This window comes from Heteronotia binoei, chromosome 21 (genome assembly GCF_032191835.1).
Source record: "Heteronotia binoei isolate CCM8104 ecotype False Entrance Well chromosome 21, APGP_CSIRO_Hbin_v1, whole genome shotgun sequence".
NCBI classification, from domain to species: Eukaryota; Metazoa; Chordata; class Lepidosauria; order Squamata; family Gekkonidae; genus Heteronotia; species Heteronotia binoei.
In genome coordinates, this window is record NC_083243.1 from 8,839,690 (window position 1) to 8,910,682 (window position 70,993).

Genomic DNA, 70,993 nt, shown 5'->3' on the forward strand with positions numbered 1-70,993 from the left:
GAGAGAGAAGGTTGCCAATACCCAGGTTTGGAGGCCCGCCCCCCGCTTTAAGGTCATCAGAAAGCTGAGGGCGGGGGGGCGGGAGGGAAGTGTCTACTGGGCACTCTATTATTCCCTATGGAGGATGATTCCCATAGGGAATGCTGGGAAATTGATCCGTGGGTATCGGGGGCTCTGGGGGAACTGTTTTTTGAGGTAGAGGCACCACATTTTCAGGATAGGATCCAGTGCCTCTCCCCAAAATAACCCCCGAGTTTCAAAACGATTGGACCTGGGGGTCCAATTCTATGAGCCCCAAAAGAAGGTACCTCTATCCATTATTTCCTATGGAAGAAAGGCATTTAAAAAGGTGTGCTTAAAAAGGTCTCTGCTTATATTAGCAGCAAAAATATTAATAGGCCATCAATGGAAGTCAATGGTTTCACCATCTAATAGACAATGGTTCTTGAAAATCTGGGACATAATAGCTATGGACAAGATAGCAAGCACTATACAACAATCAGAAATATGGAATGGTGGCTCAGTGGGTAGAGCATCTGCTTTGTAAGCAGAAGGTCCCAGGTTCGATCCCCGGCATTTCCAACTAAAAGGGTCCAGGCAAATAGGTGTGAAAAAACCTCCGCTTGAGACCCTGGAGAGCAGGAGAGGGACGGTGGCTCAGTGGTAGAGCATCTGTTTGGTAAGCAGAAGGTCCCAGGTTCAATCCCCGGCATCTCCAACTAAAAGGGTCCAGGCAAATAGGCATGAAAAACCTCAGCTTGAGACCCTGGAGAGACACGGAGGGGCTGTGGTTCAGTGGTAGAGCATCTGCTTGGGAAGCAGAAGGTCCCAGGTTCAATCCCCAGCATCTCCAACTAAAAGGGTCCAGGCAAATAGGCGTGAAAAACCTCAGCTTGAGGCCCTGGAGAGACACGGAGGGGCTGTGGTTCAGTGGTAGAGCATCTGCTTGGGAAACAGAAGGTCCCAGGTTCAATCCCCGGCATCTCCAACTAAAAGGGTCCAGGCAAATAGACGTGAAAAACCTCAGCTTGAGGCCCTGGAGAGACACGGAGGGGCTGTGGTTCAGTGGTAGAGCATCTGCTTGGGAAACAGAAGGTCCCAGGTTCTATCCCCGGCATCTCCAACTAAAAGGGTCCAGGCAAAGAGGTGTGAAAAGCCTCAGCATGAGACCCTGGAGAGCCGCTGCCAGTCTGAGTAGACAATACTGACTTTGATGGACCGAGGGTCTGATTCAGTAGAAGGCAGCTTCATATATGTTCATATATGTTCAAATATTAGAAAGAGGAAACGAAAACAATATGTTTGTAGAAAAATGGTTTTATTTCTTTGAATTTGTACAAAAACAGCAGAATGCTTTATGTAAACTACTGGAAAAATATCTAAACTTTGTATTTTATTAAGATTCCTACCTCAATATTGTAATCAAAGCAAGATAGCTAAAGTTATGGATAATGTTATAGTTGTAAGTTCTTGGTTTTGTTTGTTTGTTATATGTTTTATATAATATTAATAAAATTGTTTAAAATGAAAAAAAAGAAAAGAAAAGAATAGCATACTGAAACTAGCCACATTAAAAAAAATGTTATTCTTAAAAAAAAAAAAAAAGTGTGCTGTTTCTTTAAATGCGATGGCCGGAACTCCCTTGGAGTTCATTTATGCTTGTCACACCGTTGCTCCTGGCTCCGCCCCCAATGTCTCCTGGCTCCGCCCCCAAAGTCCCCAGATATTTCTTGAATTGGACTTGGCAACCCTATCAAACCCGGATCTCCCAGATAAGAGTCCGCACACTTCACCACTACACCGAACTGTGGTGTTATAGGAGAGTTTTATGGACATTGTGGACCACCAAAAGGCAGATCAGTGGCTTTTGGATTAAGTCCGAACTCCCCCTAGAAAATGAAATGACTCAACTGAAGCTGTTAGTTGGTCATGTTATCAACAAAGAATATGAACAACGAAACACGAATTGCGCTCAGTGCATGCGCGGCAAAATTGTCCTGCGTTTCATTTTTTGAAAATTATGTATCCAATGTGTCCCTTATGTTTTCCATCATTTCATTAGATTCCCTGAGAGGAAGCTGCGTGCGAAACATGTAGGGGTGATATAATGATGACAGATGCTGTTTCCTTTTGTGCAATATCGTTTCTTCGCATTGACATTATGAGAGGACAAAAGTCACTGGAGGAGGCTATCATGCCAGGAAAAAAAGAGGACCCAAAAGGAGATAGATGGACTCAATAAAAGAAGCCCCTCTGGTAAGCAAAAAAAGGTTCTGATATTAATCCATTAATTTTTAATCTGGCTTTGCGGACCATCATAAATTGCCCATATAGCTCTTAAAAAATTATTGGGGTTGAGCTTAAACTTCCTTGGCTTAGAAAAGACTTAATAGCAGGCCTTAGCAGGAGAGACAGTTTGGTGTGGAGAGACAGTTTGGTGTAGTGGTGAAGTGCGCGGACTCTTATCTGGGAGAACCAGGTTTGATTCCCCACTCCTCTACTTGCCCCCGCTAGCATGGCCTTGGGTCAGCCATAGCTCTGTCAGAAGTTGTCCTTGAAAGGGCAGCTGCTGTGAGAGCCCTCTCAACCCCACCCACCTCACAGGGTGTCTGTTGTGGGGGAGGAAGATAAAGGAGATTGTAGGGCGCTCTGAGACTCTGTCCTTGAAAGGGCAGCTGCTGGGAGAGCCCTCTCAACCCCACCCACCTCACAGGGTGTCTGTTGTGGGGGAGGAAGATAAAGGAGATTGTAGGGCGCTCTGAGACTCTGTCCTTGAAAGGGCAGTTTCTGTGAGAGCTCTCTCAGCTCCACCTACCTCACAGGGTGGAGAATGGGATATAAATCGGAAGCAGTCTAAATGGGTCTACTGGAAAGTAATCAGATCCAGAGCTGGATTAACAGTTAGGCCAAGTAGCTCCAGAACTCTAAATTTTATTGTGCTCTTCCTTTCTTAACGACCCCCCCCCCCCAAAGTCCTTGTTTCTGGGCTCCACTGTTCAAGGCCCCTGTGAGAATTTTGCTGAACTTTAAGATTGGACAAACTGTCTAATATTTCCCCTCATAAAAAAAAGATATGGGAAAATAACCAAAACATATCAAGCAGACAGATAGAAATTTTCATCCTGCCACTGTGGCCACGTAGGAGAAAGTAATGTAATGTCTGTATGCGTGATGGGAGCATGGTTTGATTATGGCAGTTACAATTCAAGTAGCCTCTTAAAGTAGATGTTGAGCGGATATAATTAAGTCCAACTCCCGGTGATGTCAGGGATGTGTGGCCTATGCAAATGAGTTGTGCTAACGAGTATGGGCACGCGAAAGCTGATGTTCTGAATAAAACTTTTGTTGGTCTTAAAGGTGCAACTTGACTCCCGCTTTGTTCCTTGCTTGTCTTGTTACTTCTTGTGAGGATTCCCCTCTGTGTGTCCTTTGGTGTCCGCTCCTTCCCCTGATTATGCTTGGAGTTTGCCATTCCTTGGAAGTGTGCGTCTGTCACGCCACAGAATGTTGATGCGCCGATGAGTCCCCCCCCCCCGAATGTTGATGCGCAGATGAGTCCCCCCCCCTCGAGGTTTGTGAGACGGGATTCCATTAAAAGACCAGACCGTCCAGTTCAAACTGGGACATCCGGCAACTTAACAGGATTCTAGTAAAACCCCTCCCAGTCCAAGGGCGCGTCTAACATGACAAAAAACGGAAGCAGTCTAAATGGGTCTACTGGAAAGTAATCAGATCCAGAGCTGGATTAACAATTAGGCCAAGTAGCCACTGGCTTATGGGCCCCCACATCTGTAGGGGCCCCAGACCAACTCCCCCTGCCCTGGTTTTCCCCCTGTTTGTAGCCCTCCCAGCCTGCATAGAATCAAAGAATCACAGAGTTGGAAGAGACCTCTAGGGTCATCTAGTCCAACCCCCTGCACAATGCAGGAAACTCACAAACACCTCCCCGCTAAAGTCACAGGATCTTCATTGCTGTCAGATGGCCATCCAGCCTCTGTTGAAAAACCTCCAAGGAAGGAGAGCCCCCCACCTCCCAAAGAGGAAGCCTGTTCCACTGAGGAACCACTCTAAACTCACAGGTACCTCCCCCTAAATTCACAGGATCTTCATTGCTGTCAGGTGGCCATCCAGCCCCTGTTTCAAAACCTCCAAGGAAGGAGAGCCCACCACCTCCTGAGGAGGAAGCCTGTTCCACTGAGGAACCACTCTAAACTCACAGGTACCTCCCCCTAAATTCACAGGATATTCATTGCTGTCAGGTGGCCATCCAGCCTCTGTTTCAAAACCTCCAAGGAAGGAGAGCCCACCTCCTGAGGAGGAAGCCTGTTCCACTGAGGAAGCACTCTAAACTCACAGGTACCTCCCCCTAAATTCACAGGATATTCATTGCTGTCAGGTGGCCATCCAGCCTCTGTTTCAAAACCACCAAGGAAGGAGAGCCCACCACCTCCTGAGGAGGAAGCCTGTTCCACTGAGGAACCCCTCTAAACTCACAAACACCTCCCCCTAAATTCACAGGATCTTCATTGCTGTCAGATGGCCCTCCAGCCTCTGTTTCAAAACCTCCAAGGAAGGAGAGCCCACCAGTTCGCAAGGAGGAAGCCTGTTCCACTGAGGAACTGCTCTAAACTCACGGATACCTCCCCCTAAATTCACAGTATCTTCATTGCTGTCAGATGGCCATCTAGCCTCTGTGGCTGACCCAAGGCCATTCCAGCAGCTGCAAGTGGAGGTGTGGGGAATCAAACCCGGTTCTCCCAGATAAGAGTCCGCACACTTAGCCACTACACCAAACTGGAATAGCGCTACTGGCATTAAAGCTGTGAGCTATCGCATCAGTTCGTTTGCTGTGGGCCCATCTTTCCTGAGCCAGCACAGAAATGTGTGAGCCAGAGGCTTAGAAACTGTGAGCTAGCTCATGCTAACTCAGCTTAGAGGGCACACTGGTTGGGTGAACCAGCTTTGTGCCAAGGGCTGCCTCCAGTTCTCTCTCCTGTACATCTGGAGCTTGGGGGTTCCCTCACTGGTTGCTCCAGTAGGGGGCAGCATCCATCTCCTACAAAGCCAGGGGTTTGCAGAACAGCTGTGAATGCAAAGAACAAAAAGCAAGCAGAGTACAGCCAAGTCTGTGGTAGAAAAAGAAGACGATATGGGATTTATATCCCACCCTATACTCTGGATCTCAGTCTCAGAGCGGCTCACAATTTCTTTTACCTTCCCCCCCCCCTCCACAGCAGACACCCTGTGAGGTGGGTGGGGCTGAGAGAGCTCTCCCCTTTCAAGGACAACTCCTGCAAGAGCTATAGCTGACCCAAGGCTATTCCAGCAGCTGCAAGTGGAGGAGGGGGGAATCAAACCCTGTGAGGTGGGTGGGGCTGAGAGGGCTCTCACAGCAGCTGCCCTTTCAAGGACAACCTCTGCCAGAGCTATGGCTGACCCAAGGCCATTCCAGCAGCGCAAGTGGAGGAGTGGGGAATCAAACCCGGTTCTCCCAGATAAGAGTCCGCACACTTAACCACTGCACCAAACTGTCCCCAATAATGTATTTCATTTATTTATAGGATTTCTAGTCCACCCTTCTCTACCTTTTCTCCCAGTAGAAAAGCTCTCTTGATTTCAAGATGATGATGAAGAAGTTATTGGATTTATATCTCACAATACAAGAACTCGTGGGCATTCGATGAAATTGCTGAGCAGACAGGTTAAAATGGATAAAAGGAAGTACTTCTTCACCCAAAGGGTGATTAACATGTGGAATTCACTGCCACAGGAGGTGGTGGCGGCCACAAGCATAACCACCTTCAAGAGGGGTTTAGATAAAAATATGGAGCAGAGGTCCATCAGTGGCTATTAGCCACAGTGTGTGTGTGTGTGTGTGTGTGTGTATGTATATATATATATAAAATTTGCCACTGTGTGACACAGAGTGTTGGACTGGATGGGCCATTGGCCTGATCTAACATGGCTTCTCTTATGTTCTTATGCTCACCCTCCACTCCGAATCTCAGAGTGGCTCACAATCTCCTTTATCTTCCTCCCCCACAACAGACACCCTGTGAGGTGGGTGAGGCTGAGAGAGCTCTCCCAGAAGCTGCCCTTTCAAGGACAACTCCTATGAGAGCTACTGCTGACCCAATGCCATTCCACAGCTGCAAATGGAGGAGTTTATCTGGTTCTCCCAGATAAGAGTCTGTGCACTTAACCACTACACCATACTGGCTCTCAAGAGCTGCATTCGAGTCCAGAGACACCTTAAGAGACCAACAAGATTCTCAAGGTCTAATCTTTCAGGAGTGAAAGCTCTCTTTGTCAGATACAACAGGAAGCAGCGTTCGTTTCCTGGAGAAAACAGGCAAAACTGGGTCTTCTTTATATGTCACCTGCCAGCCTGTTATCTGAGAATGGTCCAATTGTTGGCCGAGTTGCTGGGAGATCACGAGATGTGTATGAACATCCCAACTGCACTGCTGACAACATAGCTCTCCCAGGAGTTGTCCTTGAAAGGGCAGCTGTTGTAAGAACTCTCTCAGCCCAAGAGAGAGAGACAAACCCGCTTGCTTCCTCCGAGACAGCCACTTGGCAAACCTTTAGAAGTTTCTCAGGTGTGTTACACAAAGAAGCTAAAAACAGGACCGGTGCCATTTTTGTCTGCCCTTTCCGCAAGAGGGTTCCAGCCACTGCAGTCATGTTGGGCACTGTTTATGGGTATTCCAACAGTTCAGCAGCAAAGTGTCAGCGATGGAATATTGACCAAAAGCAGAGGAAAACGTGAGAAGAGAATAATAGAATTGCTTTGGGAGCAAGGACAAAACCCAGTGCATTGGGAAAAGTGCAGAAAAGGGCAACTGGAATGACGCAAGGGTTGGAACACTTTCCCTACGAAGAAAGGTTAAAACGCTCGGGGCTCTTTAGCTTGGAGAAACGTCGACTGCGGGGTGACATGATAGAGGTTGACCAAGGTTATGCGTGGGATGGAGAAAGCAGGGAGAGAAGTCCTTTTCTCCCCTTCTCACACAAGAACTCGTGGGCACTCCATGAAATTGCTGAGCAGTCGGGTTAGAACGTTTAAAAGGAAGTCCTTCTTCACCCGAATGCTGATTAGCACGTGGAATTCACTGCCACAGGAGGTGGGGGCAGCTACAGGCAAAGCCAGCTTCAAGAGGAGATTGGATAAGCATGTGGAGCAGAGGTCCATCAGTGGCTGTTAGCCACAGCGTATTGTTGGAACTCTCTGTCTGGGGCAGTGCTCTGTTGATGGCTGCTAGAACAGAACCTCCACGTTCAAAAGCAGTAGTACTTTGAGGCCAGGCCTGGGAGGGGCAACAACAACAGGGGGTATTGTTGGGCTACTCCTATGTTCTTCGCTCTGTAACTAGAAGATGACGACGATATTGGATTTATTTGCCACCCTATACTCTGAATCTCAGAGCAGCTCACAATCTCCTTGACCTCCCCCGCACACACGACAGACACCCTGTGAGGTAGGCGGGGCTGAGAGAGCTCTGACAGAAGCTGCCCTTTCAAGGACAACTCCTACGAGAGCTACGGCTGACCCAAGGCCATTCCAGCAGCTGCAAGTGGAGGAGTGGGGAATCAAACCCAGGTTCTCCCAGATAAGAGTCCGCACACTTCACCACTACGCCAAACTGACACCAATGGAAACAGCAGACGTCACCCTGAGACACTTCGGTGAGAAGGGCGGGATATAAGTCCACTAAATAAATAAATAAATAAAGAGGAATTCACGTGTGTAACTCACTGCTGCAGGAAGTGGTGATGGCTGCAGGCATAGACAGCTTCAAGAGGGGATATGATCAACATCTGGAGCAGAGGTCCACCAGTGGCTTTTAGCCACAAGGTGTAGAGGGAAAACTCTGTCTGCGGCTGCGATGCTTTGTATTCTTGGTGCTTGGGAGGCCACAGTGGGAGGGCTTCTGAAGTTCTCCCCCCCCCCACCCCATGAACTCAACACATGCCCGTCAGTGGCCACCTAGTAGCCAAAAGGCAGATACCTTTTCTTGAGCGGTTGGACTAGGCCTGACTGCAGCCGAGGCCTTGCATTGTGCAAGACAAACAAAGCAGATTTATACCCTTGAACGGCAGGTGTGGGAACCAAGGAAAGGACAGGCCCCCTGTGCAAGCACCAGTTGTTTCCGACTCTGGGGTGACGTTTTCACGGCAGACTTTTTGCCTTCCCCAGTCCTCTACGCTTTCCCCCCCAGCAAGCTGGGGACTCATTTGACTGACCTCGGAAGGATGGAAGGCTGAGTCAACCTTTGGGCCAGCTACATGAACCAGCTTCCACCAGGGATCGAACTCAGGTCATGAGCAGAGGGCTCCGACTGCAGTACTGCAGCTTTACCACTCTGCGCCACGGGGTTCTTTTATGAGTGATTAAAAAGTTAAAGGTAGTCTCCTGTGCAAACACCAGTCCTTTTCAACTCTGGGGTGACGCTGCCTTCACGTTTTCACGGCAGACTTTTTACGGGGTGGTTTGCCCTTGCCTTCCCCAGTCCTCTACGCTTCCCCCCCAGCAAGCTGGGGACTCATTTGACTGATCTTGGAAGGATGGAAGGCTGAGTCGACCTCGAGCCGGCTATCTGAAAACCCAGCTTCCGCCGGGGATCGAACTCAGGTCGGGAGCAGAGCTTAGGACTGCAGCTTCGACACTCTGCGCCACGGGGCTCTTGCGGGATCCAAACTTGACAGTTCATTCCAGTTTCGTATAAAAACCAGGGCCTGAAAGGAGACCCGGTGGGAAGGCTCTGCGCATAACCTTCCCAGTGCGGCTCTGACGGATACTCTTTTGTGACAAAGGACTTCCTTCTGCAAGCAAAGCCCACCAAACCAGCTGCACAAACCTGCCTTTCCGGATCATTAAATTATTGCGCTGCGCATCTTTGCAGGTACGTTTGGATCCAATATTTGTTCAGCACTTTAAAAACAGAAAGCACACTCTGCTCCTGTGAACTTGAAAAACTGCTCCAGGGATGGAGGGGAGTTGGCGTCTTGATTGTCGCAAGGAGCAGCCAATCAGCGCTGTGCACGGCCCCCTTAACAGCCAATAAGAACAGCGGGCCCACACTGAGCTCAGCACGCAAGAGGCTGGACATCCAACCAAAACAGAGTGAATGAGTTGCCACAGCAGGGCCTCCTCCGGGTAGGCCCCCAACTTAATACAATGGCTTCTCTTATGTTGTTATGTAGCCTGTGGCCTATATTCGCCGAGAGCTCGGAGTTAGACCTTGGCTTTTTTCGTTTCCAGAGCCAACAATGTGTTGGCATTGGAAATGTGAAGGTCTCTCTCCCCCACTCCACTGCTCTCAGCGGTTCTCGGCTCTCGAGCTATTTAAAGTTTTTTTTAAAAGAATGTCAGCTCACCAGCAAGTCTTACAAATGTGTGTGTGCGTGTGTTGGGGTAATGTCTGTTTTCTCCCTTGCTGATTGTGCACATCTATGACATTATGCCTATAAAGGTTGTTGTGTGTGAGTTGCATTTTGTGTGTGTAGGTGTGACTGGAAGTCATGGTGACCTCTGGTGACTGACCCCTACTGGAGGCCTGGAGGATATCCAGGGAGGTGGCCGAATAAAGCCTGCCCCTGCCTCCTGGCTCTGGTATTCCAAGGAGGTCTCCCAGCCAAGTACTTCCCAAGGCCGACACTGCTTAGCTTCCAAGATCTGACGAGATCAGGCTTGCCTGGGCTAACCAGGCCAGGGCCTTCTTACAAATTGTTAAGCAGTTCACAGGTTGAACAAAAAGCTCATGTGGACCGGACGCGGTCCTCCCACGCTGCATTTCCGCAGTAATCTCAGCAGGGGTGGAATTCTAGCAGGAGCTCCTTTGTATCTTAGGCCACACCCCCTGATGTAGCCAATCCTCCGAGAGCTCACAAAAAAGAGCCTTGTAAGCTCCAGGAGGATTGGCTACCTCAGGGGGTGTGGCCTAATACGCAAAGGAGCTCCTGCTAGAATTCCACCCCTGAATCCCGAGCAACTGAGACATTGGAGGGGTGGGGGAATCGACACCATTGTGGCGTGTGCTTGAGCCCCTCGTCTGTCACTGGGGATCCCAGATACCCTTCAGATGAAGTCGGGGTTGCCGGGTTGGGAAATTCCTGGAGATTTGGGGGCGGAGCCTAGGGAGGGCGGGGTTTCAAGGAAGGATGGGAACTCAGCAGGGAGACGAAGCCGCTCTGTCCTCCACAGGAATTGATTTTTGACGTCTGGAGATCATTTTTATTTATTAGATTTTTTTCCCGTCGCTGCTCACCCAAAGGGTGCCGTGGCAACGTACAACGTTAAAACCAATAGGGTAAAAACACATAATAAATATTAAATATCAACGCTAGCATATTAAAATACGTGGCTGACACCATACCACTATTGAAAAAGCCCAAACACGTGGCTACCCTCCAAAGGCCAACCTAAACCATTCAGCTTGGCATACCCTGCAGAAACTGAACAAGTCTGCGTTCCACAGAGCAGGGGCCACCACGGAGAAGACCCTTCCCTTGGTGATGAGCCATTCCGGGGCCTGGCTGTGGTAAAGAGCTGCTAGATGAAGACCAAACGGAGCTGGGGGAAGGGTTGTAATGGCAGAGGTCGTCCTGCAGGTGTGGGAGGAGGGAGGTGGAAAGAAAGCAACTTTAAATCCATTCTCTAAGTCACTGGCTAGCTTGGTTTAGAGAAGGGATTGAGAACCCTTCTCGAACGCCTTGAATTAGACCTGGAGACTAACTGGAAGCCAGTGCAGCTGTCACTGAAAGGGAGGGGGTGTGGCTTGGTGGCAGAGCCTCTGCTTGGCATGCAGAAGGTCCCAGGTTCAATCTTGAGCATCACCAGTTCAAAGGACCAGATAGCATGTGATGTGAAAGACCTCAGCCTGAGACCTTGGAGAGCCTTTGCCGGTCTGCAGCTCAGGAGCCACATGTGGCTTTTCCACACACACTGTGCAGCTCCTGAAGCCCCCACCACCCCGCCTGCAGCTTGGAAGTGACCCTCCAGCTGGCATCTCTGTCCTTCTCAGCCACATGACCTTCATCTTGGACAGAAGAAGAATTGCAGATTTATCAGAGACTCAGAGCGGCTTACAATCTCCTATATCTTCTTCCCCCACAACAGACACCCTGGGAGGTGGGTGGGGCTGAGAGGGCTCTCCCAGCAGCTGCCCTTTCAAGGACAGAGTCTCAGAGCGGCCTACAATCTCCTATACTTTCTTCCCCCACAACAGGCCCCCTGTGAGGTGGGTGGGGCTGAGAGGGCTCTCCCAGCAGCTGCCCTTTCAAGGACAGAGTCTCAGAGCGGCCTACCATCTCCTTTACCTTTCTCCCCCAGAACAGACACCCTGTGAGGCGTGTGGGGCTGGAGAGGGCTCTCACAGCAGCTGCCCTTTCAAGGACAACCTCTGCCAGAGCTATGGCTGACCCATTCCAGCAGCTGCAAGGGGAGGAGTGGGGAATCAAACCCGGTTCTCCCAGATAAGAGAGCTCTGGCTGACGCAAGGCCATTCCAGCAGCTGCAAGTGGAGGAGTGGGGAATCAAACCCGGTTCTCCCAGATAAGAGAGCTCTGGCTGTCCCAAGGCCATTCCAGCAGCTGCAAGTGGAGGAGTGGGGGATCAAACCCGGTTCTCCCAGATAAGAGAGCTCTGGCTGTCCCAAGGCCATTCCAGCAGCTGCAAGTGGAGGAGTGGGGAATCAAACCTGGTTCTCCCAGATAAGAGAGCTCTGGCTGTCCCAAGGCCATTCCAGCAGGTGCAAGTGGAGGAGGGGGGAATCAAACCCGGTTCTCCCAGATAAGAGACCTCTGGCTGTCCCAAGGCCATTGCAGCAGCTGCAAGTGGAGGAGTGGGGAATCAAACCCCGTTCTCCCACACAAGAGAACTCTGGCTGACCCAAGGCCATTGCAGCAGCTGCAAGGGGAGGAGTGGGGAATCAAACCTGGTTCTCCCAGATAAGAGTCCGCGCACTTAACCGCTACACCAAACTGACAGATTCAGCTTCCGTCAGCTCCCCCTTCACCACTGGATGACTGTATTGGGATAGTGGGATAGTGTTATTTGCAATGCTGAGAGATCACCAGGCCCCACCTGGATGTTGGCAAGCTTAGAAGATGTCTTTAAGATTCCAGCTGAGAGGGATGCCAGTCTCCAGGTGGGTAACACAACAAAAAATGCAAACGAGCGACCAATTTACTAAGAAGTATATAGAAACCAGTGGAAATGTCCAAAACATGTATATTCAAGTCCCAAAGTGAGCGCTGTGCACAATTTGCCTATGTGATAACATAATTTTGTATAAATTATTGGATTTGACATTCTTTGTATGCGATACTTTGTATGTTGTATCTGCTGTGACACAGTTTGTGGTGTTTGTGTCTCTTAGCATGTTGCATTAGAGATATGTTACTTTACCTTTAAGAGGTTTGTGTAATGGCAGCTGTAAATGAGATGTTTGCCTTTTTGAACATGTTAGTTGCACCATTAGGGTGCACAAGAAGCCACATAATGAGCGGTAGCCGAGGTGAAATTGATGCTGGAGACGCTCCGCGTCCCTCTTTTTTGAAAATTGTGTAAAGAATCCATATATAATTGAATCAATATGTAAGTGTGATATACTTTTTCACTGGAAGAGGGTTGGCGGTGTCTGAATGTCCTTCTGATATTTTTGTATAATATTTTCTTTTGTTAGTGGTCCCAGGTCTGATGAAGACTGGAAAGAAACAAGTACTTAATCGATTGGCTTGTCACCGCACTATTTTGGAACTTGAATATACATGTTTTGGACATTTGGACTGATTTAAGAACATAAGAGAAGCCATGTTGGATCAGGCCAATGGCCCATCCAGTCCAACACTCTGTGTCACACAGTGGCCAAAAAATTTATATAATATACACACACACACACTGTGGCTAATAGCCACTGATGGACCTCTGCTCCATATTTTTATCTAACCCCCTCTTGAAGCTGGCTATGCTTGTAGCTGCTACCACCTTCTGTGGCAGTGAATGGTAATCGCCATTTGGGTGAAGAAGGACTTCCTTTTTATCCGTTCTAACCCGACCACTCAGCAATTTCATGGAGTGCCCACGAGTTCTTGTATTGTGAGAAAGGGAGAAAAGTAATTCTTTCTCTACCTTCTCCATCCCATGCATAATCTTGTAAACCTCTCTCATGTACCCCGCAGTCAACGTTTCTCCAAGCTAAAGAGCCCCAGGCGTTTCAACCTTTCTTCATAGGGAAAGTGCTCCAGCCCTTTAATCATTCTAGTTGCCCTTTTCTGCACTTTTTCCAATGCTATAATATCCTTTTTTGAGGTTCAGTGACCAGAATTGCACACAGTATTCCAAATGAGACCGCACCATCGATTTATACAGGGGCATTATATTATATTATATTATATTATATTATATTATATTATATTATATTATATTATATTATATTATATTATATTATACTATATTATATTATATATTTCTTAGTAAATTGGTCACTAGCTTGCATTTTTTGTTGTGTACTCCCAGCCTCCAGGTGGGGCCTGGGGAATCCCCTGGAATTCCAGCTCATCTACAGACTACAAAGATCAGTTCCTTTGGAGAAAATGGCCGCTTTGGAGGGCGGGATCTCTGGCACTGCACCCACTGTGGTCCCTCTCCTCCTCAGGCTCCATTCACAAATCCCCCCCAAATTTCCCCAGCTGGATCTGGCGTGAGCTGCTGACATTCAAGTTGTGAGCAACTGCATAAATTAGCTCGCTCCGGGGCCGTTTTTCCGGAGCGAAGACGAAAACGTGTGAGCTGGAGACTAAGGAACTGTGAGCTGGCTCACACTAGCTCAGCGTAGAGGGAAGAAGAAGACTGCAGATTTATACCCCGCCCTTCTCTCTGAATCAGAGACTCAGAGCAGCTCACAATCTCCTATATCTTCTCCCCCCACAACAGACACCCTGTGAGGTGGGTGGGGCTGAGAGGGCTCTCCCAGCAGCTGCCCTTTCAAGGACAACTCCTGCAAGAGCGATGGCTGACCCAAGGTCATCTCAGCAGGTGCAATTGGAGGAAGAAGAAGATATTGGATTTATATCCTGCCCTTCACTCCGAAGAGTCTCAGAGTGGCTCACAATCTCCTTACCCTTCCTCCCCCACAACAGACACCCTGTGAGGTGGGTGGGGCTGGAGACGGCTCTCCCAGCAGCTGCCCTTTCAAGGACAACTCCTGCAAGAGCGATGGCTGACCCAAGGTCATCTCAGCAGGTGCAATTGGAGGAAGAAGAAGATATTGGATTTATATCCTGCCCTTCACTCCGAAGAGTCTCAGAGTGGCTCACAATCTCCTTACCCTTCCTCCCCCACAACAGACACCCTGTGAGGTGGGTGGGGCTGGAGACGGCTCTCCCAGCAGCTGCCCTTTCAAGGACAACTCCTGCAAGAGCGATGGCTGACCCAAGGTCATCTCAGCAGGTGCAATTGGAGGAAGAAGAAGATATTGGATTTATATCCTGCCCTTCACTCCGAAGAGTCTCAGAGTGGCTCACAATCTCCTTACCCTTCCTCCCCCACAACAGACACCCTGTGAGGTGGGTGGGGCTGGAGACGGCTCTCCCAGCAGCTGCCCTTTCAAGGACAACTCCTGCAAGAGCGATGGCTGACCCAAGGTCATCTCAGCAGGTGCAAGTGGAGGAAGAAGAAGATATTGGATTTATATCTCGCCCTCCACTCTGAAGAGTCTCAGAGTGGCTCACAATCTCCTTACCCTTCCTCCCCCACAACAGACACCCTGTGAGGTGGGTGGGGCTGGAGAAGGCTCTCCCAGCAGCTGCCCTTTCAAGGACAGAGGCTTAGAGCCGCCTACAATCTCCTTTCCCTTCCTCCCCCACAACAGACACCCTGTGAGGTGGGTGGGGCTGAGAGGGCTCTCACAGCAGCTGCCTTTTCAAGGACAACTTCTGCCAGAGCTCTGGCTGACCCAAGGCCATTCCAGCAGCTGCAAGTGGAGGAGTGGGGAATCAAATCCGGTTCTCCCAGATAAGAGTCCGCACACTTCACCACTACACCAAACTGGTTCTCACTGCTGACAACACTGCTGGCAACCCTATCGCCCCCATCCCCCACTGGTGGGCACGCAGGACCCAGCAACGCTACCACTGGGCAAGGCAAGCCAACAGCAACACAGTCAGACAAGGTCACCGCCCCAAGAAAAGCCGAAACACAATCCGTCTTTGGACGTGAGCGAAAGGCCAAAGGAGACCAGATGGTGGAAGAGTGACGCAGGTGTATTTGCTTAGTAGATTTACAAACCCACTTTCCTGGCAGCCGCGATTGAATCGTCCCCATCATTTGTAAAAGTAAACGGACAGATCAAGTCTTTGGCATGTGGACAGAAGGGGGTTCGTTCTTCCTTTTGTTGAACCCCCCCCTCCAAAGCTGCCCCCCCAAAACTGTTATTGACGGGGCTTTTTTTTTGCAGCAGGAAGTCCTTTGCATATTAGCCCCCTCCCATTTATTTATCTTATGAGATTTATATCCCGCCCTCCCCTGGCAAGTTCAGGGCGGCTAACAACAATTTAAAACACATAAAACGGGGGTGGCCATGGGTAGCTCTCCGCATGTTATTTGCCTACAACTCCCATCAGCCCCAGCCAGCATGGGATGTGTAGGCCGATGGGATGTGTAGGAGAGCTACCCTTGGCCACCCCTGACATAAAACATTCCAAACAGGTCACGCAATAAAAACAGTCATACAATTGACAATCGAGAAGTCCAAGAGGCGCGTTCCTGATTTCTTTGGCGTTCTCAATTCAGTTATAATGATTCAGTGGGGATTATCGGGACCGTGGTGGAAGAAGAGTGACCTCCCTTCAGCTGTTCAAAGCGAGTTGGAATAATTCGGGTTTACAGGCCCTGCGGAACTGGGGCAAGTCCCGAAAAAACCTCAGCTTCAGACCCTGGAGAGCCGCTGCCGGTCTGAGAAGACAATACTGACTTTGATGGACCAAAGGTCTGATTCACTATAAGGCAGCTTCATATGTTCATATGCCCTGATGTTTTCAGGGACAGCATTCCACAGAGCAGGGGCAATTACTGAAAACGCTCCGGCTCTGGACAGTCGAGCCTCTTTCGGTCTGGGGATCTTAAGGAGGTTTTGAGACCCCGAACGGAGTGCTCTCGGGCACATATGGGGAGAGGCGGTCCCGAAGGCAGGCAGGTCCCAGGCCTGATGTAGCCTAATATGCAAAGGAGGTCCTGCTAGAATTCCTTACAGGGCTCTTAGTACAGGGCCTACCGTAAGCTCCAGGAGGATTGGCTACATCAGGGGTGTGTGGCCTAATATGCAAAGGAGATCCTGCTAGAATTCCTTACAGGGCTCTCAGTACAGGGCCTACTGGAAGCTCCAGGAGGATTGGCTACATCAGGGGTGTGTGGCCTAATATGCAAAGGAGATCCTGCTAGAATTCCTTACAGGGCTCTCAGTACAGGGCCTACTGGAAGCTCCAGGAGGATTGGCTACATCAGGGTGTGGCCTAATATGCAAAGGAGGTCCTGCTAGAATTCCTTACAGGGCTCTTCTTCCAGGGCCTGCTGTAAGCTCCAGGAGGATTGGCTACATCAGTGGGGTGTGGCCTAATATGCAAAGGAGGTCCTGCTAGAATTCCTTACAGGGCTCTCAGTACGGGGCCTACTGGAAGCTCCAGGAGGATTGGCTACATCAGAGGTGTGTGGCCTAATATGCAAAGGAGCTCCTACTACAAAAAAAAAAAGCCGGGTTATTAACCCTGGAGGGAGGAGAGAGAAAGTTTCCATCTTGTTTTCTACCCAGCAAGAGCTAGGGAGGCGATGGTTCCAATTAGTGAATAGCAGGCAGGAGGGGGAGAAAGGTCCATGCGTTCAGCCCTTGATCCCAATCAAGACCCCCCGCTATCATATGAACATCTGAAGCTGCCTTACACTGAATCAGACCCTGGGTCCATCAAAGTCAGTCTTGTCTACTCAGACTGGCAGCGGCTCTCCAGGGTCTCAAGCTGAGGTTTTTCGTGCCTACTTACCTGAACCCTTTTCTGTTAGAGATGCTGGGGATTGAACCTGGGACCTTCTGCTTCCCAAGCAGATGCTCTACCACTGAGCCACCATCCCTCCCCTGCTCTCCAGGGTCTCAAGCGGAGGTTTTTCACGCCTATTTGCCTGGACCCTTTTTAGTTGGAGATGCCGGGGATTGAACCTGGGACCTTCCGCTTACCAAGCAGATACTCTGCCACTGAGCCACCGTCCCTCCCCTTATCGTAGTTGACATTTAAAAATGCCAGAAAGGCCAGCGATCTTCCAGCACTTTGTCTGATCTGGCCTGAACAGACTGAGGTGTTCTGGTTTATTTCATCTCAGTCTATTTCTGTTTTTCCTCGTGGCTAATTCCTGCTTGGCTCATAAATCCACAAAGGTTCAAGAATCACTGAGGCATTTACTAGCTGGCCCGTGAAGTCGTCACGTGACCGTCGGAGTCACTCTCGGTTTCGTGGAGGGCTTCTAGAAGTGGGCATATTTGTAGGGCGTCAAGGCGTACAGGGGGAATTCAAGATGGGGCAGTTGAGAGAGGGATGGAACTGGCGCTACTGTCCTACCCCGGGTCTATAAACAACCGCTTGCTTATTCGCCTATGGCGATTGAGGAATTAACACCAGGCGACCCGGCAGAAAAATCTTTGCACGGTGGAGAAGTTTTGGCACCATTTTTGTATGGCGCAAGATTTTTGTATCGGTCAGCTGAAAGGATGATTAAACGTGACTTGTAAAAATAAGGCAAGCGCAAACAACTTTGGTATCTGAAGTTCTGGGTTTTGTCAGTTCAAACAAACTTGGGCTGTATCAATCACGTATGGCCCTCGGCAAGCTTGTGGTACCCTTCAGTTACTAATTCCTGGAATTATCAACAAGCACCAGATTCCATCAAAGAGGAGCATATTCCATGGACATTGGTGTGACCATAACCCATGAGATATTTTGGCTTCTTCCCCTGGCTACAGCGAACCGTCGATCATGTCGCTTTGGGCCGTTCCACAGACCAGCTGGACGTCCAACGATGTCAGCTCCCCCTCCAGGAAATGGAAGAAAGCCGCGCTCTCATTGCAGCTGCCCTGAATCCTTCCGTGATGTCGTTTCCAGGAGCTGAGAATGCGGGCCTCTCTTTGAACTCAGCTTTCTCGAGACCCGGTGGAGGCAGGTGCGAAACACAGAAGTCCGGAAGATGATGAAGACCCAGGGGTCGACGATGGAGTTCACAGAGAAAAAACGGAGGGCCATGAGGTCAGCATCCTCATTCTGATCTGGGGCAAATGCTCCAACGTAAGCACGGATCTGGAGGGGGGGGAGAGAGGACAAAGAAATCCAGTTTAGCTTACAGGGTGAAGGAAAACACATGGGGTGCTTACAGATGGGTGAATATAAGAACATAAGAGAAGCCATGTTGGATCCGGCCAATGGCCCATCCAGTCCAACACTCTGTGTCACACATAAGAGAAGCCATGTTGGATCAGGCCAGTGGCCCATCCAGTCCAACACTCTGTGTCACTTAAGAACATAAGAGAAGCCATGTTGGATCAGGCCAGTGGCCCATCCAGTCCAACACTCTGTGTCGCATAAGAACATAAGAGAAGCCATGTTGGATCAGGCCAATGGCCCATCCAGTCCAACACTCTGTGTCACACATAAGAACATAAAAGAAGCCATGTTGGATCAGGCCATCACTTGAAGACTCTGGCCCTGTTCACACAGCATGCTGAGTTCATGTTAAACTGACCGGTTCTGTTCCGAATATCTTTGTTCCGGATATTATCGATCAGACTGCCATACTGCAATTCGAATCACTCCGCGGTGAAACCGTCTTCTGTCGCCCACACGACGGCACCACGCAGTTCTTTTTTCCCTTTCACTATTATGCGCATAGGTTAAAACATTATGCGGTTATGTGGTTATGCGCATACCGCTAAGCAGTAAAAAAAAAAAAATGGCAACCGTAAACCGGATGTCTGAGGCTCTTTTTGCTCTGGGACAGCCTTCAGACCTCCGGAGGTTGGTTGATATCGTAGCAGAACTATCCAGACCGAGAAAACTACGAGGTGAAACCGGAGAACTCATAAAATACCGCAAAAAAGCAGGTAACATAATAATCCGGTTCTGAGAAGAATTGGGGGAGGGGGGGCTACCACCAGTTAATACCGGGAGGCAGATGTTGCTGTGTGATCAACCACTTTAAATCTGGAAGGAAACAGCAGCAACATCTGATTATATTGTGCGTCTGACCAGGGCCTCTGTGGTAAGGAAGTGGGCTCCCTCTTGATAAAAATACTTCGCAGAAATTTGTCAACATGGGCCATGGTGTTCGCATAGGGTTGCCAAGTCTGACTCAAGAAATACCTGGGGACTTTGGGGGTGGAGTCAGGAGACTTTGGGGGTGGGGCCAGGAGACATTGGGGGTGGAGCCAGGAGCAAGGGTGTGACAAGCGCAATTGAACTCCGAAGGGAGTTCTGGCCCTCACGTTGAAAGGGACCGCACGCCTTTTCAGTGCCTCCCCTCCATCTGGAAATAACGAAAAAGAGGGGCGCCTTCTTTGGGGGCTCATAGAACTGGACCCCCTCGTCCGATCTTTGTGAAACTGTGGGGATTTTTCTGAGGAGAGGCACCAGATGCTAGGGTGAAGATTTGGTGCCTCTACCTCAAAATACAGCCCCCCCCCCAACAGAGCCCCAGAAACCCACAGATCAATTTTCCATTATGCCCTATGGGGATCGGTCTCCATAGGGAATAATGGAGTGCCCAGCAGACATCTCCCCCCCCCAGCTTTCTGATGACCCTGAAATGGGGGAAGGGCCTCCAAACCGGGGCTCTGCCCCCCCTCACTCACACACACACATACACACACACAGAAGAAGAAGAAGAAGAAGATATTGGATTTATATCCCGCCCTCCACTCCAAAGAGTCTCAGAGCGGCTCACAATCTCCTGTATCTTCTCCCCCACAACAGACACCCTGTGAGGTGGGTGGGGCTGAGAGAGCTCTCCCAGAAGCTGCCCTTTTAAGGACATCTCTGCCAGAGCTATGGCTGACCCAAGGCCATTCCAGCAGCTGCGAGTGGAGGAGTGGGGAATCCAACCCGGTTCTCCCAGATAAGAGTCTGCACACTTCACAACTACAGGAGGAGAAGGAGAAGGAGAAGATGATGATATTGGATTTATAGCCTGCCTTTCACTCTGAATCTCAGAGCGGCTCACAATCTCCTTTCCCTTTTTTCCCCACAACAGACACCCTGTGAGATGGGTGGGGCTGGAGAGGGCTCTCACAGCAGCTGCCCTTTCAAGGACAACCTCTGCCAGAGCTATGGCTGACCCAAGGCCATTCCACCAGGTGCAAGCGGAGGAGTGGGGAATCAAACCCGGTTCTCCCAGATAAGAGTCCGCACACTTAACCACTACACCAAACTGGCTCTCCAGAGGGGAGGAGATTGCCTCCTCTCTCTGTTCCGATGCATGCGTCCTCCAAAAACAAAGTACCAAGTATTTTTTCCGTTATTTTATTGATGCCAATTTATATATACAGTGAGGTGACTAAGATCTTTACGGAAAGGCAGGCCTCATGATAAATATCATTACTTGCATCGACTCAGCACCGACTTTAAAGACACCGCACACACGCTCAGAAAATTTTTTTGTCTTTATCATTCGTTTCCCCCCTCCCCTCGCTTTCCAGTAAATTGTGACCATATTATTATTCCCGAAGGAATTTGATGTTTTCATTCCTGGGGGCTCTTTATACTTTTCGCAAACTCCGTCACTCGAGAGCCGCTTTTAAGCTGCCTTCTATCTCCACTGCTTTTAAAACATGCCATCGTTGTTTGAATAGTTTCGGCCTGCTGGCTTCTGTTTTTGATTCCGACAAGCTTTTATACTTCACGGGCCTGGGTGGATTCCAGGGAAGGCGAAACGCTTTAGAAATCCTACCCCAGCCCCAAAGTCTCCCTGACTTGAGTCTCCTAAAAAAGCTGTCAGGGGGTCCTGAAGAGGTTGAACCCATTCCCACCTCCCCCCCCCCCCACCCCCGCTGCCTATGAAGAAAGGTTGAAACGCTTGGGACTCTTTAGCTTGGAGAAACGTCGACTGCGGGGTGACATGATAGAGGTTTACAAGATAATGCATGGGATGGAGAAAGTAGAGAAAGAAGTCCTTTTCTCCCTTTCTCACAATACAAGAACTCGTGGGCATTCGATGAAATTGCTGAGCAGCCAGGTTAAAATGGATAAAAGGAAGTACTTCTTCACCCAAAGGGTGATTGGCATGTGGAATTCACTGCCACAGGAGGTGGTGGCGGCCACAAGCATAGCCACCTTCAAGAGGGGGTTAGATAAAAATATGGAGCAGAGGTCCATCAGTGGCTATTAAGCTACAGTGTGTGTGTATATATAAAATTTTTTGCCACTGTGTGACACAGAGTGTTGGACTGGATGGGCCATTGGCCTGATCCAACATGGCTTCTCTTATGTTCTTATGCCTTTTCTTTTTAATCTAGGGGTCCCCAATCTGTTTGAGCCTGTGGGCGCCTTTGGAACTCTTGACACTGGATGGTGGGTGCTAGGGCTTTTTTTTGGAGCAGGAATTCCTTTGCTTATTAGGCCACACACCCCCCTGATGTAGCCAATCCTCCGAGAGCTTACAGGGTTCTTTGTATAGGGCCTACTCTCAGCTCTTGGAGGATTGGCTACATCGTGGGGTGTGTGTGTGTGTGTGTGTGTGGCCTAATAGGCAAAGGAGTTCCTGCTACAAAAAAAGAGCACAAAATGGCTACTCCAAGAGGCAGAGCACAAGATCCTGCGCCGTGCTGGCAGTAGCTGCCGAGGCGACTTTTTTTTTTAAAAAATGCAAATATTCAAAAATATCTTTTTTGAAACTTGGAGGGGGCTGTTTTGAGGAGAGGGACCGGATGCTATGCTGAAAATTTGGTGCCTCCGCCTCAAAAAACAGCCCCCCGCAAGAGCCCCAGATACCCGCAGATCAATTCTCCATTATACGCTATAGGAATGGGTCTCCATAGGGAATAATGGAGTGCCCAGCAGATATTTCTCTCTCTCCTGCCCCCCCCCAACTTTCTGATGACCCTGAAGAGGGGGAGGGCCTCCAAACCAGGGAATCTCCTGCCCCCAACTGGGGATTGGCAACGCCAGTCTGGAAATATCACCCTACTCCTGATTTATCACACACATTACAATCCCAGCAAGCAAAGGTTTCGGATGCCGTAACCAGCAATAATGTGGGAAGTCTGTGAGTGACAGGAACGCCCCCTGGTGGACAGAAGCTGGATTTCCAGTTTTCTGCACTGAAGGTTTAGAGAAGGGCAGGCACCTCGATGCCAACCTCCAGGTGGCGCCTGGAGTCCTCCCGGAACGGCAAGTTAATGTGGTTGCCAAAAAAAAAAAAAGGCTTGCTTCTAACTCGGCATAGCCTGAAAACACGGCCTCTTATCTTAATGCAGCCGATCTGGTGACTTGGATCCGGGCCACGCGAACATTTGCCGCAAGGTGCATTGGTCTCCTCTGGAAATCAATTCCAGAACTCCAGTTGGTGCAGAATGCCACAAGCTTGGCTATTATTGGGAGCTAAATAAAGCATGCATACCACTCCCATCTAGTCCATTAGCAGGGGTGTGAAACATGCGTCCTGGGGGCTGGATCAGGCCCCTGGAGGGCTCCTTTCATGCCCCTGAACAACTGGCTGTCATCTGCTTCCTTCTCCCCCTCTCTCCTGCGACCTTCAGCATCACAGCTTGCTTTGCAAGGCTTACTCAATCGCACAAGAGCTACAGAGCAAAACCTCTATTATCTCCATTGGATGAGGCTCCTCCCTTGGGAAAGAAGGGGGAGGGAGAGCTTGCTTTGCCAGGCTCTCTCAATCGCACAGCAGAGCTACTGAGCCAAGCCTCTCTTCCTTCTATTGGCTGAGGCTCCTCCCCCTCCGGGTCCCCTGGGGGAAGGAAGGAAAGAGCCAGAGCTTCCTTTGCCCAGTTCCCTCGATCCCATGGGAGAGATGCAATGAAAGCACCTTTAAGACCAACGAGAACTAGTGTTTTAAGCATGTTTTATTTTAAGGGTTTTGAAAAAATTGTGTTTGTCTGTGTCCTTTATAAAGTTTATCTTTCTGCTACCTGGCATTACATTTTATGACATACAAGGCCCGGCCGAACAAGATCTCATAACGAATGAGTTTGACATTCCTGTATTACTGAGCACAATTTAAAGTAGTGCCTATCACATACAATGCCCTTCATGGCCTTGGACCCTACCTGTGAGATTGCCTTTCCCCTACACTCCTGACCGTTAGAGCGATCCCTCAGTGGAACAGGCTTCCTCGGGAGGTGGTGGGCTCTCCTTCCTTGGAGGTTTTGAAACAGAGGCAAGCTGGCCCTCTGACAGCAATGTGGATCCTGTGAATTTAGGGGGAGGAGGTTGTGAGTTTAGAGCAGTTCCTCAGTGGAACAGGCTTCCTCCTCGGGAGGTGGTGGGTTCTCCTTCCTTGGAGGTTTTGAAACGGAGGCCAGATGGCCATCTGACAGTGATGAGGATCCTGTGAATTTAGGGGGAGGTGTTTGCGAGTTTAGAGCAGTTCCTCAGTGGAACAGGCTTCCTCCTCGGGAGGTGGTGGGTTCTCCTTCCTTGGAGGTTTTGAAACGGAGGCCAGATGGCCATCTGACAGCAATGAAGATCCTGTGAATTTAGGGGGAGGAGGTTGTGAGTTTAGAGCAGTTCCTCAGTGGAACAGGCTTCCTCGGGAGGTGGTGGGTTCTCCTTCCTTGGAGGTTTTGAAACGGAGGCTAGATGGCCATCTGACAGTGATGAGGATCCTGTGAATTTAGGGGGAAGTGTTTGTGAGTTTAGAGCGGTTCCTCAGTGGAACAGGCTTCCTCCTTGGGAGGTGGTGGGCTCTCCTTCCTTGGAGGTTTTTCAACAGAGGCTAGATGGCCATCTGACAGCGATGAAGATCCTGTGAATTTAGGGGGCGGTGTTTGTGCGTTTCCTGCATTGTGCAGGGGGTTGGACTAGATGACCTGATCCAACATGGCTTCTCTTATGTTCTTATGACCCTGGAGGTCCCTTCCAACTCTGTGATTCTGCCATGACGGCTTTGTTCATTGGAGCGGGGCCTTCTGCAGGGGCCAACCTGCAAAGCCAACAGCTGCCCGTCGACGTGCCTTCTCTGCTGTGGCCCCCATCTTGTGGAATGGCCTGCCTAAGGGATTATCTTGAGGACATCCCATGAAGCTGAAGGGCAGTAGGCTCACGACGGGACAAAAGGGAATACAACTTTACGCAGCGAGTGAATGAAATGTGGAATTTGCTGCCAGAGGATGTTGTGACGGCCACAGGAGTAGACAGTTTTCAAAGGGGGTTCGATAGATTCATGGTGGAGAGGTCTATCAGTGGCAACTAGCCATGGTGACTGAGGGGAACCTCCACTCTCAGAGGCACTAATCCTCTGAATGCCAGAGCCAGAAGAGAAAATCAGGGGAAGGCCTCAGCCTCTATGTCCTGTTATTGGGCTGTCCAAAGAGACAGGATGCTGGCCTAGATGGACACTCACTGGTCTGATCCAGCAGGGCTCTTCTGGTGTTCTTATAAAGGCCTCAGCCTCTCTGCCCTGTTGCTGGCCCTCCAGAGGAACTGGCTGGCCACTGTGTGAGGCAGGAGGCTGGACTAGATGGACCCTCCCTGGTCTGATCCAACAGGGCTCTTCTGGTGTTCTTATAAAGGCCTCGGCCTCTCTGCCCTGTTGCTGGCCCTCCAGAGGAACTGGCTGGCCACTGTGTGAGGCAGGAGGCTGGACTAGAGGGACCCTCACTGGTCTGATCCAGCAGGGCTCTTCTGGTGTTCTTATAAAGGCCTCGGCCTCTCTGCCCTGTTGCTGGCCCTCCAGAGGAACTGGCTGGCCACTGTGTGAGGCAGGAGGCTGGGTTAGATGGACCCTCACTGGTCTGATCCAGCAGGGCTCTTCTGGTGTTCTTATAAAGGCCTCAGCCTCTCTGCCCTGTTGCTGGCCCTCCAGAGGAACTGGCTGGCCACTGTGTGAGGCAGGAGGCTGGGTTAGATGGACCCTCACTGGTCTGATCCAGCAGGGCTCTTCTGGTGTTCTTATAAAGGCCTCAGCCTCTCTGCCCTGTTGCTGGCCCTCCAGAGGAACTGGCTGGCCACTGTGTGAGGCAGGAGGCTGGACTAGATGGACCCTCACTGGTCTGATCCAGCAGGGCTCTTCTGGTGTTCTTATAAAGGCCTCGGCCTCTCTGCCCTGTTGCTGGCCTTCCAGAGGAACTGGCTGGCCACTGTGTGAGGCAGGAGGCTGGGTTAGATGGACCCTCACTGGTCTGATCCAGCAGGGCTCTTCTGGTGTTCTTATAAAGGCCTCAGCCTCTCTGCCCTGTTGTTGGCCTCTCAGAGGAACTGGTTGGCCCTTGTGTGAGACAGGATGCTGGACTAGATGGATCCTCCCTGGTCAGATCCAGCAGGGCTCTTCTGATGTTCTTATCAGGGAAGGCCTTGTCCTCTATGCCCTGTTGTCGACAATCTGAGGCATTCATTACAATATCAGAACAGCCCTGCTGGATTAGACTAGTGGTCCATCTAGTCCAGCATCCCATCTCACACAATGGCCAACTAATTCCTTTGGAGGGCCAACAACAGGGCGCAGAGGCCGAGGCCTTCATAAGAACATCAGAAGGACTCTGCTGGATCAGGCCAATGTTCCACCTAGTCCAGAATCCAGTTTCACACAGTGGCCAAGCAGTTCCTCTGGAGGGCCCAAAACAGGGCACAGAGGCTGAGGCCTTCCCCTGAGGTGGCCTCCTGGCTCTGGGATTCAAAGGTCTAGCGCCTCTGGACTTTCCTGACGCCAAGGGAGACCACTGGTCTGTCTGGCCAAGTCTCGCCTCCTCTGAGTAGGAGCAGCAATCCACGACCTCTTATAAAGGTCTTTTTCAAGACCAAGTCCCATAAGAACGTAAGAGAAGCCATGTTGGATCAGGCCAATGGTCCATCCAGTCCAACCCTCTGTGTCACACAATGGCCAAAAACCCCAGCTGCCATCAGGAGGTCCTTCAGTGGGGCCAAGACACTAGAAGCCCTCCCACTGTTGCCCCCCCCCCCAAGCACCAAGAATACAGAGCATCACTGCCCCAGTTCTAAGAACAAAAGAGAAGCCATGTTGGATCAGGCCAATGGCCCATTCAGTCCAACACTCTGTGTCACATAAGAACATAAGAGAAGCCATGTTGGATCAGGCCAAAGGCCCATTAAGTCCAACACTCTGTGTCACATAAGAACATAAGAGAAGCCATGTTGGATCAGGCCAAAGGCCCATCCAGTCCAACACTCTGTGTCACATAAGAACATAAGAGAAGCCATGTTGGATCAGGCCAATCCCGTCCAACACTCTGTGTCACATAAGAACATAAGAGAAGCCATGTTGGATCAGGCCAAAGGCCCATTAAGTCCAACACTCTGTGTCACATAAGAACATAAGAGAAGCCTCCTTGTATAAGATTTGGTGTGATATCAAGCTACAATATTCCTATACTCCTAAGTGGGTATCACCGATTGAAGCTTTGACTCATCCCAATTTGTATAACTGGGACAGCCCACAGGACTATGCATATTTATTGAACGACAAAAATGAACTGATTGAAGAAGAGATTAGTAAGCTAAGTTGGTGGCTTCAATGCCAACTGAGATCAAGATTCCGGGCTGATAAAGAAAAAGGCTTTGGGAACACACAAATCGAGCTAGATTTGATTATAGAATCCAAGCAGAAGATGATCTCCAAGGTGTATGATTGGTTGTTACAAATTAAGATGAGTGATGAAGTGGTGAAGGAAACATGGATTCGTTGGCTCAAAGATTTTGGCTATAACATAGACTTAGAGGAATGGGAGAAACTATGGAAACAGAATTTAAAGCTGATAAGACCAGCAGATCTTAAAGAAAATATATATAAAATGGCATACAGGTGGTATCTTACACCTGATAGATTGGCAAAAATTTACCCTACATATTCCAACAAGTGTTGGAAATGTCGAGAAGTTAAAGGTTCTTTATTTCATACATGGTGGCAATGTAAGTCAGCAAGAAAGTACTGGACGCAAATTAATATCTGGACTCAAAAAATTTTGGAAACACAAATTACTCATGTGCCGGAACTATATCTTCTAAACATCTGTAGACAGAAAGTGCCTGTAACAAAGCTGAAGCTGTTAATGTATATCATCACAATTGCCAGAATATTATACGCTAAGTATTGGAAAGGTGAGAAAACCCCGAACAGAGAAGAGTTTATAAATAAATTATTAGAAACCGCTGAGGCCGATCTAATGTCTACAAGACTAAGAAATGGTAACGTACAGAAGTGTCAGGAGGAATGGGACCCTGTGTACAAATGGGCAAAAAGTAAAGGATTTGACATGGAGTAATTATATTGAAATATGACACAATTATTGTCTAATGAAAAGGTTAATGTTTAGCTTTTTAAAATTGCCTTATGTAATGTATAGCTGAAATAATTATGAAATTATAACTAGAAAATTATTTACATTACCGAAACCTCTCCTCCCCCCCACAGTGTGCTTGGTTGGGTAAGGGGGATGGATGTATGTATGTTGTTTGTGGCCTAGTTTTTCACTAGGCTATATGTGTTGCTTTTTGTTGTATATTCTTTTTCTTTTCTTCTGTTAATGTATCGCTTTTTTCTTTTCTTCTGTTTATGTATCGCTTTTTTCTTATTTCAAATAAAACTAAAATTTTTTCAAGAACATAAGAGAAGCCATGTTGGATCAGGCCAAAGGCCCATCCAGTCCAACACTCTGTGTCACATAAGAACATAAGAGAAGCCATGTTGGATCAGGCCAGTGGCCCATCCAGTCCAACACTCTGTGTCACATAAGAACATAAGAGAAGCCATGTTGGATCAGGCCAAAGGCCCATTAAGTCCAACACTCTGTGTCACATAAGAACATAAGTGATGCCATGTTGGATCAGGCCAATGGCCCATCCCGTCCAACACTCTGTGTCACATAAGAACACAAGAGAAGCCATGCTGGATCAGGCCAATGGCCCATTCCATCCAACACTCTGTGTCACATAAGAACACAAGAGAAGCCATGCTGGATCAGGCCAATGGCCCATTCAGTCCAACACTCTGTGTCACACAGTGCAAGGATAAGACCAGTGGTCCAGTGAACCTTTTCACTGGAGATACTGGGAATTCAACCTGGGACTTCCTACACGTGTGAGCCACATGCTCCACCAGGGATCCAAGGCCATGGCTCCAAACTGACCTTCCATCCCTTCTTCCGGAAAGTGACTCAGCTGGACAGCAACCGGCATTTGTGGGCCCCCTTAGACAACCTCTAAACTTGACGTTTTTAATCCTTGTCTTAAAAAGGCGAGGAATGTCTGTGTGCTAGCCCAGGCCTCAGCAGGTTTGAACAGCTTCTTCAAAACAATCTAACTTTATCCTCTTATTAAAACTTCCCCTGGAGAGCTTTCCGGTTACAGATCTGATACCAGACCACAACAGCAAAGATATTTACAGCTGAGGTTCTGCTAATGAAGCGGCGCGCCCAGAAGACAGAGAGCACCACAGAGGAGACCTTCTGGAAACATCTGGTTGGCTGCTGCAGGAAACTGGACGCTGGACTAGATGGGCCTCCGGTGCGGTCCAGCATCTTATGCCCGTTAATTAATTAAACATCAAAATGTTTCTTGTCTGCCTTTCTTCCTTCTGGAGCTCCAGGGGGCTTACAATAGAAACAAAATACATATAAACAAAAAATTTAAAAATCACAATTTAGGACTGAAGTGGCTCTAAATAAAACTGTCTTCACTGCCTCCTGAAGACTGACAGCAAGGGGGGCCAGATGCACCGCTCTGGAGAGGTTGTTCCATAACCATGGGGCCCACCACTGAAAAGGCCCTCTCTTGAGTACCCAACACAAGAGCTTCTAGGTCCTAGGACAGTTAGCAGGGCCTCTCTGGGATCTTAATTACCAGGCTGGAACGTCAGGGAGAAGACGAACCTTCAGATACCTGGTTCTAAGCCATGGAAGGCTTTAATGGACAAAAGGTTCCAGGGCTTCTTTTTGTAGCAGGAACTCCTTTGCATATTAGGCCACCCCCCCGCCCCGATGTAGCCAATCCTCCAAGAGCTTCCAGGGCTCTTAGTGCAGGGCCTAGTGTAAGCTCCAGGAGGATTGGCTAGATCAACGGGGCGTGGCCTAATATGCAAAGGAGTTCCTGCTAAAAAAAAACACCTCTGGAAAACACCCTGAATGGGACCTGGGAGTGGATCCATCAGCCAGTGTAATTGCTGTAATATCGGGGTCAAATAGTCCTGAACAGCAATCTATCTACTTACATTCCCAATATTATTATTAAGAAGTAAAGTATCCTGAAGAGCCCCATCGCGCAGAGTGGTTAAGCTGCAGTAGTGCAGTCGGAGCCCTCTGCTCACGACCTGAGTTCGATCCCAGCGGAAGCTGGGTTCAGGTAGCCAGCTCAAGGTTGACTCAGCCTTCCATCCTTCCGAGGTTGGTCAAAGGAGTCCCCAGCTTGCTGGGGGTGGGGGTGGGGTGGGAAGTGTAGATGACCGGGGAAGGCAAGGGCAAACCAATCCGTAAAAAGTCTGCTGTGAAAACATCGTGAAAGCAACCTCACCCCAGAGTCGGAAACGACCGGTGCTTACACAGGGGACTACCTTGACCTATTTAATGTACCCCGGCAAAGGCAGACTGGTGTGGAGGAAGTTGTTCTCTGTGTTTAGAAAGGCAAAGTTCTCCTCGGTTTCTACCATTACAGGTTGCAGCTGGCTGTTGACTGCCTGGGCTTTCTTTGGCAGCAGCTCCTTTGCATATTAGGCCACACCCCCTGATGTAGCCAATCCTCCTGGAGCTGAGAGGAGGCCCTGTACTGAGAGCCCTGTAAGGAATTCTAGCAGGACCTCCTTTGCATATTAGGCCACACACCCCTGATGTAGCCAATCCTCCTGGAGCTTCCAGTAGGCCCTGTACTGAGAGCCCTGTAAGGAATTCTAGCAGGACCTCCTTTGCATATTAGGCCACACCCCCCTGATGTAGCCAATCCTCCTGGAGCTTCCAGTAGGCCCTGTACTGAGAGCCCTGGAAGGAATTCTAGCAGGACCTCCTTTGCATATTAGGCCACACCCCCTGATGCAGCCAATCCTCCTGGAGCTTCCAGTAGGCCCTGTACTGAGAGCCCTGTAAGGAATTCTAGCAGGACCTCCTTTGCATATTAGGCCACACCCCACTGATGTAGCCAATCCTCCTGGAGCTTCCAGTAGGCCCTGTACTGAGAGCCCTGTAAGGAATTCTAGCAGGACCTCCTTTGCATATTAGGCCACACCCCACTGATGTAGCCAATCCTCCTGGAGCTTCCAGTAGGCCCTGTACTGAGAGCCCTGGAAGGAATTCTAGCAGGACCTCCTTTGCATATTAGGCCACACCCCCTGATGCAGCCAATCCTCCTGGAGCTTCCAGTAGGCCCTGTACTGAGAGCCCTGTAAGGAATTCTAGCAGGACCTCCTTTGCATATTAGGCCACACCCCACTGATGTAGCCAATCCTCCTGGAGCTTCCAGTAGGCCCTGTAAGAAGAGCCCTGTAAGGAATTCTAGCCATATTATTTTGTAGAAAAATAGGTGGTGGAGCTCATCTAGGGATTGTTATGCAGCTGCACCTACTATTCAAGGGACAAGGAGGTGGAACTCTCAGAAGGAGGAGGTGGAACTCTCAGAAAGGTTCAGGAGCTCCCATTGAATCCAAGGCCTGTATCTATCCATCCATCCAGGGCCACACACCCCTGATGTAGCCAATCCTCCTGGAGCTTCCAGTAGGCCCTGTAAGCTCTTAGAGGATTGGCTCCATCAGGGGTGAGTGGCCTCAGATGCAAAGGAGCTCCTGCTATGGAAGATGCCGACTGAGGTGATGTCACTGTACAGCCAGCAACGTGGTACACCGTTTTGACAAAAACTCCATGGCGTAAGCGGCCTCTTCCACAAAGTTGTTGTCCGAACAACCAGAGTGCCCCATGCTCTTGGTAACGTGAGGAAATAACTTCTGGAGCGTACCGATAGTCACAACATTGCACCAGGACCGGATCTACATGTTTTTTGAGGGGGGGGGGTATATTATAAAAATGGCGCCCCCTTATGAGCCATTCTACCTTATGGTCCCATAGAATATAATGGATCCATACCCAATTTGGCATGCTCCCCCTCCGTCAGCGCCGGGGGAAAGCACCCCCCCCCGCCCCTCCCCTAGATCCGGGCCTGCACTGCACCACAAGCAATGCCACCACAACGCCAGTCTAGGGTTGCCAGGGGGGATTTCCTGGCCTCCCACCGTTGCCAGGAAGTCCCCCCCTGGCAACCCTATCCTGTAACCAGAAGTGACATCACTGCAAAACTCCTGAAATTCACAGGTGTTTTTTTTTTTAGCTCCCGCCCTGAAAACGAGGTGGTAATCCTTTCTATGTTTCTTCCAGGGTTAACAGCCTCTAGTACCAACCAAATGTTAACGCTGCACAAGCCTTCTGGAGTTTGATGGCCTATAGCCCTCTACAATATATTTAAGCAAGTCGTTCTTTAGATGGCCAGTTGCTCTTCTATTCTTTATAATTAATCGTACAAACTCCAAAAGGCTTGTGCATCCGGTTAAATGAAGACGCTTGAACTGGCTCAACTATATGAAAAATATACACTTAAGTGTCATTGCGTGGCAAGTTTCTTTTTTTTTTTTACAACAATATAAAAACTTAAGAATTTTCTTATCTCCATTCAGCCGTGCGGTACTATCTCTTGCTGTTGTTATCTTGGTTTGTTCCAGAATGAGAGAGAAGATGTTGCAGAAGAACATTAACATTTGGCTGGTACTAGAGGCTGTTAACCCTGGAAGAAACAGAAAGGATTACTCCCGAGCAGGCCTGATTCAGTGGGAGCTCACAGGAGCACAGCTCCTGAACCTTTCTGAGAGTTCCACCTCCTCCTTCGGAGAGTTCCACTTCCTTGTCCATTGAATAGTATTGCAGCTGCTTAACAATCCCTGGATGAGCTCCATCACCTATTTTTCTACAAAATGACCCCTGGATGGATGGATAGATACAGGCCTCGGATTCAGTGGGAGCTCACAGGAGCACAGCTCCTGAACCTTTCTGACAGTTCCGCCTCTTCCTTCTGAGAGTTCCATCTCCTTGTCCATTGAATAGTATTGCAGCTGCATAACAATCCCTAGATGAGCTCCGCCACCTATTTTTCTACAAAATGACCCCTGGATGGATGGATAGATAGAGGCCTTGGATTCAATGGGAGCTCCTGAACCTTTCTGAGAGTTCCACCTCCTCCTTCTGAGAGTTCCACCTCCTTGTCCATTGAATAGTAGGGGCAGCTGCATAACAATCCCTAGATGAGCTGCACCACCTATTTTTCTACAAAATGACCGCTGCTCCTGAGGAAGTCTATTGGCGAAATGAGCCTACATCCAGGGGCTCATAGACTTTTTTTTTTTGTAATACGGGAATGTTAAAATTGGACCTCTGTTACAATATGAAGTATTAAAATATATGAAGGTTTTCCAATGGTTTTATTAAACTTTGTTAGCCAGCGTATCGAGGTAGTTGTTTAAGAGCCGGTTTGGTGTAGTGGTTAAGTGTGCAGACTCTTATCTGGGAGAACCGGGTTTGATTCCCCACTCCTCCACTTGCACCTGCTGGAATGGCCTTGGGTCAGCCATAGCTCTGGCAGAGGTTGTCCTTGAAAGGGCAGCTGCTGTGAGAGCCCTCTCAGCCCCACCCACCTCACAGGGTGTCTGTTGTGAGGGAGGAAGGGAAAGGAGATTGTAGGCTGCTCTGAGACTCTGTCCTTGAAAGGGCAGCTGCTGTGAGAGCCCTCTCAGCCCCACCCACCTCACAGGGTGACTGTTGTGGGGGAGGAAGGGAAAGGAGATTGTGAGCCGCTCTGTGACTCTTCGGAGTGGAGGGCGGGATATAAATCCAATATCTTCATCTACCTCACAGGGTGTCTGCTGTGGGGGAGGAAGGGAAAGGAGATTGTGAGCCGCTCGGAGACTCTTCAGAGTGGAGGGCGGGATATAAATCCAATATCTTCATCTACCTCACAGGGTGTCTGTTGTGGGGGAGGAAGGTAAAGGAGATTGTGAGCCACTCTGAGACTCTTCGGTGTGGGGGGCGGGATATAAATCCAATATCTTCATCTACCTCACAGGGTGTCTGTTGTGGGGGAGGAAGGGAAAGGAGATTGTGAGCCGCTCTGAGACTCTTCGGAGTGGAGGGCGGGATATCAATCCAATATCTTCATCTACCTCACAGGGTGTCTGTTGTGGGGGAGGAAGGGAAAGGAGATTGTGAGCCGCTCTGAGACTCTTCGGAGTGGAGGGCGGGATATAAATCCAATATCTTCTTCTTCATTGCTTGTCTCATTAACTGTGATCCCTCGTTTGGTTATAAAACCCCCCCAGGTGGTGTCTGAAAATCTCCCACTATTACAACAGATCTCCAGGCAACAGAGATTAGCTCCGCTGGAGGAAATGCCTCCTTAGAAAGGTGGAGTCTATGGCGTTGGAAGTCCTTTCCCCAAGCCCCGCCCTCCCCAGCTCTACCCCCCAAATGTCTAGGCATTTCCCAACACGGAGCTCACAGCCCTACTGAAAAAAGTGGGGTTAAAGGCCCACTTCTTTTGCTTTGCGAAAGTTCTTTCGGTTTAACTGGTTCTCATCGACGGTTAAGTTATCTGCTTCCTGAATCACACCTTTACCCAACTGCTCCTATGACTAAATTTCTCCCTTGACAATTCGTGTGAAATTTCTCATGCCTCTTGAACTTCTCTTTTAAGGTCATTTTTTTTTTTTTAGAGCAACAGGATAATTGACAACAGACCTGCCGTTTGTGCAGGTGGACTCCGCTCCCATTTTGTGGAAACAGCTGAACGATTCTCTTTTCGGCAAAACGTTAGGAAGAACTTCCCGGCAGTTAGACCGGTTCCTCAGTGGAACAGGGTCAGTTTGGTGCAGTGGTTAAGTGCGTGGACTCTTATCTAGGAGAATTGGGTTTGATTTCCCACTCTTCCACATGCACCTGCTGATGTGACCTTGAAAAAGAAGAAGACTGCAGATTTATACCCCGCCCTTTTCTCTGAATTAGAAACTTACAGCGGCTTACAATCTCCTTTATACCCCCCCCCCCCCACAACAGACACCCTGTGAGGTGGATGGGGCTGAGAGGGCTCTCACAGTAGCTGCCCTTTCAAGGACAGAGACTGATAGCACCCCAGGTGCTATCAGGAGGTCCACCAGTGGGGCCAGGACACTAGAAGAAGAATTGCAGATTTATATCTCACTTTTCTCTTTGAATCAGAGACTCAGAGCGGCTCACAATCTCCTATATCTTCTCCCCCCACAACAGACACCCTGTGAGGTGGGTGGGGCTAAGAGGGCTCTCCCAGCAGCTGCCCTTTCAAGGACAACTCCTGCGAGAGCTATGGCTGACCCAAGGCCATTCCAGCAGCTGCAAGTGGAGGAGTGGGGAATCGAACCCAGATCTCCCAGATAAGAGTCCGCACACTTAACCACTGCACCAAACTGGCTCTCTCACTCACAAGTTCTCTCAGAGCTGCTCCTCTCCAGAGCAGTTTCTGTCAGAGCTCTCTCAGCCCCACCTGCCTCACAGGGTGTCTGTTGCAGGGAGGGGAAGGGAAAGGAGACTGTAAGCCGCTCTGAGATTCCTTGGGGTAGTAAAGACAGGGAATAAATCCAATAAGTTCTTCTTCTTCCTCCTCAGGAGGTGGTGAGCTCTCCTTCTTTTAGAGGTTTTCAAACAGAGGCTAGATGGCCATCTGACAGCAATGAGGATCCTGTGAATTTAAGCAGATTGTGGGGGGGGGGGGGGAGAGGCAGGGCTGGATTAACAATTAGGCAAGGTAGGCACTAGCCTATGGGCCCCCACCCCTTTAGGGCTCCTAGGCTGGCTCCCCTCCGCAGTTTCCCCCTTGCTTGCAGCCCTCCCAGCCTGCACGCCCAGCCAGCAACTGAGCCGCTCTTTGCTCGACTTGCCCGGTGTGGCTGTCGGCATTGTCTCCAAGTTCACCTCTCTCTACTTCTCCCCCACAGCTTTGTTAAAGGGGGCTTTTGAGAAGGTGCCTGCAGGCTGCAGCGGGGTGGATGCTCCAACTCTGAGATAATTTGTGAGGGCCCCCTTCCGATATTTTGAGTGCCTCGGGGCCTGCGCAGAGTTTCATCCGGCACTGCGGAGAGGTGCGACAACACTCTTTCTAATACGCCTGGGGTAATGCCTATTGTCCCTTTGAGGTCAGGAAGGAATTTTCCTCCAGGCCAGTACGGCCCAGGGATCGTGGAGGTTTTTGCCTTCCTCTGAGCAGGGGTCACAAGGGAGTAGAGAATGTCCTGAGTTGTGCAAGGCAGGAGTTCCCAACCCCCGGTCCGTGGCCTGTTAGCAACCGGCCCATGAGTTGTATAATTATTTCATTATATATTACAATGTAGTAGTAGCAGCAGCAGCAGTAATAATAATAATACGACATTGGATTTATATCCTGCCCTCGACTCTGAATTTCAGAGTCTCAGAACAGCTCACAATCTCCTTTATCTTCCTTTTCCACAACAGACACCCTGTGAGGTGGGTGGGGCTGAGGGAGCTCTGACAGAAGCTGCCCTTTCAAGGACAGCTCCTAGGGCAAAAAAGTATTGGCAGGTGATTCAACAAGAAATTTCTAAGATCTTGGGATATGAATTTAAGAAAGTTGCAGAGAGTTTTCTGTTGGGATGACAAATGGAAAAATTTCCAAAAGAAGATACAACTATAAATTGGTACTTGCTTTCAGCTGCTAGGACATTATATGCGCAGTTGTGGAAGCAAGAAAAAATACCAGAGAAATGGGATTGGATTGTAAAAGTTATGATGTGGAGTGAAATGGACAAATTAACAAGAATTTTAAGAGACCATGATTTAGAAGTTTTTTAAGATGGAGTGGAAAAAGTTCAGAAGATATGTAGAAAAAGAGTGGAAAATAAAAGGACATTGGACAATTTTTGATAATGATTAAGAAAGGAGTCTTAGAAGAAAGGAGAATATTAATTTTTGTTTTTATTAGTTAAGGGTACCTTTAAATATTAGTATTTTAAGTAAATAACACCGGCGGGGGTCAAGTAACGGGGGGGGAGGGGTGGGTAGAAAGTAATATATGGGATAGATAAAAGAAGTTATTAATGATGCAAGAAATATAATTTGTTACCATATGTTACCAAATAAAATTGTTTTAAGAAAGGACAGCTCCTAGGAGAGCTATGGCTGACCCAAGGCCATCCCAGCAGGTGCAAGTGGAGGAGTGAGGAATCAAACCCCGTTCTCCCATAAGAGTCCGTGCACTTAACCACTACACCAAACTAATAGAAACAAAGTGCACAATGGTAACATCCCCCCCTCCCCGTGGAAAATTTGTCTTCCACAAAATTGGTCCCCGGTGCCCCAAAAGGTTGGGGATGGCTGGTGCAGGGGGTTGGACTAGATGACTCTGGAGGTCCCTTCCAACTCTGTGTTTCAATGTTTCTTCTTTTTCATGGGGGAATGCTGTCCTAAATAAAGCACAAGGGAGCTCACTGAATTTGCAGCGAGATGAAGTTCATAAACACTCCAAGCAACACTACAGAAAACATATTTACGGTTTATTGTTACTTCTGTCTGAACAATACTCCATTCTCACCAAACTAGAGAGCCATTCTCACCAAACTAGAGAGCCAGTTTGGTGTAGTGGTTAAGTGTGTGGACTCTTATCTGGGAGAACCAGGTTTGATTCCCCACTCCTCCACTTGCACCTGCGGGCATGGCCTTGGGTCAGCCACAGCTCTGGCAGAAGTTGTCCTTGAAAGGGCAGCTGCTGGGAGAGCCCTCTCCAGCCCCACCTACCTCACAGGGGTGTCTGTTGTGGGGGAGGAAGGGAAAGGAGATTGTGAGCCGCTCTGAGACTCTTCGGAGTGGAGGGCGGGATATACCGGTAAATCCAATATCTTCTTCATCTTCTTCTTCACTCCACCACAAGTTTAAAACACAATCGCTGGTTTCTCCTCTCTGGCCACAGGGTTTCTGCAGAGGCTGCTTTTTCTGGGAAACCATCTCCTTCCTCTGTTAACTCATTTCTGAAGAACTGTGATTAAAAATACCATTTCAGGAAGATTGGCCTTATGAAGAAGTCACACTTGTTAACTCTAAGTCACACAACAGGCAGCACGCTCTGTTGTGTTGTGCTTCTTGTGATTCCCACAGGGATGTTGTGTTAAGCAATAACTTGGTCACCCCGGATTGTTTGGCGGAGCATCTGCTTTCCAGGCAGTCAAAAGGGTGGCCAAACTTGCTTAACGTAAGAGCCAGACAGAATAAATGTCAGATGTTTGAGAGCCGCAAGACAGGCAGGCAGGCAAACAGATTGGGGGGGGGGAGGGAGAGATGGAAAGAAAACAACTTTAACTTGAAATGCATTCTCCAAGCTGCTGGCTGGCTTAGAGGAGTCTAGCGCAGGCCAAAACTGTGGCTTAGGAGCCACATGTGGCTCTTTCACGCATATTGTGCGGCTCTTGAAGCCCCCCTACCACACCATCAGCCAACCTGGAGAAAGCATTTTTCTCTTTAAATCACTTCTACGAGCCAAGCCAGCTGGCGGCTAGGAGGATGCATTTAAAATTAAAGCTGCTTTCCTTCCATCTCTCTCCCTACTCCCTCCCTTCCTTCCTGAGGCGCTTGTGGGAGGAGCAAGTAGGGTTGCCAAGTCCCCCACAGTCTCTGGTGGGGGACTTGTTTACCAAGTGACATCATCATGTTGGTGACATCGCGCGCCGGCCGCTCTAGGCATTTCCGGAAAAACTCTATGGTTTCCCTGGGCGCTCTAGCATTTTGGGTGGGGAAAACTCTATGGTACCTATTGTACCACAGAGTTTTCTCTCCCAAATCTATCTGACTTGTAGCTGATATCATCATGCCAGCAATGCTGGTGAAGGTTCCCCCCCACCGGCCCACTGTGGTCCGGCAGGTTGGGAACCTACCAGGCGGGAGAACCCCCACTCGGACCCGGGGATTGGCAGCCCTAAGAGCACGATACGAATCAAATGAAATAACTTCCTTCCTTCCCTCTTTCCTTCCTTCCCTCCCTCCTTTCTTCCCTCCCTCCCTCCTTCCCCTTCCTTCCTTCCCTCCCTCCCCTTCCTTCCTTCTTTCCTTCTCTCCTTCCTTCTTTCCCTCCCTCCCTCCTTCTTTCCTTCCCTCCTTCCTTCCTTCCCTCCCTCTTTCCCTCCCTTTCTTCCCTCCCTCCTTCCCCTTCCTTCCTTCCCTCCCCTTCCTTCTTTCCCTCCCTCCCTCTTTCCTTCTCTCCTTCCTTCTTTCCCTCCCTCCCTCCTTCTTTCCCTCCCTCCCTTTCTTCCCTCCCTTCCTCCTTCCCCTTCCTTCCTTCTTTTCTTCCCTCTCTCCTCCTTTCCCTTCCTCCCTCCTTCTTTCCTTCCCTCCCTCCTTCTTTCCCTCCCTCCCTCCTTTCTTCCCTCCCTCCCTCCCTCCCTTCCTTCTTTCCTTCCTTCCCTCCCTCCTTCCTTCCTGTCTTGCAGACCTCAAACATCTGACATTTATTCTATGTGGCTTTTCCATTTAAGCAAGTTTGGCCACCCCTGGGCTAGTGTCTTCCAGCATTCAAAGCACTTTGCAAATATTCTCTTGTTACAGTCCTTTACAGGAGCCCCATGAGTGAGAAAAGTATCATTACCCGTTGCAGACAGAAGCAGGAAAGACTAAGGGAGAGAGGCTTCCCTACGACCACACAGAGAATCAGTGGCTGAGATATGAAACCAGCCATGTACAGTGGCCCAGAAGGGGCACGAGAACCCCCTTGCCTGGGACTTCAAAAACCAAGACGCTCGCCAGGGTTGCTGCTTCCTGAATACCCCAGAAGATGCTTCCTAGCCACTTCTGGAAACAGAGTACAGGACTACATGAGCATTGGTCTGATCAAACAGGGGTCTTTTAATGAAAATTTTCTGGGTGCCTGTCTAAAAGGCACTGAGCCCGCCTAGGCGGGGAAGGCGGGATACAAATGGAAATTTAATAATAATAATTAATTAATAAGATGTCAAGGTGGCTCAGTGGTGGAGCATCTGCTTGTTAAGCAGGAGGTCCCAGGTTCAATCCCCAGCATCTCCAACGAAAAAGGGTCCAGGCAAAGAGGCGTGAAAAACCTCAGCTGGAGACCCTGGAGAGCCGCTGCCAGTCTGAGTAGACAAGACTTTGATGGACCCAGGGGGGGTCTGATTCAGTAGAGGGCAACGTCATATGTTCATATGTATGGGGAGGGACGGTGGCTCAGTGGTAGAGCATCTGTTTGGTAAGCAGAAGGTCCCAGGTTCAATCCCCGGCATCTCCAACTAAAAAGGATCTAGGCAAATAGGCGTGAAGAACCTCAGCTGGAGACCCTGGAGAGTCATGAATGGGGCTGTGGCTCAGTGATAGAGCATCTGCTTGGTAAGCAGAAGGTCCCAGGTTCAATCACGGCATCTCCAACTAAAAAAGGGTCCAGGCAAGTAGGTGTGAAAAACCTCAGCTTGAGACCCTGGAGAGCCATGAATGGGGCTGTGGCTCAGTGGTAGAGCATCTGCTTGGCAAGCAGAAGGTTCCAGGTTCAATCCCCGGATCTCCAACTAAAAAGGGTCCAGGCAAATAGGCGTGAAGAACCTCAGCTGGAGACCCTGGAGAGTCATGAATGGGGCTGTGGCTCAGTGATAGAGCATCTGCTTGGTAAGCAGAAGATCCCAGGTTCAATCCCCGGCATCTTCAACTAAAAAGGGTCCAGGCAAGTAGCCGTGAAAAACCTCAGCTGGAGACCCTGGAGAGCTGCTGCCAGTCTGAGTGGACAAGACTGACTTTGATGGACCAAGGGTCTGATTCAGTAGAAGGCAGCTTCATATGTTCATATATGTTCAAGGTCTCAGCTCACGCGCACATCAATTCAGCGCAATGATCGATTGAAATAATAATTCAATCCAATCCAACGCAAGGTTATCGCGTATATGCGAATGGTCAGCTTGTTAAGTTCTGTGAAGTTTTTTGGTATTGCATTTTTATGTACATGTGACTGTGTGTGTGTGTATGTGTGAACCTGGAAGTCATGGCTACCTCTGGTGACCGACCCCTACTGGGGGAATGGAAGAGTTCAGAGAGGTGGCTGAATAGAGCCTGCCCCTGCCCTCCTGACTGCTGGTATTCCAAGGACTTGTCAGTGTTGGCCCTGCTTAGCTTCTGAGATCCGATGAGATTGGACTTGTGAAGAAAGGTTAAAACGCTTGGGGCTCTTCAGCTTGGAGAACTGTCAACTGAGGGGTGACACGATCAAGGTTTACAAGATTAGGCACGGGATAGAGAAGGTAGAGAAAGAAGTCCTTTTCTCCCTTCCTCCTGGTACAAGAACTCGTGGGCACTCAATGAACTTGCTGAGCAGTCAGGTTAGAACGGATAAAAGGAAGTCCTTCTTCACCCAAAGGGTGATTAACACGTGGAATTCACTGCCACAGGAGGCGGCAGCTACAAGCATAGCCGGCTTCAAGAGGGGATTGGATAAAAATATGGAGCAGAAATCCACCAGTGGCTCTTAGCCACAGCTTATTGTTAGAACACTTTGTCTGGGGCAGGGTTGCTCTATATTCTTGGTGCTTGGGAGGGGCAACAGTGGGAGGGCTTCTAGTGTCCTGGCCCCACTGGTGGACCTCCTGATAGCACCTGGGTTGTTTTGGCCACTGTGTGACACAGAGTGTTAGACTGGATGGGCCATTGGTCTGATCCAACATGGCTTCTCTTATGCTCTTATGTGACACAGAGTGTTGGACTGGATGGGCCATTGGCCTGATCCAACATGTCTTCTCTTATGTTCTTATGTGACACAGAGTGTTGGACTGGATGAGCCATTGGCCTGATCCGACATGGTTTCTCTTATGTTCTTATGTGACACAGAGTGTTGGACTGGATGGGCCATTGGCCTGATCCAACATGGCTTCTCTTATGTTCTTATGTGACACCGAGTGTTGGACTGGATGGGCCATTGGCCTGATCCAACATGGCTTCTCTTATGTTCTTACGTGACACAGAGTGTTGGACTGGATGGGCCATTGGCCTGATCCAACATGGCTTCTCTTATGCTCTTATGTGGACACAGAGTGTTGGACTGGATGGGCCATTGGCCTGATCCAACATGTCTTCTCTTATGTTCTTATGTGACACAGAGTGTTGGACTGGATGGGCCATTGGCCTGATCCAACATGGCTTCTCTTATGTTCTTATGTGACACAGAGTGTTGGACTGGATGGGCCATTGGCCTGATCCAACATGGCTTCTCTTATGTTCTTATGTGACACAGAGTGTTGGACTGGATGGGCCATTGGTCTGATCCAACATGGCTTCTCTTTTGTTCTTATGTCTGGGCTATCCAGCTCAGAGCAAGTTCTGCTTTTTCGAAAGGGTCAGAACACAAAGCAAAAGGAGCCCTTTCTTCCCAGGAAGAGACAGCGTGATTGAGAAAGAGGAACTTTATGGGGGTGAAAGAACAGTTACAGTTTTAGGCCCAAACTGAAGGTGCAGATTTCTGGATGACAAATTGTACAGCTTGATGGGCTTGGCTACCTCTGGATCATGGACAATGGATCTCAAAACCTGGCGGGGGGAGGGGGGAACCAGGAAGTGGACAGTTTAGTTTACGGTTTCTTCCTGTGACTATAAGAACTGACAGTAGAAGATAAGAAGAAGATATTGGATTTATATCCCGCCCTCCACTCCGAAGAGTCTCAGAGAGGCTCACAATCTCCTTTCCCTTCCTCCCCCACAACAGACACCCTGTGAGGTGGGTGGGGCTGGAGAGGGCTCTCACAGCAGCTGCCCTTTCAAGGACAACCTCTGCCAGAGCTATGGCTGACCCAAGGCCATTCCAGCAGCTGCAAGTGGAGGAGTGGGGAATCAAACCCAGTTCTCCCAGATAAGAGAGCTATGGCTGACCCAAGGCCATTCCAGCAGCTGCAAGTGGAGGAGTGGGGAATCAAACCCGGTTCTCCCAGATAAGAGTCCCCACACTTAACCACTACACCAAACTGGCTCTCAGTAAGAGGTGGGGTCTGGTCTTTGTTTTAGCCGAATCTCAGGATTTGTAAGAGAATTTGATGGACTCAGGGATTTCCGGAGAAGGGCTAAAAACCAACTCTCATAAAAGAAACACATGTTTCAGGCAACCAGGCGGATGGCTAAACACGCAAGAAGCACCGGATGGCTGATATAGAAATCAGATAGATTGCATAATTGGAAACAGAAGATGGATAAGTGCAATTCTCTCTACTAAAACAAGACCAGGTGCTGACTGCAGTACAGACCATGAATTGCGAATATCGAAAACCAGAAGAAAGCTGAAGCCAACATAACAAAACATTCCTAGCGCCGAAACACAATCTAAACAACATTCCCCGAAGAGTTTAAAGACCGTGTAAAAAAGCAGCTTTGCATGATTAAGTTCAAATGAATACGAACGAGAAGAATTACGGGTTGAAACCAGAGATGCTATCAAGAAAGAATGTGCAAAAATTATTCCTGCAGCCAAAAAAACTGAAACGCCTTGATGGATAGCTGATGAAACGCTTAAAACGGCTAAAGACAAGAGGGGAAGCAAAGGGGAAAAAAAAAGGTGACAGAAATAGAATCAAAAGCTTAAATCAGCGTTTCAGTCGCTCACATGCTGAGGCAAGGAGAACTATTATAATAACCCCCATAAGGAAACGGAAGAGAACAACAAAAAAAAAGGAAGAACGAGAGATCTGTTTCACAAGATCCAAGAACTCAAAGGGAAATTTAAAGAATGCAGAAAAACATGGAAATGTAGCTGTTGCTCAGTTGTAGTCAAGTCGCAGAGACAAGTCTTTGTGACCCCATGGACCAAACGCCAGGCCCACCATCTTTGAAATCTGCTCAGATTCATGTTAGCTATGTTGTTTGGTGTTGTTCAGTCGCACAGTCGAGTCCGACTCCTTGCGACCCCATGGACCGAGTCACGCCAGGCCCTCCTGTCTTCCACCATCCTCTGAAGTCTGCTCAAATTCGTGTTAGTTACACCAGTAACGCTGTCCAGCCATCTCATCTTTTGCCATCCCCTTCTTCTTTTGCCCTCTGTCTTTCCCAGCATCAGGGTCTTCTCCAGGGAGTGCTCCCTTCTCATTTGGTGGCCCAAGTATTGGAGCTTCAGCTTCAGTATCTGACCTTCCAGTGAACAGTCTGGGTTGATTTCCCTTAGGACTGACTGATTGGCTCTTCTTGCAGTCCAAGGGACTCTCAAGAGTCTTCTCCAGCACCACAGCTCGAAAGCATCTCTTCTTCTGCGCTCGGCCTTCCTTATGGTCCAGCTCTCACAGCCATACATTACTACTGGGAATACCGTCGCTTTGACTATACGGACTTTTGTTGGCAGGGTGATGTCTCTACTTTTTATTATGCTGCCCAGGTTCGCCATAGCTGTCCTCCCAAGGAGCAAACGCCTTTTAATTTCATGGCTTCAGTCACCATCGGCAGTGATCTTGGATCCCAGAAATGTGAAGTCTGTCACGACTTCCACGTCTTCCCCTTCTATTTGCCAAGGTGTGATGGGGCCGGATGCCATGATCTTAGTTTTTTTGATGTTGAGTTTTAAGCCTGCTTTTGTGCTCTCCTCTTTCGCCCTCAACAAGAGGTTCTTTAGGTCCTCCTCATTTTCTGCCATTAGAGTGGTGTCATCTGCATATCTCAGGTTGTTGATGTTTTTCCCAGTAATCTTAATTCCAGCTGGTGCTACATCCAGGCCAGCATTCCGCATGATGTACTCTGCATAGAAATTAAATAAGCAGGATGACAATATACATCCTTCTCGAACCTCCTTTCCTATTCTAAAGCAAACAATTGCTCCATATCCCGTTCTGACAGTTGCTTTTTGACCCTTATACGGGTTTTTCATGAGACAGATGAGGTGGTCTGGCACTCCCACATCTTTAAGGACTTGTCACAGTTTGTTGTGATCCACACAATCAAAGGCTTTAGCATAGTCAATGAAGCAAAAATAGACGTTTTTCTGGTACTCCCGTGCTTTCTCCATAATCCAGCGAATGTTGGCAATTTGATCTCTAGTTCCTCTATCTCTCCAAAACCCAGCTTGAACTTCTGGTAAGAACATAAGAGAAGCCATGTTGGATCAGGCCAATGGCCCATCCAGTCCAACACTCTGTGTCACACAGTGGCAAAAAATTTTATATATACACACACACTGTGGCTAATAGCCACTGATGGACCTCTGCTCCATATTTTTATCTAAACCCCTCTTGAAGGGGGCTATGCTTGTGGCCGCCGCCACCTCCTGTGGCAGTGAATTCCACATGTTAATCACCCTTTGGGTGAAGAAGTACTTCCTTTTATCCGTTTTAACCTGTCTGCTCAGCAATTTCATCGAATTTGAACATGATAAACCTCTATCATGTCACCCCGCAGTCGACGTTTCTCCAAGCTAAAGAGTCCCAAGCGTTTCAACCTTTCTTCATAGGGAAAGTGTTCCAGCCCTTTAATCATTCTAGTTGCCCTTTTCTGGACTTTCTCCAGTGCTATAATATCCTTTTTGAGGTGTGGCGACCAGAACTGCACACAGTACTCCAAATGAGACCGCACCATCGATTTATACAGGGGCATTATGATACTGGCTGATTTGTTTTCAAGTCCCTTCCTAATAATTCCCAGCATGGCGTTGGCCTTTTTTATTGCAAACGCACACTGTCTTGACATTTTCAGTGAGTTATCTACCACGACCCCAAGATCTCTCTCTTGGTCAGTCTCTGCCAGTTCACACCCCATCAACTTGTATTTGTAGCTGGGATTCTTGGCCCCAATGTGCATTACTTTGCACTTGGCCACAATGAACCGCATTTGCCACGTTGACGCCCAGTTACCCAGCCTCAACAGATCCCTTTGGAGTTCCTCACAATCCTCTCTGGTTCTCACCATCCTGAACAATTTAGTGTCATCCGCAAACTTGGCCACTTCACTGCTCACTCCCAATCTACCTGAAGCCTATCTTTAACATGAGCTTGCTGGCATGTGAAATGAGTACAATGGTGCGATAGTTTGAACATTCCTTGGCATCACCCTTCTTTGGGATTGGAATATAAACTGATCTTTTCCAATCCTGCGGCCACTGTTGCGTTTTCCAAATTTGCTGACATAATGTGTGCATCACTTTAACAGCATCGTCTTTTAAGACTTTGGATAGCTCAACTGGGATACCGTCATCTCTGCTCGCTTTATTGTTAGTAATGCTTTCTAAAGCCCATTTGACTTTACACTCCAGAATGTCTGGCTCGAGGTCAGCGATTCCACTGTCATGGTTGTCAAGGACATTGAGATCCTTCTTGTATAATTCCTCTGGGTATTCTTGCCACCTCTTCCTAATCTCTTCTGCTTCTGTTAGGTCCCTATCGTTTTTGTCCTTTATCATTGCCATCTTTGCACGAAACGTTCCCTTTATTTCTCCAATTTTCTTGAAGATCTCTTGTCCTTCCCATTCTGTTATTTTCCTCTATTGCTTTGCATTGTTCCTTCAGGAAGGTCTCCTTATTTCTCCTTGCTGTTCTCCGAAAATCTGCATTCAGTTGGGTGAATTTTTCCTTCTCACCTTTGCCTTTCGCTTTTCTTCTTTCCTCAGCTATTTGTAAAGCCTCTTCAGACAGCCACTTTGCTTTCTTGCATTTCTTTTTCTTTGGGATGGTGCTCATTGCTGCCTTTTGTACAATGTCACGAACTTCCGTCCATAGTTCTTCAGGTGCTCTATCAAACAGGACTATTTTTATTTTTAAAAAGACAGGGCCAAATACACTGAGAAACTATACAGAAGTGGTGAAAGAATGACAGATACCTTCCAAGAAGGATCTTCTGAAGAAGAACACACAGTTTTTAGAAAGTGAAGTCATAGAATCATAGAGTTGGAAGGGACCTCCAGAGTCATCTAGTCCAACCCCCTGCACAATGCAGGAAACTCACAAACTCCTCCCCCCAAATTCACAGGATCTCCATCGCTGTCAGATGGCCATCTAGCCTCTGTTTAAAAACCTCCAAGGAAGGCGAGCCCACCACCTCCGAGGAGGAAGCCTGTTCCACTGAGGAACCGCTCTAACGGTCAGGAAGTTCTTCCTAATGTTGAGCCGGAAACTCTTTTGATTTAATTTCAACCCACTGGTTCTGGTCCTACCTTCTGGGGTCACAGAAAACAATTCCACACCTTCCTCTACATGACAGCCCTTCAAGTACTTGAAGATGGTGATCCTATCACCTCTCCAGGCTAAACATCCCCAGCTCCTTCAACCTTTCCTCATAGGACTTGGTCTCCAGACCCCTCACCATCTTCGTCACTCTCCTCTGGACCCGTTCCAGCTTGTCTAAATTGTTCTTAAAATGTGGTGCCCAAAACTTAACACAATACTCCAGATGAGGTCTTACCAGAGCAGAGTAAAGCGATACCATCACATCACGTGATCTGGACACTATATTTCTGTTGACACAACCCAAAATTGCATTTGCCTTTTTAGCCACCGCATCACACTGTTGACTCATGTTCAGCGTATTATCCACTAAGACCCCTAGATCCTTCTCGCACAGACTACTGCTAAGACAAGTCTCCCCCATCCTATAACCATACATTGGATTTTTCCTACCTAATTGCAGAACTTTACATTCACCCCTGTTAAAATTCAATTTATTGGCTTTAGCCCAGTTTTCCAGCCTGTCAAGGTCATCCTGTATCCTCTGTTTGTGTCTTCTACTGTATTTGCAACCCCTCCCAATTTAGTATCATTGGAAAATTTAATAAGCATTCCCTCTGTTTCTTCATCCAAAGCATTGATAAAGATGTTGAACAAAACGGGTTCCAGGACAGATCCTTGGGGCACTCCACTTGTCACTCCTCTCCAAGAGGATGACGGACCATTCACAAGCACTCTTTGGGTGCAATCTGTCAATCGGTTGCAGATCCACCTAATGGTTACAGGATCCAAACCACATTTTACCAACTTGTCAACAAGGATAGTATGTGGAACCCTATCAAAAGCCTTACTGAAATCAAGATAAGCGATGTCTACAGCATTCCCCTGATCCAGCAAGGTAGTCACTTTCTCAAAAAAAAAAAAAAAGAGATCAGGTTAGTCTGACATAACTTCAGAGCTGCAGACCTGCATTTCAGAAGTCAGAGTTGCACTGAAAATATTGGGGGGGGGGGGGGGAATCACCAGGCGTAGATGGAATATCAACACAGTTATACCAACGCAGAGAAACAGAGTTCATCAAACAGAGGCCAAGGCCTTCCCCAGTGTTGCTTTCTGGCACTGGGATTCACAGGATTAGTGCCTCTGAATGTGGATTAGTGCCTCTGAAGGCTGTAAGCCAAAAATTCTACTTGTGAGCTCCTGGCATTAAACTTGTGAGCTCCTGCATAAATCAGTTGGCTCCGGGGCCGTTTTTCCTGAGCTAAGATGACAATGTGTGAGCCGGAGGCGAAAAAAACTGTAAGCTACCTCACACTAACTCAGCTTAGAGGGAACACCGTTGTGTTGCTGGCGACCAGATCGAGAAGGATAATGCATGCCACGGTATTCCCCATTCCTATGCATGGGAGTTGGACAGTGAACATTGGACAACGAAGAAAGTGGACAGGATGAAAAGTGAAATGGGGTGTTGCAGGAGGGCTTTACTGATACCGGGGACTGCCCAAAAGGCATTTGGAGGTTCTAGAGCAAATCAGATCAGGGGTTCTAGAGCAAATCAAGCCACAGTGACCCTCAGTTTGCAAGACGAGCAAGGCTGTGAACGAAAGAAGACGAAGACGAAGAAGACAACATTGGATTTATATTCTGGCCCTCCACTCAGATCCTCAGAGAGGCTCACAATCTCCGTTATCTTCCTCCCCCACAACAAACACCCTGTGAGGTAGGTGGGGCTGGGAGAGCTCTTACAGCAGCTGCCCTTTCAAGGACAACTTTGCGAGAGCTCTGGCTGACCCGAGCCCATTCCAGCAGCTGCCAGTGAAGGAGGGGGAATCAAACCCGGTTCTCCCAGATTAGAGTCCGTGCACTTAACCACTACACCAAACTGGCTCTCTGACATTTTGGAGGTCATTCATCAGAGGGTCGCCATACATCAGAAGAGACTCGATGGCATTTACACACATACTGTAAAAGCGAAGTAGGACTGGAACTGTTTTCCAAGATGGTGCTTGTGAAGCTAATATAGGTGTGAAAAAGTTCCCACATCTTTGGAGACTGACAGGTCAACACCAGAGGTGACCCTCAATCCATCAGAACTCCCGTCGAGCGGTGGAATTCCAGCAGGAGCTCCTTTGCATATTAGGCCACACACTCCTGATGTAGCCAATCCTCCTGGAGCTTACAGTAGACCTGTACTGAGAGCCCTGTAAGGAATTCTAGCAGGACCTCCTTTGCATATTAGGCCCCACCCCCTGATGCAGCCAATCCTCCTGGAGCTTACAGTAGGTCCTGTACTGAGAGCCCTGTAAGGAATTCTAGCAGGAACTCCTTTGCATATTAGGCCACACACTCCTGATGTAGCCCAATCCTCCAAGAGCTTACAAAGAAGAGCTTACAAAGAAGAGCTGGAGGTGGAAAGAAAGCAAGTTTAACTTTAAATGCATTCTCCAAGCTGCTGTCTGGCTTGGCCTGGAGAAAGAGGAAATGCCTTCTCCAAGCCAGCCGATGCAGTGGTGGGAGCTTCAAGAGCCACACCCTCTGTTTGAAAGAGCCACATGTGGCTCCTGAGCCCCAGTTTGGCCACCCCTGCCTAGTGGTCCATTCAATATTCCACTGCCTTGTCTCAAGGGTAAAAAACTGCAGTTTAATCCGCAAGAGAGAAACGCAGAGATACACCGACGTAATATTGAATCAACCAGTAGGGGGAGCAAACCATACATGGAGCAGAACTCACCCCCCCCCCACCCCTTCCCAAAGAAACAGGGGCTGACAAGTCAGGAGAAGGAAAATGCAGGGAAGCCCCCAGCCCCTTCAGCCTTTCAATACAGGAAGGGGCTCCAATCTCATCCTGTTCATTGAAAATAAACTTATTCTTTATTTCAGGGAAGCGGAGCGGCCCTGTCGCCCACGGGGTCTCGGAACATCAGTAACAACTAATTCCCAAGAATCAATTAGCATTCTTATTAAATTCCCTTACGCTGACTCATCTGGATCTGGAAATACTCGTCCCGTCCTCCTTAAGAGGGAACCAGTCTTCCAACGACATGTTGCCAACATCTTTTAAAAAACAGCAAAAAAGCTGACACTAGGAATGCGAAGCAGTTTTCCAATTGTTTGCACACGAGTACGAGAGCCCATCATTCATCGGTTCCCAACAGGGCGCTCTGCTCCTTCCAAGAATCAATCAATTCACCGCTCTTGAATTCGAAAGACTCGGCAGGTTGCAAACAGTCTCAGGTCTGTGTCATTTCTGATTCTCGAGACACGGAGCCGCTGAAGAAAGGAAGCACTGCTGAGAAGTCACCCCCTGCCCGACACCCAAGAGCGAAGAGCCAGTTTGGTGTAGTGGTTAAGTGTGAGGACTCTCGTCTGGGAGAACCGGGTTTGATTCCCCACTCCTCCACTTGCACCTGCTGGAATGGCCTCGGGTCTAATCATTCATTATTTCCAAATGGAGGGAAGGCATTTAAAAGGCATGCAGTCCCTTTAAATGTGAGGGCCAGAACTTCCATCACGCTTGTCACACCCTTGCTCCTGGCTCCACCTCCAAAGTCCCCAGATATTTCTTGAGTCACACCTGGCAACCCTACCTTTGAGCAACGAAATGAGAGTCCGTTTGGTGCAGTGGTTAAGTGTGTGGACTCTTATCTGGGAGAACCGGGTTTGATTCCCCACTCCTCCACTTGCACCTGCTGGAATGGCCTTGGGTCAGCCATAGCTCTGGCAGGGGTCGTCCTTGAAAGGGCAGCTGCTGTGAGAGCCCTCTCCGGCCCCACCCACCTCACAGAGTGACTGTTGTGGGGGAGGAAGGTAAAGGAGATTGTGAGCAGCTCTGAGACTCTTTGGAGTGGAGGGTGGGATATAAATCCAATATCTTCATCTAGCTCACAGGGTGTCTGTTGTGGGGGAGGAGGTAAAGGAGATTGTAGGCCGCTCTGAGACTCTGTCCTTGGAAGGGCAGCTGCTGTGAGAGCTCTTTCAGCTCCACCTACCTCACAGGGTGTCTGTTGTGGGGGAGGAAGGGAAAGGAGATTGTGAGCGCTCTGAGACTCTGTCCTTGGAAGGGCAGCTGCTGTGAGAGCTCTTTCAGCTCCACCTACCTCACAGGGTGTCTGTTGTGGGGGAGGAAGGGAAAGGAGATTGTGAGCCGTTCTGAGACTCTGTCCTTGGAAGGGCAGCTGCTGTGAGAGCTCTTTCAGCTCCACCTACCTCACAGGGTGTCTGTTGTGGGGGAGGAAGGGAAAGGAGATTGTGAGCCGCTCTGAGACTCTGTCCTTGGAAGGGCAGCTGCTGTGAGAGCTCTTTCAGCTCCACCTACCTCACAGGGTGTCTGTTGTGGGGGAGGAAGGGGAAAGGAGATTGTGAGCCGCTCTGAGACTCTGTCCTTGGAAGGGCAGCTGCTGTGAGAGCTCTTTCAGCTCCACCTACTCACAGGGTGTCTGTTGTGGGGGAGGAAGGGAAAGGAGATTGTGAGCCGCTCTGAGACTCTGTCCTTGGAAGGGCAGCTGCTGTGAGAGCTCTTTCAGCTCCACCTACCTCACAGGGTGTCTGTTGTGGGGGAGGAAGGGAAAGGAGATTGTGAGCCGCTCTGAGACTCTGTCCTTGGAAGGGCAGCTGCTGTGAGAGCTCTTCAGCTCCACCTACCTCACAGGGTGTCTGTTGTGGGGGAGGAAGGGAAAGGAGATTGTAGGCCGCTCTGAGACTCTGTCCTTGAAGGGCAGCTGCTGTGAGAGCTCTTTCAGCTCCACCTACCTCACAGGGTGTCTGTTGGGGGGAGGAAGGAAAGGAGATTGTAGGCCGCTCTGAGACTGTCCTTGGAAGGGCAGCTGCTGTGAGAGCCCTCTCAGCCCCACCCACCTCACAGGGTATCTGTTGTGGGGAAGAAGGGAAAGGAGATTGTGAGCCCCTTTTGAAGGGCAGCTGCTGGGAGAGCCCTCTCAGCCCCACCCACCTCACAGGGTGCCTGTTGTGGGGGAGGAAGGGAAAGGAGATTGTAGGCCGCTCTGAGACTCTGTCCTTGAAAGGGCAGCTGCTGTGAGAGCCCTCTCAGCCCCACCACCTCACAGGGTGTCTGTTGTGGGGGAGGAAGGGAAAGGAGATTGTGAGCCCCTTTTGAAGGGCAGCTGCTGGGAGAGCCCTCTCAGCCCCACCAACCTCACAGGGTGCCTGTTGTGGGGGAGGAAGGGAAAGGAGATTGTGAGCCGCTCTGAGACTCTGTCCTTGAAAGGGCAGCTGCTGTGAGAGCCCTCTCCACCCCACCCACCTCACAGGGTATCTGTTGTGGGGGAAGAAGGGAAAGGAGACTGCAGGCCGCTCTGAGACTCTGTCCTTGAAAGGGCAGCTGCTATGAGAGCCCTCTCCAGCCCCACCCACCTCACAGGGTGTCTGCTGTGTGAGAGGAAAAGAAAGGAGATTGTAGGCCACTCTGAGACTGATTCAGAGAGAAGGGCAGGGTATAAAACTGCGGTCTTTTTCTTCTTCTCTGCAATCCACCCTGATCTTGTGCTTCAGCAGAGACCCGCAGCATTAAGACCTGGGTAAGGTGGCACCGGGGGCTGCCCCAGGGTGGGAAGCAGACTTGCCGCTTCTGGCAAAAGTGGGGTGGGCAAAAAAGAAGACAAAAAACTCCATGAGCTAGGAGGGCACCCCAAGTAGTGAGCTGGAAAGGTTCCAGGACTCGATGGTAGATCACTCTGTTCTCAGAAGAGATAGCTGGCAGCCGTAACGCATCCTTTGTTCCTGCTGGCAGGGAAGCGTGGGTAACACTGAAACATCGCGCCCTCTGCAGAAGAAAGTTCCAATACCCCGTGGAGGAGATTTAGGTTAGGTGCAATTACTGCAGGTAAAATAGCTGAACTTTGCACTGATTTGAAATTCAACTGCACTTAAAGTGAATCAGAGCCTTGGTCAATTGACGTTCATGTTGTCTACCTGGAGTGGCAGTGGCTCTCCAAGGCTGCAGGCGGTGGTCTTTCACGACACGTAAGAACATAAGAACCTAAGAGAAGCTATGTTGGATCAGGCCAATAACCCATCCAGTCCCACACTCTGCATCACAGAAGAATATAAGAGAAGCCATGTTGGATCAGGCCAGTGGCCCATCCAGTCCAACACTCTGTGTCACATAAGAACATAAGAGAAGCCATGTTGGATCAGGCCAGTGGCCCATCCAGTCCCACACTCTGTGTCACATAAGAACATCAGAGAAGCCATGTTGGATCAGGCCAGTGGCCCATCCAGTCCCACACTCTGTGTCACATAAGAACATCAGAGAAGCCATGTTGGATCAGGCCAGTGGCCCATCCAGTCCAACACTCTGTGTCACATAAGAACATAAGAGAAGCCATGTTGGATCAGGCCAGTGGCCCATCCAGTCCCACACTCTGTGTCACATAAGAACATCAGAGAAGCCATGTTGGGTCAGGCCAGTGGCCCATCCAGTCCAACACTCTGTGTCACATAAGAACATCAGAGAAGCCATGTTGGGTCAGGCCAGTGGCCCATCCAGTCCCACACTCTGTGTCACATAAGAACATCAGAGAAGCCATGTTGGATCAGGCCAGTGGCCCATCCAGTCCAACACTCTGTGTCACATAAGAACATCAGAGAAGCCATGTTGGATCAGGCCAGTGGCCCAGCCAGTCCCACACTCTGTGTCACATAAGAACATCAGAGAAGCCATGTTGGGTCAGGCCAATGGCCCCTCCAGTCCAACACTCTGTGTCACATAAGAACATTAGAGAAGCCATGTTGGGTCAGGCCAATGGCCCATCCAGTCCACCACTCTGTGTCACATAAGAACATAAGAGAAGCCATGTTGGATCAGGCCAATGGCCCCTCCAGTCCAACACTCTGTGTCACATAAGAACATAAGAGAAGCCATGTTGGATCAGGCCAGTGGCCCATCCAGTCCCACACTCTGTGTCACATAAGAACATAAGAGAAGCCCTGTTGGATCAGGCCAATGGCCCATCCAGTCAAACGCTCTGTGTCACATAAGAGAAGCCATGTTGGATCAGGCCAATGGCCCATCCAGTCAAACGCTCTGTGTCACATAAGAGAAGCCATGTTGGATCAGGCCAATGGCCCATCCAGTCCAACGCTCTGTGTCACATAAGAGAAGCCATGTTGGGTCAGGCCAATGGCCCATCCAGTCCAACACTCTGGGTCACACAGTGGCCAAAAAAATCAAATGCCAACATTAGGTCCACCGGTGTGACTAGAAGCCCTCCCACTGTGCCCCCCCCACCCAAGCACCAAGAATACAGAGCATCACTGCTCCAGACTGAGAGCTCCAACGTTAAGTTGTGGATAACAGTCACTGATGGACCTCTGCTCCATATGTTTATCCAATCCCCTCTTGAAGCTGTCTATGCTTGTAGCCGCCACCACCTCCTGTGGCAATGAATTTCATGTGTTAATCACCCTTTGGGTGAAGGACTTCCTTTTATCAGTTCTAATCCGACTGCTCAGCAATTTCTTTGAATGCCCAGAGTTCCTTTATTGTGAGAAAAGGACTTTTTTCTCTACCTTCTTTATCCCCTGCATGATCTTGTAAACCTCTCTCATGTCACCCCGCAGTCGACGTTTCTCCAAGCTAAGAGCCCCAAGCGTTTTAACCTTTCTTCATAGGGAAAGGATTCCAAACCTTTAAACATTCTAGTTGCCCTTTTCTGCACTTTTTTCCAGTGCTATAATATCCTTTTTGAGGTGCGGTGACCAGAATTGTACACAGTATTCCAAATGAGGCCACACGATAGATTTATACAGGAGTATTATGATACTGGCTGATTTCTTTTCAATTCCCTTCCTAATTATTCCCAGCAAGGCGTTGGTCTTTCCACCAAAGTTAGTGTTTCCACCAAAGTAGTGAAGCCACGTTGGATCAGGCCAATGGCCCATCCAGTCCAGCACTCTGTGTCACATAAGAACATCAGAGAAGCCATGTTGGATCAGGCCAATGGCCCATCCAGTCCAACACTCTGTGTCACATAAGAACATAAGAGAAGCCATGTTGGATCAGGCCAGTGGCCCATCCAGTCCAGCACTCCGTGTCACATAAGAACATCAGAGAAGCCCCGTTGGGTCAGGCCAGTGGCTCCTCCAGTCCAACACTCTGTGTCACATAAGAACATAAGAGAAGCCATGTTGGGTCAGGCCAGTGGCCCCTCCAGTCCAACACTCTGTGTCACATAAGAACATAAGAGAAGCCACGTTGGATCAGGCCAATGGCCCATCCAGTCCAGCACTCTGTGTCACATAAGAACATAAGAGAAGCCATGTTGGGTCAGGCCAGTGGCCCATCCAGTCCAGCACTCCGTGTCACATAAGAACACCAGAGAAGCCCTGTTGGGTCAGGCCAATGGCCCATCCAGTCCAACACTCTGTGTCACATAAGAACATAAGAGAAGCCATGTTGGGTCAGGCCAATGGCCCATCCAGTCCAACACTCCATGTCACATAAGAACATCAGAGAAGCCCTGTTGGGTCAGGCCAATGGCCCATCCAGTCCAACACTCCGTGTCACATAAGAACATCAGAGAAGCCCTTTTGGATCAGGCCAGTGGCCCCTCCAGTCCAACACTCTGCGTCTCATAAGAACATCAGGGAAGCCATGTTGGATCAGGCCAGTGGCCCCTCCAGTCCAGCACTCTGTGTCTCATAAGAACATCAGGGAAGCCATGCGGAATTAATAATAATAATACTAAAATAGCTTTTAATTCTATCCCGCCCTCCCCGCCTAGGCGGCTCAGGGTGGCTAACAACAGCTCATACATTAACTGTTAGAGTGGTTCCTCAGTGGAACAGGCTTCCTCCTCGGGAGGTGGTGGGCTCTCCTTCCTTGGAGGTTTTGAAACAGAGGCCAGATGGCCATCTGACAGCAATGAGGATCCTGTGAATTTAGGGGGAGGTGTTTGTGAGTTTAGAGCGGTTCCTCAGTGGAACAGGCTTCCTCCTTGAGAGGTGGTGGGCTCTCCTTCCTTGGAGGTTTTTCAACAGAGGCTGGATGGCCATCTGACAGCAATGAAGATCCTGTGAATTTAGGGGAAGGGATTTGTGAGTTTCCTTCATTGTGCAGGGGGTTGGACTAGATGACCCTGGAGGCCCCTTCCGACTCTAGGATTCTATGAATAAGTCCTAAACCACATATAGGCTGGTAAAATTCAGCATGACATAACCACCTAGATGGTAAGGTGCTAATAAGGTGTTGGGGGGAGCGATGACTTCAGGGACCACCCCCCCCCCCCCGCTGGATCAATTAAAACCTGGCGGGAGAGCTCTGTCTTACAGGCCCTGCGGAACTTAGATTTCATCTTGCAATCACAAGTCACTAGTAAAACAGGAGCCAAGCTATTCTCAGGGGTACAAGAAATGCTTCTAAATGACAAGAGTGTCCAGGGCAGCGCTGTTTTTTTTAGTAGGAACACAGTTCCCGCTGGCTTTGCATTGGAGGTGTGGCCTAAAATGCAAATGAGTTCATGCTGGGCTTTTTCTACAAAGAAGCCCAGTGTGAAACAATGCTGACATCAGGGGTGTGGCCTAATGTACAAATAAGTCCCCGCTGGGCTTTTTCTACCAAAAAAAGTCCAGTGTGAAACAATGGTGATGTCAGGGGGTGTGGCCTAATGCGCAAATAAGTCCCTGCTGGGCTTTTTCTATTAAAAAAAGCCCAGTGTGAAACGATGGCGACTCCAGGGGGTGTGGGCAAATATACAAATAAGTCCCTGCTGGGATTTTTTCTACCCAAAAAAGCCCAGTGTGAAACAATGGTGACTTCAGAGGGTGTGGCTTAATATGCAAATGAGCTCACACTGGGCTTTTTCTATTAAAAAAGCCCAGTGTGAAACGATGGCAACTCCAGGGGGTGTGGCCTAATATACAAATAAGTCCCTGCTGGGATTTTTTCTACCAAAAAAAGCCCAGTGTGAAACAATGGCGACTCCAGGGGGTATGGCCTAATATGCAACTGAACTCATGCTGGCTTTTTCTACCAAAAAAAGGCCCTAGTCCAGGGCATGTGTGAACCTTCTAGTCGAAGGCTTCTTTGATCTGGCTGCAGGGAGACATCTGGCCAAGACGTGCACCCCACTCTGCTTTTCAGCACCCCGACTACTGCCCGCTTTCCGTTCCTCTGGGAGTCACCCTGCCTATCTTTCTGGCCAATCTTTTTATCTCGGAGGGGTCTGGGGGGAAGCTGCCGCTGAGAGCAGCAGTTGTCAGCACCCCAGAAGGAAACCGGTTCACAGAACGCCGCTTCCTGAACCGCAAGGAGCTAGGAGTGCATCACGGCTGCAAACCCGTTTGCAAGCTTGAAGGTGCCGGGCACGGAGTGCACACCTGTTCTAACAGGGGTTCCCAGCTCCAGTGTGAGAAATTCCTGGAGATTGGAGGGAGGGGGTGGAGCCCTGGGTGGGGAGGGAGTGCAGAGGGGGTGTGTGTGAAGCCCTAGAGCCCATACTCCAAGGCTGCTGCTGTATCCAGGGGAACCGATCCAAGTCGCCTGGGAGTCAGTGGTAATTCCAGGAGATCTCCAGGCCCCTCTTGGAGGTTGGCAACGACACTGAGTTCAGCCAAGAGGCCACCATTCTGGCACCAAAGGAAGGAAACGAAGGTCATGGGGGAGGGGTGGCCATGTAACCCCAAGGCTTCTAGGGGTTGCCACACTTACTTAACGTAAGAGCCTGCAAGACAGGGCGGGAGACAGGAATTGAAGGAGAAAGGCAGGCAGGCAAATGGGGGAGGGAGGGAGAGAGAGATGGAAAGAAAGCAACTTGAACTTTAAATGCCTTCTCCAAGCCAGCCAACAAAATGGTGGGGGCTTTGAGAGTCATACAGTACGTGTGGGAGAGCCAAGGTGGCCCCCCAAGCTGCCGTTTGGCCACCCCCGTCCCAGGTCCAGCCTCCTGGCACCCACCAACACCTTTCCCAGAGCTTGCCAACTGTTTTTAGAAAGTGGCGGTGGGGGAGACAGGGAAGGCTTTTGCCCATCGACTCCCGGAGACTCGACTGGCTGCACAGATTTTTGTAAAAGGCTGCTGTGTTGCTGGAGAGAGATCAGGAGCAATTCCGGGAGATCTTGGAGGTTGGCAACCACACTGAGTACAGCCAAGAGGACACCATTCTGGCACCAAAGGAAGGTAACGATGGTCATTGGGGGGGTGGGGGGGGTGGCCATGTAACCCCAAGGCTTCTAGGGGTGGGCACACTTCCTTAACATAAGAGCCACTTAGAGCTGCAAGACAGGGCAGGGCGGGAGACAGGGATTGAAGGAGAGAGGCAGGCAGGCAGGCAAACGGGGGAGGGAGAGAGAGACGGAAAGAAAGCAACTCGAACTTAAAATGCCTTCTCCAAGCCACTAGCTGGCTCGGAGCAGTGATTTAATGAGGGAAAATGCCTTCTCCAAGCCAGCGAACCAAACGGCGGGGGCTTTGAGAGCCATACAGTATGTGTGGAAGAGCTGCAGGTAATCCCCGAAGCCGCAGTTTGGCCACCCCCCGTCCCAGGTCCAGCCTCCTGGCACCCACCACCTTTCCCAGAGCTTGCCAAGTGTTTTTAGAAAGCGGCGGTGGGGGCGGGGCAGGGATTTTTGTGAAGAGACTCGATTTTTGTCAAAGGCCGCTGCGGTGCTGGGGGGAGCTCAGGAGCAATTCCGGGAGATGCCCCGGCCCCCCCTGGAGATTGGCAATCCCGCGCGGAGGCGCCCAGACGGCGTACTTACGATCACGGGCAGGGAGCAGACGACGAAGGTGACGGTCATGAGCGCCAGGAGGACGAGGTGGCTCAGCTCCTCCATGCGGCCGGCGCGTAAAACGCCCGAGAGCTTCTTGGCGCCCGGCGGAGGAGCCCCGGCCACGGAGCCGGTGCGGGGGGGCTGGCGGCGCGCCATGCCGTAGAGGCTCCGCATGCTGGCCACGTTGCAGAGGCCGACGGCCAGCACCAGCAGGCCCAGGAGGCTGGCGTAGACGACGGAGTAGCGGCTCCCGGCGCCGGCCATGCGGATGAAGCACCAGGTGCCCGGGCAGTACTGGACGGCGCGGCCAAAGCCGAGGAGCGGCAGGGCGCACACGAGGGCGCACAGGGCCACGGCGGCGCCGGTGAGGAGGGCGCCCAGACGGCGGCTCGTGTGGCGCTCGTAGAAGTAGGGGCGGCCCAGCGACAGCCAGCACTCCAGCGCCATGGCCAGCAGCAGGGCGGTGGGCGCCAGGCCGAAGAAGGCCATGAGGAAGGCGAAGATTTGGCACAGCTTGCCCGGCGACGCCTCGCCCGCGTCTCCTCCTCCTTCCGACGGCCACAGCTCGCTGAGGCTGCGGTTGCGGGCGTAGGCGGCCAGCACGATGGGGCTGAGCAGGCACTTGCCCAGCAGGTCGGTGGTGGCCAGCGCGCTCACCAGCAGGTAGAAAGGCGAAGCCCGCGCCGGGCGGCCCCCGCGCAACAGCCGGGCGCGCAGCTGGTGGTGCCAAAGGAAGCCCAGCGCCAGCACGTTGCCCACCAGCCCGGCGGCGAAGAGCAGCGAGCCCGGCAACGCCGTACGGCCTCCCGCCAGGCTCCGGTGGCTGCTGCAGCGGTAAGGGGGAGCCATTGGGGGGGAGAAGGGAAAACGGCGGCGGCGGCGGCGCGGGAGCCACCACCCTGCGCCTCGAGGGGACGCACGGCGCGACTGAGCCCGTGCGAAGGGGAGGCCCTCGCGGGGCTGCCGGAGCGGGGGGGGGGGGCAAGGAAGGGAGGCCTGCCCAGGAAGAGAGGGGGAGGGCACTCGACGGCCCGGCGGGGAGGGGAGGGGAGGGGAGGCAGGCGTGGCTCGACGGGGCCGGAGTGAACGGCGAGAAGGGAGGTGCAGGGAGGGACGGAAGAAGAAGAAATTGGATTTCTGTCCCGCCCGCCGCTCCGAATCTCAGAGCGGCTCACAATCTCCTTTATCTTCCTCCCCCCCCACCCCCCCCCCCAACCCAACAACAGACAAAAGCCCCGTGGCGAAGAGGGGTAAAGCTGCAGTCCTAAGCTCTGCTCACGACCTGACTTCGATCCCCGGCGGAAGCTGGGTTTTCAGGTCGCCGGCTCGAGGTCGACTCAGCCTTCCGATCCTGCCGAGGTCGGTCGAAGGAGTCCCCAGCTTGCTGGGGGTGGGGTGGGGGGAAAGCGTAGAGGACTGGGGAAGGCGAGGGCAAACCGCCCCGTAAAAAAAAGTCTGCCGGGAAAACGTTGTGAAAGCAACGTCACCCCAGAGTTGGAAACGACTGGTGCTTGTACAGGAGACTATCTTTACCTTAAAGAGCCCAGTGGCAAAGAGTGGTAAAGCTGCAGTCCTAAGCTCTGCTCACGACCTGACTTCGATCCCCGGCGGAAGCTGGGTTTTCAGGTCGCCGGCTCGAGGTCGACTCAGCCTTCCATCCTTACGAGGTCGGTTAAATGAGTCCCCAGCTTGCTGGGGGGGGGGGGAGCGTAGACGACTGGGGAAGGCAAGGGCAAACCACCCCGTAAAGAAAGGTCTGCCGTGAAAATGTTGCGAAAGCAACGTCACCCCAGAGTCGGAAACGACTGGCGCTTGCACAGGGGACCCTTCCTTTCCCACAACAGACACCCTGTGAGCAGGACCGGGAGCCACCGGTTTTTTTAGGAGGGGCAAAACTAAAAAATGGCGCCCCCTTATGGTCCATTCTGTCTTATGGTCCCATAGAATACAATGGACCATACCCAATTTGGTGCCCCCCTCTGTTGGCGCCCAGGGCAAGCACCCCCCCTCTGCTCCCCCCCCTAGATCTGGCCCTGCCTGTGAGGTGGGTGGGGCTGAGAGAGCTCTCCCAGAAGCTGCCCTTTTGAGGACAACTCCTGCGAGAGCTGTGGCTGACCCAAAGCCATTCCAGCAGGTACAAATGGAGGAGTGGGGAATCAGACTCGGTTCTCTCAGATAAGAGCCTGCACACTTCACCACTACACCAAACTGGCTCTCTCCTACTGACTGGGGCCAGGTGGGGCGGAGTGGGAGAGGGCGGACGCTTGCTCCCAGGGAGACCGGGGAAAGAACTGAGAGGAGAAGCCCAGCAAATGGGAGAGTCGAGAGGAGGGAGCAACTCAACCCTCTTGGAGCGCTCGGATCTGGGGAGGAGGCGATCGGAGAGCGCCGACTGGTGCTAAAGGCTCTGCGCTCAAAGGCGCTCTGCCCCAGCGATGGGCCAGGGATGCCAGCCTCCAGGGGCGGCCCGGAGATCACCTGTAACCGTCCACAGCTCATCTCCAGATTATAGACATTAATTCCCCCCACCCCACCCCCGGAGAAAATAAAAAAGGTCAACGCCATGCTGGGAATTATTAGGAAGGGAACTGAAAACAAATCAGCTAGTATCATAATGCCCCTGTATAAATCGATGGTGCGGTCTCATTTGGAGTACTGTGTGCAGTTCTGGTCGCCGCACCTCAAAAAGGATATTATAGCATTGGAAAAAAGTGCAGAAAAGGGCAACTAGAATGTTTAAAGGTTTGGAACCCTTTCCCTACGAAGAAAGGTTAAAACGCTTAGGGCTCTTAGCTTGGAGAAACGTCGACTGCGGGGTGACATGAGAGAGGTTTACAAGATTATGCAGAGGATAAAGAAGGCAGAGAAAAAAGTCCTTTTCTCCCTTTCTCACAATACAAGAACTCTGGACATTCAAAGAAATTGCTGAGGAGTCAGGTTAGAACTGATAAAAGGAAGTCCTTCACCCAAAGGGTGATTAACACATGGAATTCACTGCCACATGTATTGGCATATATATATATTGGCCACTGTGTGACAGAGTGTTGGACTGGAGGGGCCACTGGCCTGATCCAGCATGGCTTCTCTTATGTTCTTATGTGACCCAGAGTGTTGGACTGGAGGGGCCGCTGGCCTGATCCAACATGGCTTCTCTTATGTTCTTATGTGACACAGAGTGTTGGACTGGATGGGCCACTGGCCTGATCCAACATGGCTTCTCTTATGTTCTTATGTGACCCAGAGTGTTGGACTGGATGGGCCATTGGCCTGATCCAACATGGCTTCTCTTATGTTCTTATGTGACACAGAGTGTTGGACTGGATGGGCCACTGGCCTGATCCAACATGGCTTCTCTGATGTTCTTATGTGACACAGAGTGTTGGACTGGAGGGGCCACTGGCCTGATCCAACATGGCTTCTCTTATGTTCTTATGTGACCCAGAGTGTTGGACTGGATGGGCCATTGGCCTGATCCAACATGGCTTCTCTTATGTTCTCTATGTGACACAGAGTGTTGGACTGGATGGGCCACTGGCCTGATCCAACATGGCTTCTCTGATGTTCTTATGTGACACAGAGTGTTGGACTGGAGGGGCCACTGGCCTGATCCAACATGGCTTCTCTTATGTTCTTAAAATGGCTGCTGTGGAGAGTGGACTCAGTCCGCAGCAATGTCCGCCTCCGAGGTTCCCTGTCCTCCCCAGGCTCCACCCCCAAATCTCCAGGAATTTCGTTAGCTTTGGAGTTCAGTCGCGTTTGTCACATCCTTGCTCCTGGCTCCACCCCCAAAGTCTCCTGGCTCCATCCCCCAAATCCTTAGGTAGTTCTGGAGTCGGATTTGAACATATGAACATATGAAGCTGCCTTATACCGAATTAGACCCTCGGTCCATCAAAGTCAGTATTGTCTTCTCAGACTGGCAGCGGCTCTCCGGGGTCTCAAGCTGAGGTTTTTCACACCTATTTGCCTGGACCCTTTTTTGGAGATGCCGGGGATTGAACCTGGGACCTTCTGCTTCCCAAGCAGATATTCTACCACTGAGCCACCGCCCCTCCCCTGCTCTCCAGGGTCATAAGCTGAGGTTTTTCACACCTATTTGCCTGGACCCTTTTTTGGAGATGCCAGGGATTGAACCTGGGACCTTCTGCTTCCCAAGCAGATGCTCTACCACTGAGCCACCGTCCCTCCCATATGAACATTAGGATTTGGCAACCCTATCTATACTGGTTCCTTCCAAGGCAAGTGCGTAAAGTTTATTTATTTATTTATCCCTTTAAATTTCTCTCCCGCCCCCCCGCAAGCAGACTCAGGGCGGCTAACCGCCAGTTCAAAAACTTCAAACAATAAATGCAATCAAAACGTTTTGTTTCGTTGATTTGATTTATATCCCGCTCAGTGTTCCCTCTAAACTGCAGAGTCTCGCGAGCAAAAATTCTCCTTTGCGAGCTCCTGGCATGAAAGTTGTGAGCTGCTGCATCAATTCGTGTGCTCTGGGGGCCCTCCTTCTTGAGCTGAGACAAAAATGTGTGAGCTGGAGGCTAAAAAAATCTGCAAGCTAGCTCACACTAACTCAGCTTAGAGCAGGGGCGGGGAACCTCCATCCTGAGGGCCGTATGTGGCCCTCGAGGTCACTTGGTGTGGCCCTCGGGGATTGCTGGGCCGGACTGAGCCATGTGGCAGCCTCCCTGGGGCCTGGCTGGCCAGCAAGGATCGTGGGGCCCAGCCGCGCTGTGCAGCAGCCTCCCCAGGGCCAGGCAGGGATCACACGGCCCAGATGTGCTGTGCGGCAGCCCCCCTGGGGCCTGGCCGGCCGGCCAGAATTTCTGCGGGGCCTGGAAAAGTTACTGTCACAGTTTAGTTTGCACTTGATTATCCCAGATGGTGTGGCCTAATATGCTAATGAGTACGTGACCTAATATGCTAATATTAGGGGATGTGGTCTAATATGCTACTGAGTTAGGGTTGCCAAGTCCAATTTAAGAAATATCTGGGGACTTTGGGGGTGGAGCCAGGAGTCTTTGGGGGTGGAGCCAGGGGACATTGGGGGCGGAGCCGAGAGCAAGGGTGTGACAAGCATAATTGAACTTCAAGGGAGTTCTGGCCATCACATTTAAAGGGACTGCGCAAATTTTTAAATGCCTTCCTTCCATAGGAAATAATGAAGGATAGGGGCACCTTCTTTTGGGGCTCATAGAATTGGACCCCCTGGTCCAATCTTTTTGAAACTTGGACAGTATTTTGGAGAGAGGCACCAGATGCTACACTGCAAATTTGGTGCCTCTATCTCAAAAAACAGCCCCCCCAGAGCCCCCGATACCCGTGGATCATTTCCCCACCATTCCCTATGGGAATCGTTCATGGAGGTGCATGATGGCTCTGGGGGCGGGGCCTCCCCCGCCGGCCAGCTGGCTGGGGGAGGGGGGAAGCCTGTAAAACCGGGGGATCCCCTCTGGGACCTGGGGATTGGGAAGCCTATACTGAGTTCCTGCTGGACTTTTTTTACAAAAAATCCCTGGACCTATGCATTTGCCTAGGGTGGCGGGTTGGGTTTGTGTGTGTGTGTGCCGAATTAGGCTCTCCCCACATGACTTCCAATAGAAAAACAATTATTTGCATTCATTTTGCTGGCCTGAATCATTCTCCCTTGGCAGAGCACTGTTTTTTTAAGTTGATAATTTTTTACGGCCCACGAATGATGTTGTAAATATCCATATGGCCCTTGGCAGAAAAACGGTCCCCCGCCCCTGGACTAGAGGGAACACTGATCTTGCCCTCTACACTGAAGCAGGCTCTGAGTGGCTCACAATACACAATAAGAGAACAATAAAAACAGTGAAATGAAATATTAAATTAAAACAATTTGATTTAAATTAAAGCCGCCCTGAGCCTGCCTCGGCGGGGAGGGCGGGATATAAATAAAAATTATTATTATTATTCTCTCTCTCTCTCGGCTTGGCTTCGCGAACGAAGATTTAAGAAGGGTGCAATAGTCCACGTTTGCTGCAGGCTCGCTGGTGGCTGACAAGACCAATGCGGGACAGGCAGGTCCGGCCACAGTAGCTGCAGGGAAAAGTCTGATTTGGGGTTGGTGCTGTAGCAGTGCGATTCTTCCTCAATCTCCTTTTGTCCTCAAGACCAGCTATGCGTGCGTTCTCAAAGGAAGAGACAGCCTGGTGGATGGTGTGCCTCCATGCTTTGCGATCTGAGGCTAGGTCAGACCACTGGTGATGGTTGATGTGACAGGTGCTAAGGGATTTCTTCAAGGAGTCCTTGTACCTCTTCTTTGGTGCCCCTCTATTTCGATGGCCGGTGGAGAGTTCGCCATACAGGGCAATCTTGGGAAGGCGGTGGTTTTCCATCCTAGAAATATGCCCTGCCCAGCGCAGCTGCGTCTTCAACAGCAGTGCCTCGATGCTGGTAACCTCTGCCCGCTTGAGGACTTCAGTGTTGGTCACAAAGTCACTCCAGTGGATGTTGAGGATGGTGCGAAGGCAGCGCTGATGAAAGCGCTCAAGGAGTCGCAGGTGATGACGGTATAAAACCCACGATTCGGAGCCATAGATGAGGGTTGTCATCACAACAGCTTTGTAAACATTGATCTTTGTGCCTTTTTTCAGATGCTTGTTGCTCCACACTCTTTTGTGCAGTCGGCCAAATGCACGGTTTGCCTTTGCCAGCCTGTTGTCAATCTCCTTGTCGATCTTGGCATCTGAGGAGATGATGCACCCCAGGTAGCTGAACTGCTGGACTGTCTTCAGAACTGATTCACCCACAGTGATGCAGGGAGGGTGATAATCTTCCTGGGGTGCAGGCTGGTGGAGAACTTCTGTCTTCTTCAGACTAACTTCTAGGCCGAATAGCTTGGCAGCCTCTGCAAAGCAGGACGTCATATGCTGCAGAGCTGATGCCGAGTGGGAGATGAGTGCAGCATCATCAGCAAACAGTAGCTCTCGGATGAGTTTTTCCATTGTCTTGGAGTGTGCCTTTAGTCGCCTCAGGTTGAACAGGCTGCCATCGGTGCGATAGCGGATGTAGACACCATCGTCCTCATCTAGATCTACTGCGGCTCTTTGAAGCATCATGCTAAAGAAGATCGTAAAGAGAGTTGGCGCAAGAACGCAGCCTTGCTTTACACCTGTGCCTATTGGGAAGGACTCCGAGAGGTCGTTGCAGTGTCTGACTTGGCCTCGCTGGTCTTCGTGTAGCTGGATGATCATGCTGAGGAACCTTGGGGGACATCCTAAACGTTCCAAGATTTGCCACAGGCCTTTCCTGCTAACGGTATCGAAAGCTTTGGTAAGGTCGACAAACGTCACATACAGACCCTTGTTCTGTTCCCTGCATTTCTCTTGGAGCTGCCTGAGAACAAATACCATGTCGGTGGTGCTCCTGTTAGCTCTGAAGCCGCACTGGCTCTCTGGGAGGAGTTCTTCTGCAATGGTGGGCACCAGTCTGTTCAGGAGTATTCTGGCAAGGATTTTGCCTGCGATGGAGAGCAGGGTTATCCCCCGGTAGTTGGAGCAGTCTGACTTTTCCCCTTTGTTCTTGTATAGGGTGATGATGATTGCATCGCGAAAGTCTTGTGGTAATTTGCCTTGTTCCCAGCAGGTGACAAGTACTTTGTGAAGTGAGCTATGTAGTACTGTGCCCCCATGCTTCCAGATCTCTGGTGGAATTCCATCAACTCCTGCTGCCTTGCCACTTTTCAGTTGCTTGATGGCTTTAACAGTCTCTTCTAGGGTGGGGATCTCATCCAACTCTGTTTTCACCGGTTGAAGTGGGGTGAGGTGGATTGCTGAATCTTGAACAACGCGGTTGGCACTGAAGAGAACCTGAAAATACTCCGACCACCGGTTCAGTATGGATGCCTTGTCTGTGAGGAGCACTTGGCCGTCTGCACTATGCAAGGGACTCTGAGACTGATATGATGGACCATATACTGCCTTCAGGGCTTCGTAGAACCCTCTTAAATCACCAGTGTCTGCACACAGCTGGGTTCTCTCTGCAAGCTTGGTCCACCACTCGTTCTGAATGTCTCGAAGCTTGCGCTGGAAGTTGCTACATGCAGCGCGAAAGGTTGCTTTTTTCCCAGGACAGGAGGGCTGAGCAAGATGTGCTTGGTAGGCAGATCTCTTTTTTGCCAGTAATTCTTGGATCTCTTGATTGTTCTCATCAAACCAGTCCTTGTTCTTCCTTGTGGAGAACCCGAGGACTTCTTCAGAGATCTGCAGGATGGTAGTTTTTAGGTGTTCCCAGAGTGCTTCTGGAGAAGGGTCTGTGGGGCAACTGAGGTCCTCAATTCTTGACTGGAGTTTTGCCTGGAAGGCAGATTTAACTTCGGCTGACTGGAGGCTGCCAACCTGAAACTTCCTCCGAGGGATACCTCCTCTCCTGGGTGTGGGTTTAAAGTGAAGACGGAGATTGCAGCGTACAAGACGATGATCCGTATGACATTCTGCGCTGGGCATTACTCGGGTGTGTAAGACATCCCGAAGGTCTCTCTGGCGCACCAGAATGTAGTCGATAAGGTGCCAATGCTTGGACCGTGGGTGCATCCAGGTTGTCTTCAGACTGTTCTTCTGCTGGAAGATAGTGTTGGTGATGGTGAGCTGGTGCTCCATGCAGAATTCTAGCAGGAGGCGCCCGTTGTCATTGCAGTTGCCAATGCCGTGTTTGCCAAGTACTCCTTTCCAGGCTTCCGAGTCTTTACCTACTCTGGCATTGAAGTCGCCAAGGATGATCACCTTGTCCTCTGTAGGGGTCTTCCGTACGAGGTTGCGTAGATCAGCATAGAACTTGTTCTTTTCTGCAGGATCTGCTTGAAGGGTTGGGGCATACACACTGAAGAGTGTTGCATGCTGCTTGTTTTGAAGTGGGAGGCGCATGGACATGATGCGATCTGAGTGACCTGTTGGAAGGTTTTCGAGTTTGGAGGCAATGGAGTTCCTGACCATGAAGCCAACGCCAGAAAGGCGGCTCTCAGCCTTTGACTTACCCGACCAGTAGAGGGTATAGCCAGCACCGTGTTCTTGAAGACTACCTTCCTCAGGGAAACGGACCTCACTGAGAGCTGCTATGTCGATATTCAACCTGAGAAGTTCGTGGGCAATGAGAGCAGAGCGTCGTTCAGGGCGACCACTGCCTACTGTGTCAAGCATGGTTCTGATGTTCCAACACGCAAGCTTTAGTCTTTGCACACTTTGTGAGGCAGGTGCATGCCTTTTCTTTGTTGTTATTTTTCGACCGCAAGTAAGGATGCCCGTTGACCGCGGCTAGCCAACTGGGGTGGGGGAGACGAGCTTTGTTTAGGCCACCTTTTCTAGGCCCCTCTCCGTGTGGAGCAAGCAGTGCTGTCCTAGATAAGGCTGCTTGGTCGTTCAGGGTGCTGCCGAAAGATGCTTTCGTCTCCGGGTTAGCATCAGGCGACCAATATCCTGAACCGCCTACATGCAGGATCGGGACTGCGGCTTCCAGTGGCACCTTCCACCTGCCGTTTCGCCCCTTGCCTATCGCTGCAGGACTTGATGCGTTGTGGGTTGTGTGTGTGGATATGCCCTTCAGGCCTGCGCAGAGGAATTTTTTAGGTGAAGCGCAGTGTGCGCGGTACTGGCTCCACCCTTTCACCTGGGGGTCATCTGACCAGAGGGCCCAAAAGGATGTCCCTGGACAGGAAAATGGCAGTGGCATTCAGCACTGGGCATAAAAACAGAGAGATGGCTTTCGCTAGCTCAGGTTGATGATCCATCTGGGCCAGCTGAGCATCCGGTTCCCAATGACAACCCTGACAGATGTTTCCGGGATGCCCAAGAAGGAGGGCATGGCCTGATGCAAAGTCATAAATCCAGCAACACTGGGAGGGGAGGTACACTCGTGGGTCTCTGCCCGGTGACCATATCAACTAAACTTGTTATTCCAGTTTGTAAAACGCTGATCTGTCACATTCGGTCTCTCTTGCACACATACACACACTCTCACGCACTTACACTCTGTCTCTCTCCCACACACACTCTCTGTCATTCACACTCGCAATCTCTCACACACACTCTCTCTGTCACCTTGCCACTTGCACTGGCTCTCTCTCTCACACTCTCTCTCTTTCCTCTCTCTCAGAGTAACCTACCTCATAAGAACAGAAGAGAAGCCCTGTTGGATCAGGCCAATGGCCCATCCAGTCCAACACTCTGTGTCACATAAGAGAAGCCCTGTTGGATCAGGCCAATGGCCCATCCAGTCCAACACTCTGTGTCACATAAGAGAAGCCATGTTGGATCAGGCCAATGGCCCCTCCAGTCCAACACTCTGCGTCTCATAAGAACATAAGCGAAGCCATGTTGGATCAGGCCAGTGGCCCATCCAGTCCAACACTCCGTGTCTCATAAGAACATAAGCGAAGCCATGTTGGATCAGGCCAGTGGCCCATCCAGTCCAACACTCCGTGTCTCATAAGAACATAAGCGAAGCCATGTTGGATCAGGCCAGTGGCCCATCCAGTCCAACACTCTGTGTCACATAAGAACATAAGAGAAGCCGTGTTGGGTCAGGCCAGTGGCCCATCCAGTCCAACACTCTGTGTCACATAGTGGCCAAAAATCCCAGGTGCTATCAGGAGGTCCACCAGTGGGTCCAGGACACTAGAAGAAGAATTACAGATTTATATCTCACTTTTCTCTTTGAATCAGAGACTCAGAGCGGCTTACAATCTCCTATGTCTTCTCCCCCCACAATAGACACCCTGTGAGGTGGGTGGGGCTGGAGAGGGCTTTCACAGCAGCTGCCCTTTCAAGGACAACCTCTGCCAGAGCTATGGCTGACCCAAGGCCATTCCAGCAGCTGCAAGTGGAGGAGTGGGGAATGAAACCCGGTTTTCCCAGATAAGAGTCCGCGCACTTAACCACTACACCAAACTGGCTCTCCTTCCCACTGTTGCCTCCCCCACAAGTACCAAGAATACAGAGCATCCCTGCCCCAGACAGAGAGTTCCATCTAGACCTTGTGGCTAATAGCCACTGATGGGCCTCTGCTCCATATGTTGATCCAATCTCCTCTTGAAGCTGGCTATGCTTGTAGCCGCCACCACCTCCTGTGGCAGTGAATTCCACATGTTAATCACCCTTTGGGTGAAAAAGGACTTCCTTTCATCCATTCTAGCCTGACTGCTCAGCAATTTCATTGAATGTCCACAAGTTTTTGTAATGCGAAAAAGGGAGAAAAGTACTTCTTTCTCTCCTTTCTCCATCCCATGCATAATCTTGTAAACCTCTATCATGTTACCCCTCAGTCGACGTTTCTCCAAGCTAAAGAGCCCCAAGCATTTTAACCTTTCTTCAAAGGGAAAGTGTTCCAACCCTTGAATCATTCTAGTTGTCCTTTTCTGCACTTTTCCCGGTGCTATAATATCCTTTTCGAGGCGCGGTGACCAGAATTGTAAACCGTATTCAAACGAGGCTGCACCATCGATTTACGCAGGAGCATACAAGATCGTTTGAAGGAAAGGATGGAAAGAAGGGATGGAAAGGGGCATACAGGTTGGAAGGAAGGGATGGAAAGAAAGAGCTAAACCAAGGGTAGCCAAGCTTGCTTAACGTAAGAGCCACATAGAAAAAATGGCAGATGTTTGAGAGCCACAAGACAGAAACATCAGATGTTTGAGGGAGGGAAGGAAGGGAGGGAGGGAGAGAGAGAGAGGGAGGGAGGAAGGAAAGGAGGGAGGGAGAGAGAGAGGGAGGAAGGGAGAGAGAGAGGGAGGGAGAGAGGGAGGAAGGAAGAAAGGGAGGAAGGGAGAGAGAGAGGGAGGAAGGGAGGGAGGACGGAAGGGAGGGAGGTGGTGAGGGAGAGAGGAAGGGAGGGAGGGGGTGAGGGAGAGAGGAAGGGAGGGAGGGGGTGAGGGAGAGAGGAAGGGAGGGAGGAGGAAGGAAGGAAGGAAGGAAGGAAGGAAAATAGATGAGGGAGGGAGACGTGGAAAGAAAGCAACTTTAAATGCATTCTCCAAGCTGCTGGCTAGCTTGGCTTGGATAAGTGCTTTAAAGAAACATATGCCTTCTCCAAGCCAGCTGATGGGGCAATGGGGATTCAAGAGCCACAAAATATGTGTGAGAGAGCCACATGTCACACAGCCACCCCAGAGCTAAACAGTTAAACGAAGGCAGCTGGAGAAAGACAACCTCCCCTAAAGGCAGCCTCTGCAGCTTACCCGCTGGGCTACAGGAAGGTTGTCAGATCATGGGCCATCTCACCTTTCCTCCCGGCTGGCCTGGCTCTTGTGCCTTTACCAGCAACCTGTTAATGTTTTTCCTGTTGCTTGATCTCAAATTCCTAAAATAGCTTCACTCGCATCATTTCCCCCTCCCCAGAGCCTCCACGATTGCAAAGGACAGTCCTGCTGGCTCCCCGCCTGTTCCTCCTCCTACTGACGACCTATATCTGAATCGTAGGCTCCGTGGGGCAGAGAATTTCTCTCTGTAGGCTTGCAAAACAAGAAGCCCCTTGTGGCAGAGTAACTGTCCTGCACAGGGTCTTTTGAGCCAATTTGGTGTAGTGGTTAAGTGTGCGGACTTTTTTTCTGGGAGAACTGAGTTTGATTCCCACTCCTCCACTTGCACCCCGCTGGAATGGCCTTGGGTCAGCCATAGCTCTGGCAGAGGTTGTCCTTGAAAGGGGCAGCTGCTGTGAGAGCCCACTCAGCCCCATCCACCTCACAGGGTGTCTGTTGTGGGGGAGGAAGGGAAAGGAGATTGTAGGCCGCTCTGAGACTCTGTCCTTGAAAGGGCAGCTGCTGTGAGAGCCCTCTCAGCCCCATCCACCTCACAGGGTGTCTGTTATGGGGGAGGAAGGGAAAGGAGATTGTAGGCCGCTCTGAGACTCTGTCCTTGAAAGGGCAGCTGCTGGGA

General features: G+C 50.2%; 1 protein-coding gene and 1 non-coding gene across 2 annotated transcripts; one reads left to right on the forward strand and one right to left on the reverse strand.

Annotated features, from left to right (window-relative positions):
* Window positions 1-509: 509 nt before the first annotated feature.
* TRNAT-UGU (transfer RNA threonine (anticodon UGU)) lies at window positions 510-582 on the forward strand. The gene has a single exon. It is a non-coding gene; the product is annotated as a tRNA-Thr (tRNA).
* A 17,443-nt stretch (window positions 583-18,025) lies between these two features.
* Window positions 18,026-58,955, reverse strand: PTGDR (prostaglandin D2 receptor). The gene is made up of 2 exons (XM_060261474.1): window positions 58,095-58,955; window positions 18,026-18,339 (listed from the first exon to the last, which is right to left on the reverse strand). The coding sequence occupies exons 1-2, from the start codon at window positions 58,953-58,955 to the stop codon at window positions 18,106-18,108; spliced, it is 1,095 nt and encodes a 364-aa protein (XP_060117457.1). The 3' UTR covers window positions 18,026-18,105.
* Window positions 58,956-70,993: the final 12,038 nt, after the last annotated feature.

What these genes read in the sequence shown, in the direction of transcription:
- PTGDR (XM_060261474.1), bottom strand. Translation starts at nt 58,955, where the DNA reads ATGGCTCCCCCTTACCGCTGCAGCAGCCACCGGAGCCTGGCGGGAGGC. An exon ending in TCTGCTCCCTGCCCGTGATC is followed by an intron (nt 18,340 to 58,094) that starts GTAAGTACGCCG and finishes CCCCCCCTCCAG; the next exon opens with ATCCGTGCTTACGTTGGAGC.